Source organism: Coloeus monedula (assembly GCF_965178545.1).
Source record: "Coloeus monedula genome assembly, chromosome: 4".
Lineage (NCBI taxonomy): Eukaryota > Metazoa > Chordata > Aves > Passeriformes > Corvidae > Coloeus > Coloeus monedula.
In genome coordinates this window covers 34,898,675-34,970,763 of record NC_138784.1, presented here as the reverse complement: position 1 = coordinate 34,970,763, position 72,089 = coordinate 34,898,675, and positions in this window count along the sequence as shown.

The following is a 72,089-nucleotide window of genomic DNA, read 5'->3' as shown; positions in this document are numbered from 1 at the left end:
GTGTGATGAGCATGTGCTGTACTCAGCAGCCCAGAGCTCCTATGATAGGGTTTCACATTTCTGATCGAAGATTATGTTAAAGAGTTTATAATTTGATTTGCTGCATTCTGAGACACCATGAATAAACCTCATCTTCTCTTGGAGACCATTTTCATTTGCTCTTTCCTTTAATGTAGGATTTTCAGTTTGTTTATGACATAAGAAAAAATGTGAGACTTATGAAAAACATTGTCTTCTGGGATGCCCTGCAACAGTTTTTAATGAGTAAGATGCTTCTTTTAATCTCTCTAGGTTTTGGAACTTATGTCACAGTTTTATCCACCAGCTACAAGGACAAAAGAAATATACAACAGAAAAAGAAATAGAAATGTGTGAAAGGCCAGTAGGTAGCTGATAGAACCTGAAAAGATTCTATCTATCACAACTCTAGAATTTTGTGTCAAGTGATAAACAAGTTCTTCAGATTTTAGTATGGACAGTGAACTTCCTAGATAGATAATGAAGTCATTTAAGTCTTATGAAAATTTTGCCGCTTCCAGATTGATAAAAGACATTTTTATTAAGTTTGTGTAGACTATTAGTGATGTGAGCACTATAGCTTGGAATAGCAGCTGTTAGCATCCAACAGCAAGTGGATGGCCAGATTTTATAAAAAAATAAAGTTATAATCTCTTTTCTATAAATTTATCTTACGCCTCATATATGGTAAATGAAGTGGTACTTACTATCAGTAATACAAAAGAAAAGGAAAAAATTATCCTATGTCAAGCATATTCATGTTTCCTTTCTTTGTTTTTCCCCATGGTAGGCTTAGGCAAAGTCTAATGGCTGCCAAAATCATCACAAAAAATTAATGTGCCAAGTACAGTGGATCAGCAAAAGTTTTAGATGGAGAGAAGCCAAAACATTTTTCAAGAAAAATACTGGGACTGAAGGTTTGGGGTGAACTCATAAAGAACCATCCTCTGGCAGGCTAGGAGTCAATCTTATTTAAATTCCTCCTGCTTTTAATGTCAATACTTGGCAAAATTCCATTAGTCAAATAAAGGCACAATGATTTCAAAACAATGTAAACTATATATGTTACCTGATAGCATGCCTCATTTGACTCCCCTTTCCACACCCATTCCAAAAAGAATCACACAGAACTTTATGTAGAGAGAAGTTGGGCTATTTTGGCAGTTCTTCAAAACATAAATTAAGTTCAAACAAAAAATGCATGTAAGGAAACGGTTTGGTTACGCCTTCTTATTCCAGAATTACTGTATTTTGTTCTATATTATTTAGTTTCTCTTGCCTCTGGGGAAGTATTTTCCATCCATGAAAAACTAATTTCTGGTGTTGTTCATGCACATAATCCTGTTGTTTTCCCATAACATTTAAAGGATTCTGGTCACTTTACAGGTTATTGTACATTTTACCTCGAGTTCTGCAGTTCCTCATAGAAGCAATATGGAACTTCTGTAGCCAGTTGTATTCCTGACAGTAAGGGCACCTCGCATAAAGGGCAGGCTGTGCAGTTATGCATCCAAAATGAGGAATGAAAATGGCCTGAAAGAGAGGGCTCAGCGTAAATGATGAGCTTTTTTGTTTCTGGATTGTTATCAAGACAATTGCATCAGTTCTTTCTACACAACAGCAGAACATACCTGAGTTTGTCTTTGTTTGTTTTGAAACAAGTGATATTGTTCACCAAATTAAAAACATTACCTGAGTGAATATTTGTAAGAATTCTGCAAAAGCTTTTCATTGCCATAGTACAATTGCTAAATGATACAAAAGCCTGGAATGCTGCTTACAGATTTGACCAGTCTCTAATTTTACCAACAGGAGGATTAAAAAAAAAGTACAATCATACAACAGTGCAATATGCTGATGAATAGTAAATACCTGGGACACTGCCAGACTGATCCTAAAGAAGTATATACCACATATGTGGTCGAGAGACAAATTGCATTTATCATCCACCTTTGCTTGCCTCATTCATCCATCTCTGCCTGACTACGTTAAGCATTCCAAAGACTGAGTTACATCAAAGCCTCTGTCCGCAACAAAAAGAAAAGAAGGAGTAGTAAGCAAACAATTAATTTTCCCCTTCCCCTTGGCTGGTACAACATTAATCTTTCCCTAAAAAATATTGACAACTGTTGCTGGTCAGTTTTGAAATGTTCAGCGGCAAAGCATTTTCTTAGTGTCTGGATAGACAACTCATAGAGCACTTGATCTAAAAAGATATTGACCAGTTCCCTGTAATTTTGTTTTTTAAACACATTTTTCTGTTTATCAGGTGAAGAAATCAGACAGAATAAACTAGATCTGGCAGGGGCTTGATAGGTTATCTAATTCATCCCCCTTCTTGGTTTTCTAAAACTTTTCCCTTATATAGTTTTCCAGCTTAATTATTTTTTTTTTTTTACTATTATTAATAATTATTATGATTTTTATAATACTGTAAGTCTTCATGGACTATATATTTCTGAAAATGTTACATGGACTAGGATAAAAAGCTGCAGACCAACACTAGTTCTGGAAAACTACAGATCATTGATTCTTAGCTTTATCTCCCTATTTGCTCTTTAACACTTAGTTCAGTTTGTTATCAGGCATTTATTATGTTGGAAAAAAAATCTCTCATCCTTTGCCTTGCCCTACCTCACCTCACCTTCCCTTGTATTTCCTTGTTCTCTTTTTTCGTATCTGAGAAATGATATAAAAGTGGCACAGGATTCATAAATACCTCCCAACTTCTATCATCAGACCAAAGTTTCAGTGATCCAGAACCTCTGGAGATGAGGAAGGACTTAATCTGAGGTCCTACATTAAAGTAAAAGGTTTTGATCATTATGTGGGTTGTTGGCTTAGGTTAAAAGATGAATTGCATTGACAGAATCATCCTGTCCGAGTTTTGAAGAGAGCCAAAACAAAGAACATAACTAGAATGGGAGGAATGAGAAAATACAGCAGGTCATTTCACCATGTCAACATCACATCCTCCCATGTCTGTGAAACTAGGAGGAATACATAAGACAGTAGCTTATGGAGGAAACTGAGGAGCAGAAATAGTTTAATAGGGTAGTTAAGAAGAGTAGATGGAGATTTAATTATTTGCTCAACTTACAACAACTGACATTTAAGAAGAGTGCAGACTTTGTGTAAAACTTCTTTTGAAGATGATAGATTAAATATCAAGTAATCATAGCACAAGGTATAACCTTTATAGAAGACATGTTCCCTGCCAACTCACTGCCTTCTCCTTCACTCTTTAGCTTGCTTCCAGTGTCCTGCTGACATGGTTACTTCTTTGACAGGCTTTCTTGTCCTTCCAAGGCAGAAGGGACTTGGGATGGGGAGTGCAAGTGTCTTGAGCCCTCTCTGTGCTCCCAAGAAGTTAATACACACATAGAGTTCAGCATGGACACCCCCAGCACTGAGGTCTGTGCTCTGATACTTCAAGATTAAAAATTAAGAGAAGAGTTCTGGACCTCACCAAAGAAGGGGAAACAGTTTAATTCCAAAAGTAGGATAAAATACTACATTAGCTGAATTATTAAATTTAGAGAACCATTAAATCATTAATCCCTACAGCTAAAATCCCAGGCAATGACAGATTTCAGCATTCTTTGGTAAAACAAACCTAGACTCAAACTCAGAATTGTTTGTTTAGGCATTTTGCACAGGAAAGCAGGCTAGGGACTCAACAATGAACAGAGATGCTGTTATCAAATTAGCATAACAATCATATCACAAAACCTCAAATAGTGTTTTTGTGCAATTCAAACCAAGAAATAAATGGTGAAGAGCTTAAAAAAAAAGCATCAGTAGTTCATAACCACCCCTTAAAACAGTTTAGAATAATGGAGTGAGAATGCCATTATGGATAATCTGAAAATTCAAATTAGTCATTTGAGTAATTAATTTGCCCAGTTTTCAAAGGCAAATCACCTATCCAAGACTATGAGAATTTTGCCCATGTAAGGCCTCAGCAAAGCTTGAGAAGACAGAGCTCATAATGTTGCTATTAGCATGAAATATCCTTTGGATTTTTTACAAGCCAAACCCAGAATTTATGAAAAAAATGGACTCCATGTGCTGTTATTTGTGGTACTGAAGACACAGCAGTGTGTTAAAGGAGATGTTTCTAATAAAGCTCTGCCTCCAGTCTGCTATGAGGCTTTAACATCTCCTGCTATGAGGCTGGAGGATGTTCAGGCTGTATCCCACTGGGAACTTCCACGTGGACCTAGAATCCCTCTGGGGAGACTTCTAATTTTGCCTGAAGCTAATTAGAATTCATGTTTTCTTAGCGAATTAAGGACAGTGATAGGTACTCACACTCTAATCACAGTTAAGCCTGGGATAGGTAGATACCCAAAGTATCTACCCAGCAAATATTTTGACGTTTTTCTCCATTTCACATTTACCACTGAGCACTCAGCAGGTGCTCCCACTTTGGAAAGGAAGTGCTAATGCCTTAAATCGTCCTCTTATTCTGACTAGAATGCATCTAATTGATGTCTCACCTCTGGGAAAACAAAGGCAGCAAATTCAGGTTAATGCTCCCGAAAATTGGGAGGCATGGCTAAGTGCATTAACCCAGCCAAGACCAAAACACTGACACCTACAATAATATAAGGAGAAATTACAAGATTCCTTAGAAATACCATCATACATCAAAAGTAGTCTACAAATGGTGTCAGAAAGAAAGTAAGAATAATGTTTGGAATTACTCTTCTTATGTTTAAAGAATATTTACTTGTAAAATTAAAATGCATTTTGTAAAAGAAGCCTGAGTAAAAAGAATGAATGTTAAGGCCACAGGACTGAGGCAAAGAAAAATTATTCTCATTGCTCCTCCCCCTGCTTCCATTGAAGAGTTACACTTTTTCAACACTGAGCTGAGGGTAGTGGATTCTCAACACAAACTGAGAAATTAACATTATCTAACTGTAGCTGGCCACATTTCAGGCCCTGGTGTAGATCTGGACTAGTCATTCTTGTCTCTTACCAGCTGAAGAATGAAAAAGGGTTTCACAGCAGGATTTATCAGCTTGTTTCAAGTACTGCCCCTGCAACTAAATATTTCATAGTTTGGATGTGGTCGTTTCTCTCTACTGATTATAAAAGTCTGGACAACTCTTTCAGCTGTGGTCTTTCACTTGCTATTTATTTCTCATTTATTATCATGTTTCTTAAGGAAATCTGGTATGTAATTAATGGTATGAGGGTATAGAGAGAACTGCTTCTCAAAACACAGCTGTAGAGCTAGATATCAGCTGTGGAAACATGGTTCACTGTAGTTACTATGGGCATTTATATTTACATCAGTTAGGGTCAGGATGATGTAGAGCACAACTCAGAGCCTCAAAAATTTGTTGGTCCCCATGAGAAAAATACATCAATACTTCTGTAAGGTAGAAATCTCTTATTCAGAAATATCTCTTACATTTAGTAGCTTATTCCATTACAATGGGTTTCAGGAGTTACTAATTCATTACACTCTAGAACCTAGAAACAGCTGAAAAGTAAAAGGCATGAAATCATATTTCTTAGCTATGCTGAATTACCTCTTTATAAAATAAATTTACAGTTTTTCTAAAGACAGATGTTCAACATTGCATTAATAAATGGTTCAGTTCTCAGAAAGATTTACTGATTTATGTGGTTCAGGGTTAAAGAAATCAGCAAATAGTAATCAAGCATCCATAGAAAAAAGGTAATGGACTAAGTCTGACCTTTGTGCCATGTGTTAAAAAAACAACTCTGCCACATTTATATCCACTAAACCCACAGGAAAGTTGCTTAGAAACATGCTTTTTTTTTATATGTGAAAAAGGGAAGTGTAGGTAACCTCAAAAGAAGATAAACTTCTCTGAAACTTCAGAGTTATTCACTCTCCTTGCTTTTTTTCTCTTAGTGAAGTCGGGCATTGTCCCTAATGAACAAACTATTGGCTTTTTGTATCAATTCTAGACAAGATTATGACATATTGGAATATACTTTTATGAACTGAATCTCAGTTGCTCTCGGTGTTTGGGAAGTGGAAAATGAAATGGAAATAGTACTTCAGCTTAGGGAAGCAATGAGATTCTGTGATCTCACTCCTTTCCACAATCCCTCATTAAAAACCATGTGAATGACAACCCTATTTCTCCACATTCACAAAGTCATCTCTGTAATTCCAGTGCTTTGGCTAAAGAGGCATTATTACATCTTCCACGTTAGGTATGAAGTGTTTTTTGGTTTGATTTTTTTGTTTGTTTGTTTTATTGTTTCGTTTTGTTTAGTTTGTTTTTCTTTTAGTTTTTTTGGGGGGTGTTTATTTTCTTGTTTGTTTGTTTTTCTCATTTTACAGATGCTATTGTTTAAACTCATTTGGACAAAAAAGAGTTCATGAATACACCATAATGTTCTCCTTATTATTTGGACCTGCTGTAATAAAGCTTTATGAAAAAAAGATGCAATTTAAAGATAACCAAGAAAAAAATCCTGCCATGACCTCTTCATTTATGCTTTGATTATACTCAATAAATACTCAATATAAGTTTGGGTTAAATCCAGCCTGGAGACCCAGGAAGTCTTTTTGTCATCTTTGTCATCTAAAAGACTCAAAGATATCCCTGTAGAATTCAGAAAGAATAAAACACTGATTAAGGATAATCCATGAATAATTAAAATTGTTTCTTACAGCACAGTTGGACAGCAATATAGAAAGCAGTTTCATATTCACTTTTCAATTAGAATGTACATCAGCCTTTGGCCTTGTTTATGCAACACCTCACAAATGTCCACAAATGTGTCCACACAAATGCAAAACACCATCATGTTTACATACACACTGGGGTGTGTTACTCAGACCACAGGGATGTAACTGTGATGGACAAATAAATAGTGATTGATGAATTTCAGTCTTCTTGTGGCAGCTTACATGATTTCATACGAGTTGGTATTTGACATTAAAATGATGTTGAGCACTTTGGTACCAAGGCAAATAAAATCAAAAAAGCAGTCATGGGTAGAAATATAAGATACAAAGAAGTGGCCTCCTGTGTGGTGAATTAGTCAAAAAATGTAAGAGGAAAATGTTACTTTGGATAAAATGGAAAGAGAATTTTCTGGGTTTTTTTGGCAAAATTAATAAAAATTGAAAAATGAAAAAAAACCCCAAACCTAATCCAAGCCCACCATCTCCCTACAAAAATTCCCAATTTTCAAACGAAAAATGATATTTTGACTTATAAACAATTTATTATATACCGTAAGAACTTTTTGAAATTTCAGAAAGAAACACTTGAGACAAAGTGACAGTCTTATACTTTCAAGTATTTCCCATCCCTGTTTTAGTCACCCAGCTAGTCAGTTCCTTGATACAACCATGAACATTCCGAGCTCCCCAGAAACTCAACTTTCACAAACAGATTTCTTATTGAAAAAACAAAGTCTGTTGAGTCTGGATCACATCTGAAGATCTCATAATAATCAATTTTATGGTGTAACCCTGCAAAATGTTTTTTATCTTCCTTCATTCAGTAAGAGGGCAGAGTTTGAGCCAAAAACTCTATGTATTTTAGTTAAAAAAAATTGCTACACAGATAAGATAGAATGATAATCTGGGTTTTTTTGCATTTCATCCTTCTTGTTAGGAGTGGTATAACTATCTTATTGATAACATATTATTGGCTGTTTCTTCCAAATATAGCCTTGTATTTCTTACAAATCTGGCAATTTATCTATTATGTCAAATGATTTACAGTACCATGACAAGATGTTATTTTACAAATTGATGTAGCAGACAATCCCAAAAGGTGGATTAGATAGACAGAGAACAGTGAGTGGATGTGTAGAGCACTGGTGTCTATAGGACCTGCTGAGTACTGAGCTGAGAATGTTGAGGCCTCAGTTTCTGGCGGATAGGCCAGGAAAATTTAATTAGTGGAAATGTCTCTGAGCCTTTTCCCTACATCTTTCTCAAAACTGATACAGATTATTTCACCCCTTTTTTGATGACTTCAAATGACTGCCCTCTCCATTCCACCCCATTACTCTGCAAAGCTAGACACTGCATTGTCTAGCTGTCTGAAGTGTAGAGAAATCTTTCATAGAATAAATCTAGTCTAGTGCAAAGTGGTATCACTCTGAAAGTGAAATCCTGGTTGTTCTGAAGTCAGTGTCCTCACATGTCCTTCATAGAGGCTGAATTTCCCCCTGCAGACTACACTGAGAATAGTTGCTCCTCCCTTTGTCTGTGACAACGTGATCTGTAACTGTAGGCAAGTTACAGGCTTCTCTTTCTTGCTTATCAGACACAAGAGTAGCATATATTAAACATGCATTATACATTCCCTTTCTTATTGTCAGTTTGCATGCACATTGACAACATACCCCTAACTCATCATAGCGTTTTAAGCACATGTTTAAACTTAAGCCAGAGCGAAGTCTATTCTCAAACACTTTCATGAACTAACATTTTTAAACACATCATGGCTATTTTTTCTTTCCAGCTTGGCACATGCTGTGTTGGAGAGGGCCAAATTTCAACTGTACTATTACATTTACCTTCTTTTAGAGCAAAATTATTTTCCTGATGCCTTAATGTGAAGATGAACTAAGACTGTATTTCCAGACAGAAGTGATTCAAATTTTAAGGTAATCAGATTTGGCAGAATTTGGTTTGATATGAAAATCTGGACAGTTAGATAGGACAGTAATATTTAGATGAATTTATAGTCCAATTTTATTTCTGCCATTCATCTAAACCAAATAAAACACAGTACTGGCAGTGGATTTGGGAAGAAAGTAAGAAAGTTAATATTGCAACAGCATGATTGTTATCTTTCATTTCTTGTACAGACACTCTTATTTATGTTCCTAGGTGTAGTTTAACTGAATCCATCCCAAAAGGGGGAATAACAAAATCTATTCACAGATGTCATCTGTTGTTGAACTGCTGTTATAGAGTAGCAATTCTAGTCTATTTTCTTTTGCATAAAAGACAGTCAGTTTTTATATACTGGAAGAAAATGGTTTTGTTTCACATTTCCTTTGCTGATTTCCTTTTCTGTGCAGAGGGAAGTTATCTATGTGAATCTACAACACTGAAATCTTCAATGCTTCAGAAAGGTTTGAGACTAGGAAATCTGTGTGTCTTTTATCCTCTGAATATGATTAATGATGCTTTGTGTTTTGCAAGACATTATTAAAAACAGAAGCCTATGACTTCATTGTCTCTGACAACGACTTTGAACGTGGGGTCAGCTATTCCAGTTTTACATTTCTTTGCAAGATTAAAAGAAAGTAAAAACTATTGCATTTGGTGGGGGGGGGAACTTTACACAGATGTAACAAAGCAGAATACACACACGTTTTCAATATGCTTCTTCCAATGAAAATTCACCTCATTCATATGATACTGCCGGTAAGCAAACACTAGTGACAGGCAAATCTAGCCATCAGGAAAACATACTGAGTTCAGGATTATCTCAAGTACCACATGCTAGAATTGTTGAAAATGTTAAGGAAAGAGTTCAGAGTTTGACTGAGAAAATTACAAGTAACAGATGCGAATTTTGGTTGCATTCCTGGACATTCAGTGATGAACAAGAAAGTTACCAAGCAGAACTGAAACGAAGTGTGCAACAGCAAGAATTTATTTGAAAATATTAGTGACCAATTACATGACAGCACTTTTTTATTTTCACATAAAGTACACTACTTTCACAAGCTGAATGTGCTATACCTTTATGCAGTATTGTTTAAAGTGCTGGAAATGCTAGATCTTCCTTTAATATCTAAACAGGAAATTATTCGCTCTTTTTAAGCTATTCTGTTCATCTGTGATGCATTATTTTATTGAATTTCTGCAATGTAAGGGTTATTTTTTTTTTACTGATATCTTCACCTTTCACAAATGTCAACAACATTCCCACTGTACTAAAAGCCTAAAGGGGGAACTGAAAACCTCACAGAAATTAATGGTAAAATTCAAAATTATTTCAGCAACGTTGAGGTTTTGCTAAATCAAGCTGGGAATATGGTTGCAATAAAACCACTATTGCTTTGACCATTGACAGAGGAATGAATGTTATCTAGCACTGGCAGTTTTCTGCCTTCAGAACACTCTTTTAGGGAAGTCACTAGGAAATCATGGTACTTTGTCAGCTGGTTATGTTTTTCACTGTCTTTAACTTTGTTGTAAAATTTTGTCTGTTGAATGAACCTTGCTGCATATGGCTAGAATAAATATGAGACTCTATTACTCAGTTATAAATTTATCTTGCATATTATCAAGGTCCCTTTTATGAGGTCTGCTCTGACCTTTTAGGGTTTCATTTGCCTTAAATGGTACTGTAAACAAGCAGCAACATAACATAAATTTTATTCAAAATATGGTTAATGGAGGGGTGGAAAAATCAGTAAATATTGTATTGGAGATTCTTCTATTTGGATGTTCTCTGCCTTAACCAGAAGATTTTTCTGAACTGATTTAACAGAAATTGAAAATGTCTCCTGTAATATGATCTGCTATTTCACTTTTTACCCATTTAATGATTTTAAAATCATATCCCCCACCCTTGGTTGCTCAAGAATCAGATAGAAATCATTATTAAGCAGTTCATACTGACACTGAAACACAAGACTTTTTTCAGAGATAGGTAATGAAAATGATTCAAAACTGTGCAGAGTAATAGGACCCTTTTTCTTTCTGTGCAGTAGAATAACAAAGAATTGACTAATATTTGGAAGGGTGATTTTACCAGCTGGATTTTCGGAAAATGGAAGTATGGTTCTCACATTTGTAGAAATTTTCGCCTGTGCGATGCAAGGATAAAAGAAATACATAAACCAAACCAAACCAAAAACAAACAAACAAACAAAAGTAAATTGCACTGCGTTTCATTTCACACTGGAATGTACATCATGAATCTTAATATTACTGCTGAGGGGTCCCCACCAGCCTGTAAACATCCCTACAACTTAAGCTCAGAATTGCTCTATTGCACAGCAATAAAACTAGATAGAAGGTAGATTTAGAAAATTCTATTACATTTTTCTATCAATACAGAAAAGTCTGAAAAAAAGCCTCACAAGATTATTTTGCCCTGACGTATATGTATTTTCTTAAATTGGAGAGATATAAATGTTTTCACAAGGAACAAGGACAAGGAGGTGTTCTGTTTACAAATAAAGGTAAAAAAGCATGACAGCTCTTTAAGTGTTGCTCTACTGATTGCTTTGTTTTTGTAAATAACAAGTTTTCTACCATAAGCAAAGATTTTATTATCTAGTCAGAAATATGCAGCAGCCATTGTCATAATGGGTTGCTCTGATACATGAAGATATGTCTTTTATACACACAACTTATATATAATATGTAAAGTACGTGAAACACATATACATGAACATAAAAGATAATTTTCTTGAAAGCATAACATAACTGTGTCACTGTTATCCACTGATGGATTCTGCATTTTCTTATCAATGGTATAAATCTGAAGAGGTCCATTACTTCATACAGTAATAGAGCTGATCTAGTTTTAGTTTAACCAAGAGCAGGCTCCTGTCCATTCTTCCTGGTTTCTCATCATAATCAGTTTCAGAGTATTACTCTTCTAATGTTACATACACCTCACTGGTTACCAGGCCACAACCTGACCTTAAATTTGTATGAAAAATTAAGTGGAAGGCAGACGATTGAGCTGTGGTTTCTTTCAGTTTCATATCATTGCCCTTGCATCTGGCGGGGAGGGGGGAAAAAAAGGCAAAAAAAAAAAAGCCGCTGCCTGATACCATAATGTCACTTTTAAGTTTTACACTGAAAAAGCACTAAGCGGAGCTTACTCAGAGTCATTTTTCAGCCAATTCTTCTTCCTGGAAATGTGATGATGTGAAGACAGACAGAGCTGAGGGAAGAAACAGTCCAAAAGCCATCTCCCTCACTCTATTATTATGAATCACCCCTGTTATAGAAGGAAAACTACACATACTCAGCATGCTTCAAAGAAGTAAAATGATGTGACAAAGCCATGAAGTTAAATTAAACAGATCTGATCTACACTACCAATTTCATGTCTGCATATTTTTCTGTTTAATTAAAAAATAGCTTGAGACAGTTCTTACAGTATGTGACATCAAATTAATATAGTAAATCACAATGTAATTAAGTAGTACATCTGTCCAAAAGAACTTCATAGCTTGAGTTTGGTTGATCAAGTTATCTGAATTAAGAATTTTTTGTAGGGCTAAGGTAAAGCTAGCTTATAAATTCCAAGCACTTTGAATTAAAGCTTGTACAATACTTCAAACCCATTGTCTTAGAACCCATTACTTTAGGATTTTAAAACATTTGTGTACCAGTAAACACATTTTAAGGTTGGACAGATACTCATACTGACGTGTAGGTTCCAGAATTAGACAAAACGCGACTTTAAAAATAAAACTTCGCAATTCTCAGTTCATATTTTTCTTTCTCTTTTGTAATGAGCAAATTTTACACATCAGAAATGAATGCAGCAAACTTACTAAATAACACATTTCCTCTAAGCCCTCAGTGAAGCAGATGATCTGTCAAATAAGTCATGTGGTAGCTATAAAAATGTGGGCAATTAACAGCGGACAAAATATTCACTGCTGCATTGCTGATGAATAAAAAATTCCTTTGAAATTTATGGAGAAGCATGGCAGGAGACTACCTATTGAGACTACCTATTCAGCCCAAAGCCACTTTCCAAGAGTAATAGAAATGTTCTCCTATGAGCACATAAAGAGAATTACTTGCAAAACTACAGCAAAGTTATAGAGATTTAGAATGTTGACAATAGATATGGGAAACCAATTTACCTAGAAAACTATTGTGGCCTCCTATAAGAGAATGTGTTGTTGCCTGTGGACACTTAGCTGACTTCTATACCTGAGTTAATAATATTTAGCACCACACTAATTAACAGACTAAAACCAGAACTTGTAAGACAGGGCTTGCCTGACCTATTTGAGACGACACCTCTACTTTATGATGGAATGAGTTTGGCCTAGCTGTTCCTGCCTGTCTTCACTGATTTGCATAGTGAGATAGACCTCAATCAGACGAATCAAGTTTCTAGAGAAACAGCTTAAATAGCTTTTGAGGAGGCAGTAGATAATGTCAGCAGCTCTTTTCATGTTCTTATTAACATGTCTGCCCAAATTATAGTGTTACACTAGAAAATTTGAAGAAAAAACACTTTTTCAAGGTTTATTCTCCATGGTTTTCTACCATTCCAATGAATTAACTTCAGTGAGGTCATCTCAGTCTTCAGAGGGTGATAAAGCAATTAGGCCCATTTTTTCCTGCTGACTGCTCTCTAACTCCTAAGGACTCTGGAAAAAAGATATTTTTGTTAAAATGTCAGCACTCTTTCCTTTCAACTATGATGCCAGACTTCACAATACATTTTTCTGATCTTTCCTTCCTCGGCCCCTCATCAAAATTAGGATATATCTATCCAATAATTGACTAGTTAGTTTTAAAAGAACTGGGTTAGGAAGATAAGGTGTGATGTAACAGTTGTAAAGATACAACTGTTTATATATGGTTTTTAAGCAGTACGTAGAGCACTACTGTGACCCACATCGATTGAAGAATTTACTGTCTCTGGTTGTGCTACAAGACTCCAGGCCTTTCCTAGTAAAATTTTAACTAGGATTTTTTTCTTCTCCCCAGCAATTGTCTGGTAAATTGACTTCCAAAACACTGCTGACCTTCACACTTTCTCACATATCAGCTTGTATGATATTTAACTGATCTGACTGAAAACAATATTAGTGCTGTGCTCTACAGATTCATGGGTGAGCACTGACAGTGACCTCAGCAATCACCCATAGTCAGATCACAGTGCAGAATCAGTGATTTGCCTCTTTTTGTCTCTTGTTCACTCGGGGCAACCAACACTGTCCTATGACCTACTTTAGCTTGTAATACAACAGTAATTAAGATGACTCAAAGTGAAAACACTAAAGCAAAAAAACTTCTTGTTTCAATAAACATCCACATTCCTTTCCAATGTATGTGTTACTGAAATTTGAAGAATAGAAAAGTAGATAAAATGTGGCTTTGATTAAAACCAATATTTGTTGTTTTTTTATAGCTTGGTTATGAAAAACCTACATAATCAATAAGTTCCAGAGCAATGGTTAGTTATTAAATTCATTCAGATGGAAAAAAAAAAAACCCCCAAACCCTGGGAATATTAATCATGACTGGGCAAGAAATCCTATTTATTTGCTAGAAAACCAATTTTTAACATTATGGATTTGGTTTGTGGTAGTGTTCTTGTTAATGAGAGATTCAAATTAATTTCAGCTGATGCCAGGAAAAGAACATGTTCAGCATTGTTGGGTCATACATATGTGAGGAATACCATTGCTGTTTTATTAGACTGTGAAATTACTACTCATTCTTCCACAATAATAAAAAATATATTATGGAAAGGGTCTTTATGCAATTTCTAGCTATAAATGATAGATATGTTTTGTACTCTAGGCAGTAATATTTGCTCTAAATGCATACCATATAGCACTTCAATTTGAAACAAGGGAATAGCCTACCCAAACTCAAAACCATATGCTACGGCTAATGCCCTGTGGAATTTGTAAGCAGACTTTTAGTATAATTATTCCCACTTAACAGCATTATGGAGGAGAATGCAGCAATGGATGACAGGTTTTGAAGTACTGTAATCTTATTTAGATATAGAATTCTAATTATTGATTGTTTTTTGGTCTAATGAGAAAGTAAATGTTGTTCAGAGAAGAGATAGAGATTTTAATTACTTCTATTTACCTAACCATTTCTCAAGAAAGAGTCACAATATTGGTTCATTTAAAAAAATAAAAGAAAAATAAAAATAATTTAGTTTTACCTGGGGAAATAAACCTGTGGATACAGAATTTAAAGATTTTATTATTCTCAATAAACTCAATATCCTGTATTACAAAGAAAATTGAGTAAGCTTTTGGTAATTATAAAGTGCTAAATTTTGTATTTCTGTTAGCATAAAGGAATAAATTAAGTATTGTATAAATATATATTAACATTCAGAACAGACAAATTGCTAAAATGACAATACTATTTCTAAAAGTTTACTGGGAAGATATGGAAAATACAGAATAATATTTTAACATTTTTTTAGTTTCAATGAAAATAAAATTTAATAAAAATTACATGCTTAATGAATGACCTCTTGTGTCTCAAAACCACTCATTAGCTTTATTACATTCAGAGACAGGATAAGGAAAGTTGCTCTAGAAAAATTTCTTAATTTATGCAAAGTGCTGTATCTTCAGAGCTCATAAAAAAAGCTGGTTTAAAGTTTTTATAAAAAAAATTATACAATTTCTGTTTTAAATAAGATTTTATAGATTAAATAAAGAAAGCTCACAGAAATGTTCATGTCCTTCTGCTCTATTCAGGAAGAATTTTACTTCAGGTCATTGCTTTCCTTCATTTAGTTAGTCATAGTTAGAACACCCCACTGCTGAAGTACAGAGGCACGGATGCTAAAAATGGTAAACGTGATAATGTCAAGCATCTACTGGTGTTTTGTACCATGTTTTGTACTGGTGTTTTGTACCATGGCTCTCTGAAAGGTTAGATGATGGCATATATATATATATATATATATATATCTGTAAAAAAGCTGAAAAATTCCATCATAAGCCATTTTGTGTTCTTTTTTCTATGACCTGAATGATATCAGTGGGAAATTTTTGTGAACAGAAAGTTGCGTCAATATGTATATAAAAAAAGACAAGCAAAAGAACAAATGTTAATCTCAGTGGAAGTGTCTTATTCTCAATTTGGTGACTAAATATGACAAATGTAAATTAAGTGTGTAGTTTTGAAATTAATCTACTCTTTTTCTTCCCTAGAATTTACTTAACTATAGCATCTGAAACATTTTGATTTTTAAATTTGGTTATTATTAGGGCTAATTTTGTTTTTTAATTTACATTAAGCAATAGTTCCTTACTAAGAGTTCCAAGCTTTCCTTGAAAAAACACAATCCACATTCAGAAATTCCTTTAAAATATCTTTGTTACAATCCAGAAACACTAAGGGGAAAACCTAAATAATTCATACAATTCTTAAGATTAAACAACAAAAAATCCAAAAAATGTTTAGTGAATGAAGGAAAATAGATGTAAGACATCAAATAACCCAGACAGGTTACAATACAGAATGAAAAAGGGAACCATGAAATTTCAAGGTTCATTTTGAAAAGCATTTAATAAACTTAATTATTTTCCTGACCTTGTGGACATGCTGTCATCTTACATGTAATAGCTTTTCCCTACAATTCCACTTGGTAACAGGATTTGAGATCCATTCACATCACTGAATAGCCCAACTTCTTCTTTCATTCTTTTCTTTTTTTTTCCTTTTCTCCCGAGAAGCATAGGTAGAAAGGCTGCTCTCTCCTTCTGGATTTTTTTCTGCAGACTTCTTTTTCCTGGAAAGCCACTTCTGAAAGTTAAACCAAAACAAAATTTGTGTGGGTGTCTGTATATTATTAAAATTTGGTTAGAAAAAATTTCAGTGATCTATTCAGACTTAAATTTGAGGTCTGGGTTAATGGACTGAAATGTTTCTTTAAAAACACTTATTTAAAAGATTAATTAAAAAAATGCTTCCTTCCCACCAGATTAAACCATATATCTGAATAGTCTGGATATCCCACAGAGCTATTTGTGTACTAGTTAGCAGTGACTGACAGGACTACCCAGCGTGTCAATGTGTCTCTTGTTTTGGTTTATCAGATAACTGGTGAAATGTAACACTGATGGTGTCAGATTCCTATTTACAATATTGTTGGATAAACAAAAACTGCATAGGATTGTTTGGGATTTTTCACTCATTTGAATTCTTAATTTGTCCTTTCTTGTAATGTCCCTGTTTCTAATTAACAGCATTTAAGAGGGGCTTAACTTCCTTTTGCTTTTACCAAATAAACCATGCCCAGTTTTACATGCAAGAAGAGCTTTCTACTGTTACTATGACGTATACCACAGAAACACACAAATAAAAACATACAATGATATTTTTTCCTTTCTTCCAAGCTTAGGTTGGGTATCTCAATAGAAATAATTTGTATATGAAAACAATTTTATACTGTCTAAAATGAAGTTTATACTGTGTGGAAAGATGTTGTTGGTAGCATAGAATAATTCAAAAGCTTCCTCTCAATAACTCAAATAGCTACACTGACTGAAAATTCCAGCATGTGTTCAGAATTCTCAGTTTTGACTCTACAAAACTAGGAGGGTTTATAAATCCATTCATTTTGCTAATGAAATTAGTTCACCTTACTTTAGATGAAAGCAAGACAAGTAACCCAAAGAAACATGACCTTAGATTAGCTACTCTGGATATCCAGCCTTAGTAGATAGTTAGAAACATGAAGTACCAGAGAACTTCCATCTCAGAAATGTCTTTCCAGCTCTTCTTATTTAGGCCAACAGCTTGTGACATGTTCCTCATTATTTATCATTTATGATGTCATTATTAAAATATAGTATTTAATATTGTGTATGTCCAAGATTGTACTAAAGTTGTACTTCTGTCAGAATAAGCAATTAATCTCCAAAATTACTCATACATAAAATTCTTTTTCAACAGATCACTAAAGTTTACAGGGGAGTAAGATTTGAGACTACTGAAATTTTCTGATGTTATCAGACTTCTCTCCTTTGTTGTTTTGTCATTTCCTCCATTTCCAACAACTATCCTGTCCTGCACTAAAAATACAATGAAAAGCCTTAATTATTATAGAAATGGAATCTGACAGATATAATATCTTCTACCATGAATTACTGAAAATTTACTTCCATGCAATCTAAATAGGATTCTTAACAATCTAATACTTCAAAGTATATTTACCCAACAACAATAAAATATCTAGAAGTTATAGAAAGGTGACGTGCTTTCTTCTCAAATCAACAATCTGGTGACCTTGAAAAAAATTCTACAACTTCCATTCATTTGCATTATCTTCTCCTAAATCTGAGTCTGAATATAATTAAGGTATGACTCTAGAATGTAATGCAGAGTGACATGATTTGAAAAGCAGTCCCTTTGTATTGTAAATACTGCAATGGTTAACATGATGATGAACAAAATAAATAAAGAGGGCTACTGCTGACCTACTGCAGGCAGACAGGGTGGAGTTAGGATTAGTTTTCCAAAGACCATACTGAACTCAGTTACATTTTTCTTACAAGTTAAGCCACTGATTGACATTCATCTGGAATTTAATATGTTCCAAAATTGTGATGAGATATTCCGTCTCCTTTTGTGATGTAGGAGCAACAGCAATTATGCTTTTATTAAAGCATGTAGAATCCTCACATGGAACATCTTAGAGGACTCAGTTCAAACTACATGAATAATACCTGGTACATGAACTACATGAATCTTTCATGACAGAGACTGTGCCCTTGACTGTGCCCTGTGGCCAGTTGGTTGTGTTTCTTCACTTTGCAAGTTTTCTCACTTTTGAAGGATCTATTTTGGCAAAGCAATAAAGGGAATCTTTTAATATACTTGGGAGAACTATCAGCTTAAGCTAGGTGCACTTACACCATTCATGAGCTATTTTATTTTTATCTTATTTGCATGACTATCTAATGTGAGTAACTCTTGTGGGTCATCACTGTTAGGCAGACAAGCTCCATGCAGCCGTTCGCTCACTTGCCCCCCACAGTGGAATGGAGGGGAGGATTGGAAGGGCAGAAGGAGAAAATTCATCAGTTGAGATAAAGACAGTTTAATAGATAAAGTAAAAGCTGCATCCACAAGTAAAACAAAATAAGGAATTAATCTACCACCTTCATCAACAGGGAGATGTTCAGCCACCTTCAGGAAAACAAGGTTCCATCATGCCTAATGGTTTCTTGGGAAGACAAATGCCATAATTCTTTCATTCCCTCCTCTTTCTCTTTCTTTTCATTCCCTCTCTTATTGCTAGGCACAACGTCATGTGAGACTGAGTATCCCTATGGTCAGCTGTCCTTGCTCACAACCCCTTGTGCACCCCTCACTGGTGGGGAATGTGAAGGGCAGAAAAGGCCTGTGTGAGCACTGCTCAGCAGAACCTGAAACAGTGGAGTGTTGTCAACTGTGTTTGCAAAAAATCCAGAACATAGTGCTATGTGTGTTGCTGTGAATAAAATTAATTCTGTCCCAGACATAACTGGTACAATAACAAAATGGCATCACAGGGATAGTTCTCTGGGCAAAAGAACTAAGAATTCTTGCAAAGTTAGGATAAAAACCAGAAAAACTTCCAGAGGTCTGTGAAGGGTTCTCCAAAATACTTCAAAACTAAGCTTTAATCCGCATCAGGCAGAACCAGATTCAGTGTACCAAACAGCAACGACAACATAAACTAATACGCTCCTCATGCAACATAAATTATGGAACATAATCCAAAGATTAAAGTATTCTCTGCTGTCCTCTATTAAATTATATGAGCTTGAGAAGAAAAAGCAAATATAGCATGACTTCAAAAGAGAAGTTGATGTCCAAGAGGGGAAGAAACAATTTTCTAAACATGTAGGAAGGAAATTTTGGGCACATTAAGTCAGTCATATCATTTACTCACCTACCAGCATATCCCTTCACATAGTACAGCTTTGATCTATTTTAGTTTCTCTTTCTTTGCATGGGTTATCTAAATAAACTAAAAACTGATTAGCTGAGGGATAAGAGGTACTCAAAAGTGTTGGTAACTTTCTGAATTGCCTAAGGCAGAGTGGGGGAGAAATTTTCAAAAACGAGAATGATGTACACATTATTAATGTAGTCAATATTTATGTGGATTAACTGAGCAGGAAGAAAGGAAAAATAAAAAATGTTCTCTTACAAATCAGAAAACACTTCTATGAGAGAATATGAGTAAAATTGAGTCACTCATGTTCTGAAAATGCTGCACAGGCTGAGATGGGCAATGCTGGTGACATAAGAATTTGGTAACTCAATTTTTTTTTTTTCTGAAAACTAAACCCCCTAATTTGTGGATTTAGTTTCAAAATTTCACTTTCTAAGCTCTAACTCTTTGAGATTTCCTGTAATACCAAATGAAATTATAAAAGCAACAGCACAGAAAGGCTGTAAGAACTGTACTAAGTAGAAGTATCTCTATGTAAGTTTGAAGTCACATCTGCAGTATTGCTGTTTACCTTGTGATATTTTTGGTGAGACAAATATTACACAAGTCTAGGAACCTGAGTGACTATAAGGCCTGAAAACAGGACCAATCACTGGTGAGAGACACTCCATGGCTTATATCTGTAAAACTAAACTGGTCTGCAGTGAAAATCATTACTTCATGCTTTGCAAAAAATGTAAGGTTTCTAACAAAACTAGTCTGCTTTTATATCCAAGAAAAATTATATGTACAACAGGAAATTGCAAATAGCAGTTAGTAGTAACTGTTTTCATGTCCTTTCCTTCTCAAGCTGCCAATCAGCTTCAATATATGTCTTTCCATGCTCTAGGAGCCACCTTTTTAATCCTCTGTACACATCAATAACAATAGTTTAACTGTCAGAAAGCATGGCCAATTTTACAGCAGTTAGAAGAATTATAATCCTCCTGATTTTATTTAGGTTCTAACAACCCACCAAGTGTCATATCAATTAACAGCCTTAGAAGACAGAGTTTGGGGGTACTTTAGTTATTTAGGATGCTTAATATCACATCTTTGCTCCATATTCATGGAACAATAGCTAACATAACGACCAGATGATCCTTAGCGCTAAAGTAAATTTTAATTAATCTGAGGATCCTTCTCACTTTGGAATCATGTGTTGTTTATAGTGGGTTCATATCATATTAGCTCCATGATTCCAAGACCTGAAGCAACAATGGCTGCTTTGGGTTTACAGGTGACTGATGAGATCCTGTTCTTTCAGGGAAGCTGCACAGGTTTGCCCACTGATTTCAGTGAGCAGAAGAGCAAGATCAGGCTTCAGATTTCCTTCCACTTTTAACTGTTAATTTGCCATATCAAACAGATTGCATATATGGACATTTGACTTAGTAGCAGCAAACCCTTTGAAGCACACAAGATGATTGTTAATGGGTTAAAGGCTCTCCACTTCTGTCTTCTAGCCACTAAATTCTGCAATTACAAAAAGGGTCTTGATCTCTGGAAACCATGCCTTGTTAAATTTCCTTAGCAGACAAGATGGTACTGTGTAGCATTACATGTGGTTACTGTTAGCCAAGTCCTTGCTGTAAGTTACCATAGTGTAGCTAAGGTAATAAGATGTGACAAATGGCAGCATGGCAAGTGATTCTGTGGAGTTTCCTTTGGAATATAAAAACTGTCTAAGGAGAGGCTTACGCTGCTTTTCCCTATCCATTTGCTCATGGATGTAGTGAACAATGACTAACTTGAATTTGAACTGCACTGATCTGCAAAGAGGCAAGGGGATATCCTAAGGAACTGGAAGGAATCTGTTAGGGACAAATGGCAAAGCAAGGCAGACTGAGACGCTGCAGAATGCATATACATATTGTCTCATTTATTTGGATACAATTACTTCAAAAATAGATATAAAACACCTTTTTTATTTTTTTTTAATCAAACCCTAATTTTTCTATTTAGGTCCAATAAACTCTAGGATACGGTGTCAGTTGCCCATAAGGCAAGATTTTGCTGTTGGGCATGTGCAAAGCCAACAGCAATATCATGATTCTATTGCTTTGAAGCTGACCATCAAAAATAGGATTGCCAAAGTATCTCCTGTATTTTTTCCAGCACAGACACAGTGTTGGCTTTTTTGTTTTCATTTATTGTTGCTCCTAGATTTAATTAATTGTCTTTTAAATTGTGGTTACTCCAAAGGGTTTTTGAATACAAAAAGGAGGCTGGAGGGAATAGCAATTTTCTTCTGTAAGGAAGGAAAATACACAGCATTTCTTAATGATAGAAAGTTAGAAACATTTCAAAAGGCCTTTCACAGCTGCTTGGTTTCCCACAGATTATTGAACTACCAGAAATAGCTGCAGGCAAAAATGACTTCAGTGATTATTGGGAGTGTGGACAAAATGTTAAAAACCACACACAATTCAGTTATATTCTGGTGTTAAGATACAGCAATATAAAACAAGCAAAGTGGTAATTATTTGGGGAATGTTTTTTTTTAACCTTGTTTTTAAAAGAAAAAAATGAAAACTTTTTGCTAAATTTATTTTCTGACTTCTGCTGTATAAAGTAGCTTTGAATTTTAAAAAACACATTGGCAGAAATTAAAATTAAAAGATATGAATTTTCATTGAAGACCACAGTATTGAAATAAAATTTTTTTAAAAGAAATTGATGTCAAACGAACAACTCCAGACAGAGGAGGTCACTGTCCCACCCTGTCCAACCACTTGCTGGGTTACTGACCCTGGCCATTCACTGATCTTCCCCTCTCTCCTCCATCTTTCTACCAAGGTTGCCTTCATCTCATTCAGTTCTGTTAAGTCCTGGGCAGAAAAATGCTGCTAAAACCACTAACCCCATTAACTGTGGAACTGACACCAGACTAGGGACACAAACCATTTTACATGGATCAGTGAGAACTAGAACAGCATCTCTGACTAACATCTTTGTACAATACTGATGCATTATGTCCCACTTGATAATCCTTAGACATTCTGAATTTGTTTCACCTATTGTCCTAATGGGTTAGAAAGATTTGCAGCCTATAGCTAGTCTTACATGTTCTCCTACCTATTTCTGGCTTTTTAGATACCTAAAAGCTATTGATTTTCTCAGTTGCTAACAGAGCTCTGAACAGTAACAGCCACATGGAGTGTTCTACTTTTTGCTTTTCTCAAGACTTTAGCTATGAACAACTTCCATTGGCTAGAGCAGGCATGAGTCTTCAAATGCGAACAAAGAATCACCATAAAGAGCATGGTGGAATGATTGAGATGGGCATCTTCTGTGCTCATGGATTTGCTATAGTCAGTGCATCCTGCACATTGAAGGGATTTGGAACTGCCTTAGTGGGGATAGCCAGGAAATATTAAGCAATTCATAGTTGCAAGAGGATCTAGGCAGAGGAATGTGCTTTTTTACAGCCGTTTTGCAAGGCAGATGGTAATTCAACAATCTCTTTTTCTGTTTTCTGTTCTAAGAAGGAAAAGTTGGACTCCTACTGTGATGTTGAATTTATTAAACATTCTACAGTCATCCTGAACTTCTGAGCAGCATCTGTAAAGAAAGTGGTTTTTCTTTGTTGAATTAACTTAATTTTGGTAGACTAGATGGTTAATTTGGAATAAGGGATGAAGGTCTCCAGACAACCTGGTTCTGCCTTATTCTTCACTATTTTGATAGTTCTAAATATTAAGTTCTGAAAATAATTTAATATTTTTTTTCACAGAGTTTGCTGATAATCAAAAATTTACCTTCAAATATTTCATCAAGAAAATTATTACAGCTTGTGTCATATGGAATTTTAAAAAATATTTGGTTTAAATTTTTAAAATCTGGATTAAAATCACAGCTAATTTTATCCTGTGTTTAATTTAGTTGCATGAGAATTATTTTTAAATTTCTCATCTAATTCATTTACCAATCTACTTGCACCAGGTTAATCTCCATAAAACATGCATACTTTACAAGTCACTGTGTGCTAGAAATCAAACAAATGTAGGGGGGAAGAAAAGGTGCATTTTAGTCAATAGCTATATTGCCGTCATTTCATAAAACATATATATATATATAAGGCATTTTAGGTCTCACATAGAAATGTATTTTCTAGACAATTATTTCCAGTCTGAGTAACCATATGGAAGCAGAAAACTATTTAAAAAATGAAAATAAGATGGTTTATATCACCTGCATAACTTGTTTTGTTCTCTGCCTTCAGGCTTCAAAACCCACTTCCCATATTTTTTCCTTTCTTTAAAAATAATGTACATCAGCTTAATTTATCCCAGGTCCCAACAGAAGGATCAGATTTTAAGCATTTAATGCTGTGGTTTCACATCCAATTTTACAGCGTTCATCGTTTCAGAAGTGGCAGAATCCAAAGTGAGCTTTAAAAAAAAAAAAAAAAAACAAAGCAAAAGAAGCAAAAAAGATCAAGCTGTTTAGGGCATGCACTTTTTTTAAGGTAAAGTTTTACTATGAAGCTATGAAGCTAAAGGTGTTAGTTAGGAATATTTCTCATTTTAAGAACTGTTTCTTATTGAAAAGAAGCAAAGTTTTGAAGGACAGCCTTGTGCGCATGTGCAATTTTTGTGCACTTCTTCCTTCTCACGCGCCCTACTGAAATTAGTGCATAGGATGACTACTTCAGATGTTAAGGAAAAAAAATTCAAATCCACTTCAATAGATAATTATTCTTTTGCTGCTGGATGCAAGAAGGCACAGGCTGGTATAATATGATTCTTCCTCCTCAAGGGATTGTCTGAGCAGTTTTGGCTTGACACTGTTGTAGGATACATGCTCATCCCTTTTATCTGCTGCCTTTATGACAGGTGCCTGGGAACAACCTCTGCCATCTGCATGCAAGTTCACTTTCTTGATGATGAAATCTACCATCATTAGGGGATTACTCTGCATTTCAACTGACTGTAGGGTGCAAGCCCTACAGCAAAGGTCTTAAGCAGGGTAAAGAATATCATCAAGCACTCATTAGGTAAAAATTTGCAATGCTGCTTTCAGCAGACAACATTTGCTTTGTAAATCTTTCCATGCCCCTCCGTGAGCAGCAAGTGCTATTCACAGGTTCAATTCTACTGACTTCAGAAGTGGGTCTCTTACTGAAAATCAGTGTTTGTCTACAGGACAAACAGAACTGGATTGAGTTTTGTGGGTTCTGTGTCCCCACAGAGCTTATAATTGATGGAGACCAGAAGGGAACTTGCTGAGAAAAACAAGCCCTGGTATAAGGCTTGCACAAGAGTAGTAAATGATTCCCAAATACATGACTGTCATCGCCAAATATCTGCATGACTAACAGAAAATATATGTTAGTGTTGGATACCTTTCTTCCCTTCCCAGCAAATCCTGCTCTCCTTCCCTTGAGGTATTTTCCTTCATGGAAATTTGTTGCTGATTATAACCCAAATAAAAAGTTAATAAATGAGATGGGAATTGTGGATTTAAATTGGCAATATGGATTTTCTTAAGGCACAAAGTTGTCTGTTGGAGAAATTTTGGGTGCCATGTCTTATCTGGGTATAAATCAGCAGCAGTGGTACAACTGAGGCTTCAGGCATAGCAGTGAAGCAGCACCTTCTTTGGAACCATTGTAAAATTGCAGGAACTGACGACTGTCAGCTTCTCAGAGGCTGTGATAGAAGACTGCATGGATAATCTGATTTTGATGTTGGAAAGAACATAAAGACTTAATGGATACAGAAGGTGAAATACCTTCTTCCCCATGAATGGACTCCTACAGGTCAGGGTTCAGACACATTAGTGAGGTAATATGACAAAACTTATACTGATACTACTTCTAGGGATGCTTGGATGATGTTTGTCATCTGGATGTCATAGACAGCCCTAGACAGACTATTTTAAAGGGGGTGGAGAAACATTACATCATCCACTTTGACATAGCAATCCCTTCTAGAGCATTTAAAAACAAGAAGGAAAAAAGGATCTGTTTTTTTAATTGAATTGCAGCTTATTGCTTATGTGCAGCTTCCCTGTATTGCCTTTTCTTTGCAAGGTATGTGGAATGTTAAAATTCATTCCTTTTTTAACAAAGTGTAGCCAAAAATAGCCTGGACACATGATATTGAAGCTGCTCTTGTGCTAACCATTTAAGTTATGTATCAAGTCTAAATTTAATCAAGGCCACATTTTATTTATATATTTTATGCATTAAACTCATTTAAACTTTTAGTCAGATTTCATTAGGGGAAATACTACCGCACACATCATGCAGTAGTAAAGCTAATGAGCTTCAGGAATTTGAAAGGATTTAGAGATCGGAGGGTCTGATTTCAAAATTTCTTTTTCTTTTTTGCTTAGTGCTTGAAGCAGGTCTGTATGCTGCACATAGTTTGTTTCCTAGGACACTAATACAGTCAGCATGGTCTGTATAAATGTATAAACACAGACATTCTCTGTAATCAGTGCATTTGGTGTCTTAAGGCAAGATTATGTTTTTTTAGGAAATGCAATTTATGTTCAAGATTAAATTTCTCCTCCAGACTGATAACGTCTTGAAGTTGAATGAGATCATAAATTTTGTCTCTTGACTTCTTGTTCTCCATCTTAGATCTTCTTTCCCTTTTTCAGTGGTTTAGAAAAGAGGAGCTGAAAGAAATGTATCTAAAATGATTTACCATCACAAAAATAATCTGCAAGGATTGGTAATGCATAAATAATTTTTTTAAAAAATCTAAAATTATGAACAACTGCAATAAATAGCTCTCCTAATCAACTTTCTTGTTTCATTTTTATTTCATCCAAGATTAAAAAAAGTCCCAACCAGCCACACAAAAAATCCCATACATAAGAAAACAATAACACAACCTTAACTGAATTTAACTGCTGTGGTTTGTCAGGTCTATTTTGGTCAGACTCTCCCTGATGCTTTGTCACTCCACTGTCTACAAAGCTGAGGAAACTTCATGTTGTATCTTTTATTATAACTTAGATAGAGATATATACAGATTTATGGCTCACAAGACAGCTTCATTTATCTTTGCTGGAAAAAAGAAACAGAAGAGAAAATAAGGAAAAAAATTAAAATTACAAATAACACATACACACATGTGCATTTTTTTAGGCAAAGCAGTTGGACTTCATTGGAGTGTGGGTTTTTTTCCCTCCTGGTGCAATTTTGTCATAGTCCTCAAGAACGGAAATCTGTCATTCTTGTACGCATTGAACTTACGGTGCTGAAAACCCAGTACATGGCAAAGTTTTAGTGACCCAGGGCATATTTGAACTTGTGATCTAGAGATGAAAGGCTTCATATTCAATTCCCAGTCCCATGACTCATCCAGTTCCCCAACATAATTTTGGTTTGGGAAAGAAGTTTTTGAATTACGAGTGTGTAAAGAGCTTTCTGACAGAACTGCAATTTAAAAACAGAATGGCCTGATTTACAGACATGCTGAACCCTCAGGGTCCCACTGAGTTAAGACTATGCAACAGTCAGAAAACAGACCTTCCTTAGCACCTGTCTTCAAAACACTCCACTAAGCATAAATATATTGCTGTAGGATCTAGGGATGGTAATCCCAGAACCAGATACGAGGCCAGGCTTCGAAAGGAATGAGTCCTGTAGCATCTTTCTTTCTCTCCTCAGCCTGCAAGGAAACCACTACAAAGGATCTTTTGAAGACTCTGGACATGTGGTGTGTCCTGAAGGACTAACGAGACTAGGAGCTCTGCTTTCTGACAGTGGAGACTACATCCTTGAACTCTAATCATACCCCTTTTCTCTTCCATGTCTTTCAAGGAAGAAAACAGATTTATTTCCCTTTTAACAGAATCTCTTATGGTGGAAATATATTTTCCCCAAGATCAAGTACTTGATTTCTCTGACAGAAAGTTTCTTTGCAACACAGGACCAGATAATGAGAGGGTATCTATGTAAACCTAGAACTGCACAAAACAAATTAAGCCTCCCCTCTTATGTATGTTATACCTGTTCAGTTCTCAAGCCAAACATCTCAGTGTCCCCCATGTCATGCAAGTCAGCTCACCCTCAGAGCCAGCAGCTTCTCCAAGGGGATAGTTTCAGGCATTCATATTCATGCTTAGATCTGCTTCGTATTATTTCATGTACTCAAATCCTGACTACCTTTGCAGTATGAAAACAGTTTGCGAGACCCATGTGCTGTAGTTAATGCAAAGCCCGTCCTCATGCGCAGCCAACAAAAGCAGTGTAATTGTTCTTGTAAGTCTTAGATAACCTCTTAGCAGTTGAACTCCCTTGTGACTACACAGTCATACCAACCATTATTCCTCACAGAAGAATTTTTGGAATGTGGTAGTTAAGTTAAAAATAATTTTTGCAACAGTATTCCAGAGAGATGCTGCCAAGACAAAGAAATCATGAGATCAGAGAAGTAGCAAAACAAAGTAAGGGCTTTGGCGGATCGATGCCGCATTTGTTCCTACAGGGTCCTCGTGGAGACGCTTAGGCAGCGCTCTGCCAGCACCCACGTGTGCACACGATCTCACCTTCGCACGTGGTTGCGAACAGCTGCTCACACACACACAGTCTGTGCATGAACCAGAGACAAGGACATGACAGGGACTCTCTCCATTCAGTTCTGAGGCGTTTAATGGCAACACCCCGAAAGGAACAGAGGCAAGAAAGAACAACAACTGAACCACCGCGCCCGTTTTATCCCAAAAACTCCCAAAGGTGGGCAGAGCATCCAAAACCAATGGTCTGAGGGCTAGGGGGCAGAGGCAAGGTTGAGTGACATAACAGGGGCCAATGGGAAAAGGGATGGGAGGGGGAGAAGGCCAGTGACCAGCAGGAGCTAGACAAAGGGAGAACTTTCTAGCACAGTGCTGTAAGGAGAGACCACTTTTGAGGCAACTTGAGGGGTGTAAAGTGGACTTAGCCACCGCAACAGCAGAATAACTTGTTTGAGGGGTCTCTGCTAATCAGAATCCTTATCGGCTCCCCACCTTTTTGCATCTTAAGCACCTTAACCACTGTTTGTGGTGCTTTTATGTACCAACACTCTTTCCTGCTAAAATCAAAATTAAATTACTCCTGGCTTGAGCCAAGTAAAATGTGCTTAATTGTAACAGATTATATGAGTAGAGGCATTGGAACTACTACAGCAAGCAGCAGTGGAAATTCTTTGCTGGTGTTACTGGGCTTGTTTTGTGAAAAAGGGTTTTAATTAAGCTTTATTGTAGCCTAAGAAGATGTATAATTCATTCAATTAAAATTACAAGCAGAAAATACAGCTATAGTTGTTAGTAGCACTTTGTGCAGTTGGGCCTCTCCCTCACTGCCACTGAATGGCACAATAAGATGACATTGATTTCACAAAAATCATTGGTCTTATTAAACAAAAGACAAGACAGTTTCCTATAAGGAACTGGAAAATTCTTATTATATGAATATGAAATTAGATCGATAAAAGTTTTTCAATAGAAGACTTACTAAAATACCTTGCAAATAGAAGATTTTGAAAATAAAAAGAAGGATTTGAAAAATTCCCTGGCTATTCTTAGCTGAAGAGGGATTACATCTGTGGTTCAAATTACCAGGGAAAGTAGAAAGCAGGACTTTTTTTTTTTTTTTTTTGTGCAGGAGATTCAGATTTCTGCAGAGGTTTAGTTCAGCCAGCAATTCCAATTGCTGAAATTAAGTATGCTTCTTTTTCAGGTAGAACCCAAATATTGCTAGGTTGACAACAGTTTTAGACAAAACTATTATTCTTTCCTGTGCTCTTTGGAGGAGGAAGCAGCTAACTTTCACTTTGGTTTGTGTTCAAACTCTACTGCTGCTAAAAGTGCAGTATCTTGGGGTTACACCAGTCATGTTTTTGTTTTCAATTCAAATCCTAAAGAACATGAGTTTTTTGAGGATATGTGTTTTATATAAAGCAGTTTACACAACTTTAATGTATTTTGCATTTCAAAGCCCAAGATACATGCACAATAAATAATTTTTAAAGCTGGAGTGTTCCTTTCCTCCACTGGGTGTCACCATAAGGCAACAACACTGGGCTTGGAAATCTCAGTAAAAGGTTTATTAGATCAGAGATTTTGTATTTATTCAAGAAGGATCCAGTGGGATAATCATACTTGATAATTAACCACTGAAGAAAGCCCCACCTAGCCCTAAGGTTCTCAGAAAGATGCCTATATCCCAGTGAATATCAGAACAGACTTGAAGTGGCTTACCAAAAAAACCCCAAACAAAATTAACAAAAAGCCAAATAACCTGTTCCTAAGAAAGGATGTAAGTAGATTTTAAGATTTCTTACTGGTGATCATGAAAGGAATTAAGTGAAAGAGCCACTCTGAAAGACTAAAGTTTTCACTGAAGTATTTTATTTGGGAACAGAGGGTGGGTTTCAGTCATTGCTAGAGCAGTTGCTATAGGAAGTGCATTTTGCCTGACTTCAAAGTCATAATTAAACACAATTTCACCTACCTATATAATTTCAACCTTTCCATTAAAACCCAAGGTGACAGCCACCTGTCATGGAGCAAAAACTTATGTGAGTCCTATGTGACTCATAGACAGAATTTACAGGATTACTCCCTTCACCTGGAACAGTTACAGCTGGATCTGATTGTCACCTAAATGGTCTGTGACTATATCCCAGGGCAAAAAAAGAAAAAAAAAAAAAAAAATCTGAGAAGAAGGCAGCCAATAACCATTTTTTCTTATTTTTTAAAGACTGTATTTTTCACAAACTGCACACTTAAGAAAAAATTGAAAACAAATTCCTGCCTCCGCACCATTCCTGAAATATTTACTTTGTTTTTATTCTTATTCCTTTCTTCTGTTTTTGTTATTTTTTCTCCACACAATAATGCCTAATGTCATAATCAGCAGTCTAGACAGTAGTTGGTTCTATTAGTTAAATTTTTTGTTATTCTGGATGCCTATCTGTAATTTGTCCAGTGTATGATATGAAAAAAATTGAGAATTTTGGAAAACTTTCTCTACATTCAAATGCTGGCGAGACTGTAATTACAAAACACAAAGAAAATTTTTGTGGGTTGATTCTTTGCTGAGCAAATTTGGTTAAATTAGGAAATTCAGATAAAGAAAAAAATTAATGGAAATATAAGCCTGGGCCTTCCATCCCACATTACCACTTGCCTTTTTCCCTGTTTATATAGAAGGTGAATAAACTGTAAAAGATTAAGGCTACAAAACTGAAATGTATTTGAACACTCCTGATGTGTTCAGAAAGACTAACTGTCAAGTAGGCAACATTTATTTGCTAGTTATCAACCTTTGAATGGTAATGTAACACTTTCAGCTCAACTTCGTATTTCCTTCAATCCATCAATCCTTCTTCTATGGGGCCCAGCTAGCATGTGTTATTTCTGGGAACAGGAATAAATACTTAGTGAAAGCTGTTGAATTTTCACCTTGATGTGACCAAACCAGACTTGGGAAAAAGAAGGGGGAAAAAAGTAAAGAAAAGAAAAAGCAAAGAAAAAAAAAAAGTAAAGGAAAAAAACTGGTTATATTGGAAATTCCAGGAACACCCAGTGGGGCAGGATTACCACCTGGAATATCTGAGATTGAATATCTGGTCTGCTTCCCCTCCAACCACCCAAGAAAAGGCCACAGCCTGCTCTGTTGAGGTTTTATATATACTCTAGGCCTACATTCTGAGGCTTTCAGAAGCTGTTGTGGGTGTCTGTTTTAGGGGATGGCCAAGCAGAACTTCTGGTCTTGTGCATCACTAACACAGTGCATAAAAGATTCCACCTTCCTGGTGAAACTTCAGCTTTGGGCTGAGAATTTTTTCATTAGTCATTTGCTGGAATAAATACAATTTCTCTTATTCTAATTAAAACTATAAATTAACTCTTTATTTTTTTGTCTACTGATAAAGAGCAAGTGTTGCCAGCTTGAGGTGACCCTTATAATTTTTTTGAAAGGATTCTAACCCTCCACTTGTACTTAACGAGTAGAAGGGTGTCAGATTACTCTGCTAACAGACTTTATAGCCAGGGTTGACCAAGATCAAGGGAAACACAATCAGCACAAACTGTGCTTGAACAATTCCTCTGGAAATAACCCAGCTTGATTTTGGTTGGATTTGAGATCTGAATACTTTAGATTAAATGCACTGTTAGAGGTATAATCAACCAGACTTTCAGCTTAGAAGGCAGATCACTGCTGGAAATTTGTAAGCATTAGGACTTACAAAGCTATGGGTCTGGTGTTTCAGTTATTTGAAAATCCAGTGACCTTAAAAATACCATGCAATCCATACTAATGACAAGGAAATGGGAACACAAAGCTACAAATAACCCTAGACTAAAAAGGGGTTATGAGAATTTTCTTTAGGTTAACATGATGCCTGAACATGAATTTTATGTAAATTATGCTAGAAGTCACAAAAAATAGACAAATTTTAGGCTGCTACAAAGGAATACATTGCCATTACCAGGCTACTTGTTTAAAGAATTAAATAAACCATTTCATTTTTTCATTTTTCAAGTTATTCTGATGCTTTTCCCTCCAATGAAAATATGTATACTGCTGCTTGAAAGGAAATAAGACAAATACGAGGTGCAAATCACATCTGAGTTTTTTAGACTTCAGTGAGAACTCACTCTTCAGACTAAGGGGATAGAAGCATTAAGGAAACTTCTCGGTCTGAGCATTCACGAGACTGTCAGTCACCCTCCCTGCACCAGAGACTTTCACTGCTGGGACCAAAGCCCCTTCGGAGGGGGCAGCTCCAGTGAGCCCACGGGTGCCCCTCTTGGCTCCCTGCACTCCCCACTCACACAGTCAGACCAGGTTTCCTGACTGGTTTAACCCCAGGTTTTCCATAGCAAAGTCTGAGATGTCTCATTCCACAAAGCCATTTATTCACACTGCAGTAACCCAGAAACAGCCTGAGCTGGTGCCTCCGAGGAGAGACCCCCAACTAAGGAACCCTGGGCTTTTACACCCTCACAGTCTACCCAGGCTCAACTCTCACTTTTCCTCCTGAGGCCTCCCTTCCTGCTGTGTGTCCCAGTGTCCACCCACCCGGCTGGCACCACCTACATTGTGCCATTTGTTAACCAAAAGGTTGATAATTCAGGGCTTCTTGTCTCTGGCTCTCACCCTGAGCTCATCCGCATCTCAATCTACAGCTTGCAAATAGATGCACCACTACCTGAACCAGATGTATTCCTCATTAGTCCTCCCTTTGTTTTAATTGAGCATTCCTGCTAATGTACTAAAAGGAAAGAAACAAACGTTCAAGGCATTTATCCCTTGCCCTTATATATAACACTTTTTGCAAGTGACAAACGTACCGATTTAGGCTAACAAGTGTAATCCTCAAAAGAAATCTCCATCAGGCCTCAGCTTCAGATAGACACCAATACTTCCATTTGCTCTTTGCAAACTTCTTAACATCAGTCTGGAAGCTTTTAATCTTAATATCTCTGAGCAAAAGCTTAAAACTGCTTTTTGTAAGACTATTGAGAGTTCTGCCTTGAAAGCTTCTGCCAGTCCGTAAGAAGAGCAAATGAGACTGCGAAGCATTCTGGGTATAACAGAAAACTCTAGCTTCAGTAGTCAGTTGTTGAAGAATTTAGGTTGTTTAATATACCATATATAAATTTGTTTGAAACAAATATAGAAAGATTTGCTGCTAGATCTGGAACCTCTTAAGTTTCATAGTAAACAGTGAAGCTTAAGGTTTATTATTTCCTGCAAATTCCATAATGCCAAAATCAGAAGGCAGCATCACACATCTGAGTAATATGCTCTTTTTGGTAGCAACCAGATGCACTTATCAGTAATTAAGTTTGATGCTAGGAGGTGGACAGAATTTATAGGATGATCAGACCTTTTATAGTAGTGTAGTCAATGGGAATGTTCCTTTGGATTTCTGTGAAGATATTTTGTGAGTTTTTTGGCCTTTGTTCAAGTGCAGAACAGTTCCACAGGATTCTTGCCTTTGGCAAATGCAACAGCTGCGCTCCTTCTCTTAAGGATGCATTTATGAACAGGAGAGGGGTGCAATTTCTTCTTCCTCATCTAGTTAATGAGAAAGTATGAACTTCATGTAAAGACTTATGGCTCACTGCCCTAGGTAAAAGAAGTCTGATGACATCTGACTTCTGGTTTCTCATCCTATGATCATCTGATGGTAAGAGTCAAGGGAGTCCCCTCTGAAGATGGAAGTTCAGTGTTGCTAAACTTTTGTAACCCTAGCTCCCTGACTTTGGGTAGTGATCTTTGCTTGACCATAGCTGGGTGGTATGATCTAGTCACAGAAAGTTTTCTGCTTCCTGGTCATGTAATACTGATAAGAGGACGTCCAGCCACAGGTGAGCACATGTGCCAGCTGTTTCAGTGCTGTTTTTCTCTTCCTTGTAAGCCATAGTTCCTTGTGGTCACACAGAGGCATATGTTATACAGTAATTTATTTGCTGAGTACCACTTGCAGCATTTTTGTTTCTACCCTCAGAAGTTTTCTCCTCTGTCTCATGAAAGCAGTTGTTTCCACCTTGTCCTGAGCATATTATGTCTTTTATCTTTTTCACTGTAACCTTTCACTGCTCTTCAAGGCTAACCATATTGCACAGATAGTGAATATTCTGATCAATAATCCTCGAAGAAAGATGGCTGTAATGCTTTGGAGCCAAGCAACCCCAAGGTTTTGTCTTCAGTGTAACAGCTGCCAAAATTTAGATGGTGTGGATAGCTAAGGAAATTAGTATCAGGTGTTTGGGGCCTTTTAACAGAATAATGTAGATGTGACCTTCATAGGCCTGCAAAACCACATATCTTGCCAGCAAGTTTGCTTCATGTGAACCATGTCAAAAATACTTTCAGATAAAATGTAATGAAAACAACTGACCACGATATAAAAGGCTCTAAGAGAGGTCATATCCCAAATATTTGTACCACACTGTTAGGCTGCAAGCAGACTGGTCAAAGAGTTTTCAATCAGAAAATGAAAACTTTGTTTAGCTATAAATTTCTTAGTAGCTGTTTGCCACATGATTGGAAAGAGATAAAAGCACACTCAATGAGGGGTAACAGAACACCTTGTTCAGCTGTTCAGTCCCTCCTCTTTTTCTCTGATGCTTTTGATTTAGCAAGACAGTTCCGTCATTGGGTCAGTGTTTTGCTGAGCTGAAGCCTATACTTATAATGACAACACACTTCACAACTAAATGTCCTGCAAAACAAAGCAGTTTCATATACTGCCTGGACTCTGGTTCTGAGGGTAGCTCCAGAGTTTGTTACCAAGATTATTACTTGGAAATACATTTACAATCACTGTCATCAGGAGACCAAGAGGAAAATAATAACTTTATATGCACAGGAGTGTAAACTCAAAAGTGCTAAGAATCTAGGCAGCTTTTATAGCTAAGTGAAAACTCAGAACTGTTCTGATAAAACAAAAGGGCTCCTCATGCTTGGAAAGCTATCCAGATTGCTTTAACTCGGAGCTACTGTCTGTAAAATGCATACTACAATTTCAAGCCACTGTTTTTAAAGTAGGCACATAAATGTTCGTTCATAGGGGACCTGATCCTCTCCTAAGAGCAGAGAGTGCTGGCACGGCCCTGGCAGGCCATGCCCATCTGTGTGACCAGGTCTGTCACTGCAGGGCTGGGCTATTCTGGGCTGGGCTCTGCTGATCTGTGCTCGCCATCTAGCGAGCCACCAAGAGTGGGTCCACACAGACTGTGGTGTAAAAAAATTATAAATATTTCAAACATATCCAAGTAAATCCTCCCCTTTCTTCAGAAAAGGAAAGCTTGTTTATGGAAAGTTAGCCCTTATTTTTATTTCTGACAATAAAAAGTTCCTAATGTCTTAAAGTTACTAAATGTAGTGATCAATTAACACAATTAAATTTCAACAAAGGCTTGGAAGACTGCTATTATACATTTAGATATAAATGTACTATAAAAATTAAAAGTACATTTTCAAAGAGTAATTATGTCCTCCTAAAGAGTTATCTTTTGAAGAGAACAAGAAGAGTGGATTTTATTTTTAGAAAAAACACCATTGCTGTATTTGACCTGATCCAGTGATCTATTTATATGAAAGTAACAAGGCAGATTAAAATAATGCCCTGTATGTTTAATGTGATCACGGCTCTCTTTCACTATGGCAACATAAGCTCCAATTTTCCTGTATAATGTGCTTTTCTGTACTCGGAGCTATCTGCAAGATGGTATCTAAATCCATCTCTGTGCTTTTCCTCTCCCGTTATCTGTGTTGCACTTATGACATTTCCCTTAGTAAGTTGTCTGAATCTTTCTCTTACTCTTGTATGTATGCCATCTTTCATGTCCCCGTTATCACTTCTTGAAAATCTATACCAGTTAAAAAAATATCCTCTTGGGAACTTTCTCAGCAAGGAATCAATTATTTGAAACAAAGCAATGCCAATCAGCCTTGAGACTTCCCAACTGCAATTACTGGTACAACTCTTATTATCGCTCAAAAAGCATGTATTACTTTCAAAAGTAGGCAGTCTTCGAAACATAAAAAGCCCCTCAAAACAAAATAAACCAACCAACCAACCAACCAAAACCAACCAACCAAATAAATAAATAAATAAAAACCCGGGAAAATGTACCCTCAGGGTATTTTTTGTTTGTTTGTTTGTTTTGTTTTCATTTGGGGTTTTGTTTGTTTATTTAAATTTTTGTATAACAAATTATTTAGGACAATATTTTTTAAAACACACAAACACACACCTGTGATGAGCCTTGTTTTTGACAGTGCTTCATTTGAGGCATTACAAATGAGAGGGTTTTATGGACAGCATTTAATGATGTGAATCCAGGAGTACCTGACAAACAAACATAGCCTGATTGTCACAGATAAAGTAGGCACAGGTCTCTAATTTACATGACAGGATTTGGATGAGTGCTTCCAGTATAATTTTCAAGTTCCTCTATTAGTGCAAAAAATAAAACAGAGTAGATTTTTCCTGGTGGAGGTTTTAATTTAAAACAAATAAACTTGAGGAATCACATTTGTACTGAAACCTTAGTTTCAGAATTTCCTGAGTTTTGGAGGTACTCTTTCTACTGAAAATAGACTTTGCTCCTCTCTGGGATCTAGCTGTACCTTGACAGAGTCTCAGCTGGTCTGGGTGTCCAGGCACATGAAGAAACCAGGCATTACGACAGCAGCTTAGCTCTTGACAGTCATGTTCTTATTATAGGCAAACTCCCTACCATTTCTACACCTTTATAGAAAAGGAATTATCCTGATGCATGTGGGATGCAGCAAACAATGCAGCCTTTTGCTAGGAAATTTTTCAAAACCATATTGTTGATAAAAAGACATTTCTATTTCTAGCTTCTATCTATGCATATTTACCTCCAAACAATAAAATCATGTTCACCATGGAATACAATCTGTTCGTGGATTATATAGAATTATTATATGTCTGAATTTTCTGTAAATATATTCTTGTACACCTGTACAAAATTTTGGCCATTTGTCTTTTTCTCTGAATATCTGAAGACATTTTTAGACCCTGAGTGTATCAGATTTGCATCAGCTGTGCTGTTTGATGGATGGGCCTGTATATTTTTTCAGGCAGCTTTTAGTCACAAAAATGGGAGCCCCAAAGCAAAAATCCTCTGTAAAATAGAAAAATTACTAATCTTGTAGGTTGCTAACAAACAAAAAAGTTTATATATAATTTGGAGAATCTTATTTTTGTTAGCATTTCTTTTGTGTCCTTGAAAGTGGGCTAGTAAATGTAATGTTATCAGAGTTCTGTAAGGGTAATGGCTTCATAATACCAGGCCATATAGTTATAAGTAAAGGAAATGGGAGAATTGTTCTGTGAGACCTGGACAAGGAAAGCATGGTTTGGCTGTACTTTGGTCCAATTTCGCAGCTCTAACTCTCAGAGAATCACACAGAGAGAGCTAAGAAAAAGTGTTGTTGACTTTTAATGTACTTTCACCAGACCTAAATGCATTCCATCACACATTCTTTTAATGTGGCTAGGCATTGATTCACTGGTTCATTGGTATCCATTCTCTTAAAACTATGCATGCTTACAACTGTCCTCTTTTTTTTTTTTTTTTTAATCTCTTCTGGTCATATTTTAAACTTGCTAGGTCTTATCCCTATTGAAGCTTTAAGGGCTTCTGGATGTTAGTATAGCAATACAAAAATGACATAGTATCCTCCTATTAAAGCCAGATAGAAATCTAAGAGTGATAAAAAACCAGACAAGTTAATTAACATATTCAGAACAGTTTTCCAAAATTAAGAGTCTGAGATCAGATTCTCAATCCTAATCACTGAAATCAATCTAAATCAATCAATACAAAACTAAAGACTGCAATGAACAGTCATTCCAGTGTTCTGGGCAATTTTAGTGTGGCTTGATTAATTTTTCTTTTAGTTTCTCTTGTACAGTGTGATGGGGTCAGTAAAATGAGATGAGATTATACTTTGCCCTTGATGAGATATATGGATTTTACCATTGCAAAGTCAACGTGTGCCCTCTCATATGACATTATACGGAAGTTGTGTATACATAGGAAGGAATGCACTGCAGTAGGAGTGAGTCTGAGATGTATTTTGGAGGTACATATTTCAGATTAGCTCTAAATTTACCATAGACCAGTAGACTATAAGGTTATTAATAATTTAAGCCTATTAGATGTGGTGTTAAACCGTATCTAATATGGAAGGAATCCACTGATTGCATTGAGAACCCTTCAGGACGTGAGCCCAAGGCACATCAGGCAACAAAATCCAGGAGATTTCCCCTTGCAACAGAGTGATCTTAGCAAGAATGCTAATATCCTCAGAAATATCCCAAGATGTTCCAGTTAGTTCACAGTATGAATGTGTGAGGTGTACTGATTTCATAACTGCTTGCAATTGCAAATATTTATACTGTTATGCAGCCTTTGCCTAACTTCTAAGAAGCTACAGTATGCCAAGGATGAAAATAACATTCCCAAACAGATTTTGTTGAGTGGAACCTGAACAAAAGAATTGTAATCCAAATTAGGGAAGAAATAAAATTCTGCAGCAAAGAGGGAATTCTGCAACTGCTACTTAAACATTAATATTTTTTTAGCCATATTGTCTCTATATACCTTCCAAAAATATATTCTAACTAGAATGGATTCATTACAACCCTTAATAAAATCTTCTATGTCAACCATGTGCAGTAAACTAGACCTAAGTATCCTATTTGGAAGAATACTTGTTGAATTTACTCAATAATATAAAAATTCTTGATTTTATTTAAATTTGTGCAGAGTTTTAAATAGACAAAAAACACTAGACCTCAATAAGATTTACATCTTCATTTTTAAAATGCTTAGTTCCCAGATTTCATTTCTTGTTTTGAAGCATGTGAATGGTACTTTTCTTTTTCCCTTTTCAAGGTTATTTTGGAATCTTTTCCTTCAAACCCACACATGGCATCACTACATTCTATATTACAGCACATAAAACACTGTAGTTTAGAGTATCTATATCAGATCAGCCGTTCTATCAGAGGATTAAATTCTTTAAAGGAAATGCAGAAACAATCTATGCATTTTGCATCTGTTATTCAATCAGCAAAGTGTGTAAGAATGTTCCACCTGCTGCCTTGAAAACAGACTGCTGTTCCTCAGGTACACCCAGCAATGAGTTGAGGAAATACCATGCTGGCAGAGCTTGAAGGAAGAAGCAAATGAGCATTGCTCTCAAATTCATCTTTGGCGGCAGAGTAAGCAGCTGTAATCTAATAGCATCTTGTGTAAGTGAGTTTACAAGATGTCATTTTTAAGGATCATTTTCCTGTTATAAAACACATATAATAAGTAAGAATTTTATGGAAAAAAACCTAGTTTTATGCATAACTCCTGTGATTTCTCTGAAAAAATAATTTTCCCTTAGCTTTTCTCCTTTTGGAGACATATTTAAAACTCATACTTGTCATGAGAAGTCTTTGTGAAAGGCACAAGATGGGAATACCTCCCCCTTAAGTTCTTAGAATATAACCACTTCCAAAACCTGTAAAATGGAAAAATAACTTTTCTCTTTATTTAATTTTTTAAATTTTGTCATTAAGCAAACCACATTCATTATAATTGCCCTGATACTAGAAAGTGTGTTAGTTCCTAGTCATAGAACACAAAACAATCCTTATCTGTGGTCATCTTCTTTTTCATGGTAATTTGGATAGAATGTGAACAGAGTGCTGCACAAATGTACTTGTTATAAGCTTTGTTGGTTTTTCAGTAGCAAAGTGGTGAAAATTAATGTAAAAACTATTTTCAAACATGAGAATTCTTTAAAATACTTTTAAAATACTGAAATTTGTACTGGTAACATTGATATATAACTTCAAGATATGTGAGAGGATGTGGTAACACAGTAATTTGTGGATCCATGCTTTTACCTTGTCTTTGTCTAAGGCTGGGAATAGAAGTTACATTGATTAGCAAAAAAATTCTGAGGGCTTTCACCTTGTTTTTGTTGCTACGGTAACCATTTCCTTGGCATCAATGCATCCAGCAGGTCTGTCTTACTTTCCTGTGAGCCGTAACAGAGGCAGCATTGTGGAATGTCATGGGGGGGCAAAAAACCACAGAGATAAACAAGGAGGAAAAGATCAACAAAAGTAGCTGAAAGTTAATACAGGGGTATTGCCTGCTTGAATTGAATTAAGTCTTGTTTCTGTGTGGGTCAGTTAGGGAGCTCTGTGTATGGGTAAGTATTTAAGGCTCCAACAAGACTACAGCTAAAAGCCAAAGAAGAACAGAAATCTCCACATCAGAATGCCCCAGACCCTTGCCCCTGCCTGCCTCCCCCACCAGGCCCCCCCCCCCCAAAAAAAAAAAAAAAAAGCAAACAAAAAAGAAAAAAAGAGGGAAAGGTGAAACCATGTAGTCTGGAGACAACATCTGAAGGTAGAGATGTTGGGCTTCCACACTTCTATCAGTCTTAAAATGTTAACCTTATTGTGAATAGAATAATTTCTTCTACTGCTCCCATCACATAATTTACCTGATCCTATGTCAGATGGTGTATTCCATGAGATTACAACGATTTATTATCATAAACATATATTTAAAATCATAAATCAACATTTTGTTGGTGTTTATGCAGATGTAATTTAATTCTTACTTCATTTCTGCAATTTATGTCACAAAACCAAGTAGGAAGAATGAGACAGATAAGTGACTCTGCTATCCACTCCTCCTGGCTGACTGTACAATGCCTCAGCTGTTTCCTTTTCCAGCACTTTTCCTTGAAAATAACTTAAACTCTGCTAAAAATGAAGTGAGTGACAAGCAGGATACACCAAACACCACATTTGGCAGAAAGCTGGGTGACACACGAAAACCTGTCAAATAAGTTATCTTAGCAAGCTGAAGGAAACCCCAAGTGGCAAAATAGTTGACTGTGAAATACAGTAGTGATATACAATCTCTTAAAAAAACCCCAGGAAAAATCTCTAAGACAGTTGTATGAATCTAGGCAAGAAAAATAGTAAAAACATCATTGTCACCTTACAAACTTACATTCAGCCAACCATGTCTGAAGGCTGATAATAGGCTCTGTACAGTTTAATGTTCAAAAGTCAGGCACAAAGCCCTGCTATTACAGCTAGGGGTATTTACAGTCTTAAACTGAAAGTTCAAAATGATTGTTGGTGTGGAAGTGTGAAGACACTGAAGTCAGTGCCTTCAGAAAGTGAAGCAAGGAGAGAGATTCCCATTTCACTGACCCAGACTTTAACCTACTTCTGTATGTAAAATATGCATATTTTTCTGTAAATTTAAAGGTTATTTCTCATTTTTATGAACACGTTCTGGTAGACATTTACCTGGGGACTATTCAGTGCTGCAAGAGTGAGGCTACTCCAGAGAAACACTGAGCTGGGAGCTAAGGGTGCCCCCAGAACAGCAGGGCAGTAATCCCCACAATCAGAACCCATGGGAGCGGAGCAAGGCACTGGAGGCAACCAGTCCCACTGACACCTCATCAGATAGAGGCATGGTAACCTCAGAGAAAGCTTCAAGATCAGTTCAGGAAAGGCAAATGGAAATTTAACAGCAGATGACAAGACTGGGTCCAGTTACACCTGCAATGCACCTCAGGCCAGCCCAGTCCTGAGTCTTGATAGACCTCCTGGACCAAAGAAAACATGGAGTTCTGTGGTCTGTGCAGGGAGCTGAACATCTGGGTACTTTTAGGGCCCTGACAGGGATTTACTGTAGAATGATTTGGAAAGTTTCTATTTATTCTGCTAGCATGGGTGGATAAAAAACAGTGTCTTGGATATTACTGGAAAATACATTAGAGTTAACCATGATATATGACTTCATTAGAAGAGTTTAATTATATATAATCATCCTAGTGTAGGCTGACAAAAAACTTTGTGGTTTGTCTTCACAGATGGAGGATACAAAGGGACTTTGGGGGGTTCCATATGCAAACCTAAGAGCAATAGAAAAGTCATTGCTGTGGTTTGAGGAGAGCAGAAGCCACAGCGACGTTAAACAATCTCTCACAAACCTGTGTGCTCTGGGCTACCACACCATACAAGAAAGAGGTCCATCCCATTGCAAAGCAAGGATGGATAAGTAATTCTGGGGAAAATAGAACAAATCCTTCAAAACTCATAGTAACATAATAATTTCCAGAAGCAGAATAATATATCTTAAAATCTTATTATTGATTAAACTAGAACTTGGAGCATGAAATAATTCAACTTTTTAAAGAAATATTAAATTGACCAAAACTAGGCACCTATTTAAATTGGCACTACCCCGGCACTATCGATGGAACAGAGTATGTTTCATTTGACAATGAGATCATAAACAGTTTATCTTAAACACCCAGATATCTACACTGGAATGACTAAACCAAAATTCCCAGTTCCAAATTCAAGTAAATTTAAAAGTGACTGCCATGTCTCAGTCTTCACATTTGGACTTATTTCTCCACATATTTTGGCCCTTTTTTGGATAAGTTGTTTTTTTGTTTTTAGCAACAGAACACAAAATAGACACAAAACTTGTGTCTATTTAAGTTTTAAACTTGTGCGTTTGGCCAGATTTGGACTAAGGTTCAGTTTTGGCTCTTTATCTATAGCAACCTCCTGAAGAATGTGCATATTTCTCTTCTCTTTCACTTGTGGGCCTTGTCCAAAGCAAACTTACATCATCTCTTTATATTCTGGATTTGTGTGAAGAGATAATATGAAGATTTTCTCATACTTTGCATAAATTCATATATAGAGCAAAATTTTGGAGCTGTAGGATTTCTGTTGTGTTACTATCTTACTCCTAATCAAGCAAAAAACCTTAACCTGAGAAAAATAATCTGTATGAAAGAAAGAAACTCCCTAGTCACACAGAAGGTCTCTAATACTCATTTTTTGGGGATAATGAAAAATTCAGAGAATGTATCTAAAAATTAGAGGCTCCATTTAAAAAGAAAATCTACTTTATTTCCTACTTCTTCAATGCTATAACAATTCAGATAAGATGGTTTCATTAAGTCTTCTGTTTATCAACAATCAGTTTATATTTCTGGTGTCTGGTACAGTTATTAGTACCAGTGTGCTGTGCAGTTTTTAAGTCACAGATAGACAATGTAGCACTTATCTTCAGAACAAAAGTTTTTGTATGAAAATTAAATATGTGTAAGGCACTGTCACACGAGAATGGGAATAGGCTTAATGAGAAACAAAAGGCTTGCTGTTGAAGACATTATAGGCCATTGCTTCCAACACAAAAAGTCCTGGTATCTCTTTCATGCCACCAACTCGCAATAATCCAAGCAGGTTTCAAGAGGCTCAGAACAGAGATCTTCTTTCATATTGGTGGATTTACTCAGAAGATTTTGCTCTCTATTCCAAAGCACTTCTATAATCTTGGAAAGTCTTCAAGGTTTAGCTGAGGGACTCAGTTGAAGAGAATGAATTTTTAATCACAGAAATGCAAAAGCCTCAAATAACTAAGCATCTGGTGTTTAATTCATAGTTCTGTTCAGCTGCTTAAAATGTCACTGGAGTCATATAGAATAGAATTGTGGCATTCTGAATGAAAAAGAAAAAATATCATCCTCACTTACATGTCCATTCCCACATCTTTCAAAACATAGGACAATCTGTCTTGACAAATATGTGGTACCTATGAAAATTAAAGATTTCTGTTGCATTCCTTTAATACATATATTGAACATAGTAATCTACCTAGGTTACAGTGACTAGTTATGCATTTGTCCTAATTTTACAGAGAAAATCTCAGACACTGAACTAAACAATACGAAAATATTTTGTGATCCCTGAAGCATTTTCCGGTTTTTGAGTACTCTGATTTCTTCCTTTCCCTTTTAAATTCCTCTTTTAAAGTAGTTGAATAGAGGAAAGACAGACAAAGTAAATACAAATAAACCCCAAATAATGGTCATAAGAAGTTTACAAAGTTGTGAATAATAATTTAATTTATAAAAGTCAGAGTCATTTGCAGATAATTTGTATAGAGGAAAAAGAATTTTAAAATGACCTTCATAAAAATCCTGAGTTTCTGAAAACAAATAGAACATTTTTGCAGCTGACAGCAGGAAACCCGAGAACTCAATTTTTGTATCTAAAATATTGGAGGCATGAATATTTTTGAAATTGCTATGTATTTTTGAACATATATAACCCAAATTTTAAGTTACTGTAAGGGAGTTTCAGCTCACGATGTGTTCCAAAACAAATCTAATAAAAAAACCCGAAACCGTGCAATCTCTAGATAACCATCTTCACATTCCTCCCTGCTGTTCATTGCTCCCCTGAAGCGAGACAGAATGGTGAACTAGTTGTGATGACCACAAACTGAAGGAAAGGAAACCTATTTCTTTCTGTTTGAGTTACCTCCTGGATTCTGCTTGATGAAAACCAGAGACATCAGTCTCAGAGTAGAGCAGAGATGCTGCCATAATTCATAGGATTACTCAGGGTGTTTCCAAAAACTGCAGTTCTTAAAGCTGGACATTAGATAGAACTTTGTTAGTGGCTATAAAATGGCAGTTTGAGGGAGAATCTTACACTCTTTCTAAAGTGCCAGTGCTGCAGAAGATGCTGAGCTACATGGGCCATAGCCTTGAGGTACGTGACCCTCAGCTACAAATTCTTTGCTCGCTCATCAGAAGATGTGTAGTGAAAGATGTCTCGAAAATATTGAAAATTAAATCTGTAGCTACAGCTTTGTATGGAATAAAAACCATTTTTCTATAACCTTCCTTTGTTCAAATGAGTATCTCGTTGGTAGATCTCTTGGCCATGGAAAGAGAAAAACAAAAGACAAAAACTCTGCAATATGGCTGCATGAAAAAAGAGTAATGTCTTGAGTTGGCTGCTTGTTAAGTTCTTATTTGTCTGTGTTTTTATAGATTGCATTGAAGTGGCACTTTTCAAGGAGTGGTTATGAAGGCGGAAACTTATTGCTCTTTTCTGACATGAATATATATTGGGAAATTTTGCTTTAAGGAGAGGAGTGTTCAGTCGTGATGGCTTGACCACAATTACAAGGAGGTCAAAACTGAAGAAAGAGGGTGGGAAAAAAAAGAGAAGAGACTAGGTAATTTAAAAAATGTTGTGTGGTAACCACATCACTGAGTTATAAAACAGACAGTATGATGGGAAAACAGGTTTGAACATATAGTGAGTTGCCCTTTTGAAACGGGGTGATCCTAGTGGGATGAAAAGTTAGTAATCTAAACTATACCTTACTATGAAAAAGACTGAGGCTTTAAATAAGCTGTTGTCTTAGTCATCAATTAAATAATAACTACTAAGAAAGCTAGTTGACATCTTTGTTAAATAGAAATTTAATTATAAGACTTTAATCCTGGCAATGGCACTTGAAAAGACACTTTAGGCTGTGATGAGAACATGCGTATGTTCTTATCCTTCTCACTTCCTAATAACACTTCTTTTAGTCAAGGAATTTCTTTTTCTCAAGTAATTTGCACATTTGAACTTTTATCCATTTTTGTATGCACTTGAGAGAAATATGTCCAAAGAAGTTTTAACATTCGTGTGTTACCAAATCAGTGTGAAGTCAAGTAAAATTCTAGAAGATTACTGGATTGTAACAGGAGAGAAAATAAAGAACAATAATTGATATTTCTTTTATTCTTTGTATCTTTCTATTTATATGTGGAAATACTATATTTTGGTCAAATTTCTCTAAACCCTAAAAACAATCTTCATAGAAAGACCATTCTTCTGTAGCATGTACAAAATAATAGAAAAATCACAGCCTTGATATCTATTATCTTTCTTTACCACCTTTTTTCTGTCATTTGTTATTTCTTTAAAATTTTGTTACAGTATATTAGACAATATAATGTATTTATTCAATAAAATAACAGGTAACATCCTGCTATAGATTGCAGTATATAAACAATATGTAGATGTCTAACAATTAAAAATGTAATGTATTATTAGAATTTTAATATTTTATTGTAGGAACCCAGAGTGCCAAGAATATTTCTCTGCCTGTTTTTAAGTGTTCTTACCCCCCTGAACAGCACTGTTTTTACCAAAAACACTTCCTTGACAGCTTTGTCCATGGCTCGTCTAGCACAGTGAAGTATACAAGGCACAAATACTAAAAGAATTACAATAACAATTAAAACATAAAAACCTATCTTCAAAATTTTTTTCCATAAGGGTGTAAGGTCAAACCAATTGAACAAATCATTCAACAATGATCCTCTTTCTTCTCCAAGTTTAGCTATTCCATCCTCTAATTGTCGTACACTTTCATGGATGGATTCCGAATGATCTGACAAATTCATACAACACATACCTTCAAATTCTTCACATCCATGTCCATGCACTAACAGAAGGTAAGCAATTGCTGCTCTGTTTTGCAGAGTCGCTTGTCTCACACTCTGAACATCAGTTAACAGATCGCTCAGTGCGAGAGAGACAGCACGAGAGTTCTTACTTAGCCAACAGCCCAATTGATCCAATTGTCTTAAGGCTGCTCCTGCAGCAGCACCAGGTAAAAGGAGAGCTGCAGAAAACCTTTGTGCAAAATTCCAAGCTACAAATTTGTCATTCCAATCAGATTTATATTGCTCAACAAATCTTTACTCCTTTCTCTTATGTTCTTTTATCATTTTTGCATTAGGTGTTAGCAAAGAAAGCTTTCCAAAGCTGCATGGACCGCCTTTGACATTTGAGGGAATTGCAGGCCAAATTCTGTCCCCACAAATGAGAAACATCCCTCGTGGCAATTGCAATGGATCCTGGTTGAACGGTGTGCTCATCTTTACAGTTGAATTCCACCAAGATGTTGCATTTCTATATATTTTGTAATTTGGAGTGACATCTGTTCTCTTGTCTTTATTTTGTTTCAACCCTGGAGAACTGAATACTACACAAAACTCCATCTTTATTGAACCAAGAATTTCCAGTTCCTGAGGTTTGTAAGGAGCCTCTGGAAGGGATTTGGTCCAAACATCCCAACTTTCCACTGGATTTGAACCGAATCGTGAAAGTTTTAGATTAGCATGTTTGGAAGGTGGCCAGCATCTTTTAAATTTTTAAATTTTTAAATCTTTTAAATTTTATTTTCATTATTTAATATTTTTATTGCTAAATAAACAAAATTATTAGAAAGGCAAAAATCCAAAGTGATGGTTCTTTCTCTTGAAAGACATTCTGCCCAGGATAGTAAAGTTTGGCTGTGTCAGAATTCCAGGGATTCTATGATACTACAGTACTGTGTGATTCATTCATGTTTGTAGATCAACAACCAAATCGAAGAAAACATTTCTACCAGAGAAAGCCGTCAGTGCAAGAGGCGGCTTCAAAGCAAGTGCAGACTGTGTCCATAGCAGAGATTCTCACCTTTCTGTCTTTCAATCTTACACGGATACAACTTTTCTACTGTCTAAACCAGAGGGAATTTCCTCACTTAAAATGAGGGGGATGTAGGAAGGTGCAATTGCCAGCACAGAGAGGGTGCCACAGCCTCTGCTGTCAAAATTTGTGTCTGAGTTTAACCTCTGTCTAAGGGACCTGTGCAGCAGAAGATGGGCCTAAAGGCCAGGCTGTATGTGCAGCGCTGCAGGGTACAGCCCTGCCCTCATTAGCTCAGCTCTGGATCCTTCACTCCTCTGCAGTCAGAAACTACAGCAGCTCCCATGGCAATATCTTTGTTGGCTTTAGATCAGGCCCAGAAATTGTGTAGGCTACTCAGCTTTGCAGAGCTTTGAAACATGGATACCATTATTCCCACAATATAAAGCAAATTATGATTTTCCATCAGGCATCATGGCCAGAAATCATTTCATTTATTTAACTCCTCAGAAGCTTTATAATACCCTCTTAGACATTTCTGGTCGAGGAGCTTGTGATTCAGAAAGGAGAGTTTGGAAAATAGCTTGAGATAAAAATATTAAAAGGATATTCCATTTATTCTTGTCACTCAAAAACCCTTCTCAAAAAATCTCTCTATTTGACCAAGTCTCATGGAACAGTTTTGGATAAAGAAGTAGTACAAGAACTGCAGGTTTTCCTTTTTTGAAAAAAGTTTATATTTAAAATATTCAAGAAACAATATGCTGTCCACTCTTCATTTTATGGAGTAAGTCAGCATATTTCTTTCCTTGAGCAAACTGCCTAGTTACCACAGTCAAAAAGTATTCTGGCCTCCACTGTTAGCTATGTCCCATTTAGTTTAAATACAGATTAAGGACTGGAATCTGTATGCTTCATTAAACTTGGTAAATGAACAGTTTACTTTAAAATCCCCAGACACGAGAATTTTTACTACTTTTGTCCACAGTTAATTCTTGTGACTAAAGTTCATCCACTCTTGCGACAAGTCAGGATTGTTCTATTTCTATGGTTAGTATCTCAGAATAAGTTCAGGGTCTTTATATGACAAAAGATACAGTTCAAAATTTCATCAAGCAGTAGAAGTGGCATTTCTCCAAAAGTTTTTTCTTTTTTCCTTCCTCCCCTTGCTCCACTCCCTCTTCTCCTCTTATGTCCAATTGCTAAGCAGAATAATTGAGTTCAATGGCTGAAAAAAAGAAATCAGTTAATTGCAAAATCAGTTTACACATCTTTAGACCTCTTTTTCAAATTATGAAATCAAGGTCGGAAATCCATATTGATAAACATTACACAAATGCTGAAATAAATATACTTTTTCCAAATGATGTTTTTTGTTGTCTGTTGAGCTGTGAAAGAAAGATTATGTAAGCAAGAGGAGATTTTCCCTACATGTCACTTTACTTGCATAAAATGTGAAATTAAAACATGGTTTTGATTACTGTACACATAATACATACTGTACACAAGCATCTTCCCTACAATGACTGGCTTATGAAAATAAGAAGGGAAAAAGTAAAACCAGTACAGTTTCTGCAGTATCCTCATCCTCAAAGCACAGGCTCTCTGAGACTCAAAGAATGGAGATCTCAAAACATCTTTGAAATTCCTGTGCCTTTGAAGTGCTGGGCTGTGACTAGAGGGCCATTCCACATAGATGAGCAATGGCTCTGACCTGGCTTAGACTCCAGATAGTCAACTTTCTTCTTTTTCATAGTTTTCTGAAAACTTACACTTTTCAATGTTTAATGTATGACCTATAGGTTGAGATGTTGAAAGTCTGCCAAAGAATATTTTTATTTCAGATCTGAATACTTCCTCTACTATACCTCTCTTTTGCAATAAGACATAATTTCTTGTTTCTCTTTCCGTTTTATACCATGTGTTTTTATCACATTTTCTATTTGTGCTCTGCATTGACTACCTGATTTTGTGTCCACATTAACTTGGAATGCATTAAAGTCAGTATGTCTGAAGTTGTGCTCCCAGTTAAATATTGCACAAAGTTGTAGTTTTAACTGATAAATACTGAGGACAAATCTTGTCTTCTACTTTAATTCCTAATACAACACAACTGATAACAGATTATGTCATGTCTGAAACTACTTTTCAGAGTTTTGCTTTGAGGTTTTTGGTTTTTTGTCATAATTTCTTTCTTTACTTCCTAACACTTAGTCCAATAAAGAGACTTTGCCAGTAAATGTAAGACTTCCTTTTATAAATAACAATTATTTTGACTATTTTTCCTAAAGTATCATTATAAATAAATTGTTTTTCAGACACTTAATTGGAAGGGAAAAATAAGATAGGCAATAGCTTTTGGAATTCTGTAAAAAGTAAAAGCACTTTAAAGAGATGTTTTTGAATATTCTATGCAGTTTTAAAAAATACTGTTTGTAGACTTTTTTTAGAATCAGTTTTTCAAACATTAATTTTCTTGGTGGACTTTAAAATTAGTTCCATTTACCAGTGCAGAATTTCTGTATAAAAAGGTTGGAAATTTGGATTGACTGATTTTAAAAGTGACATTTACTATACCAAATGCAATATGTAAAATACATATATAGCATTTCAGAGTTGTAGGAATCTATTCAGGTAGACTTTTTCTTCTTAATAAAATTATTACTAAAAGTAATTTTAAAAATATAAAATTAATTTTTCTCACTGTTCTGTAATGAAATGATTTAGAGATGTTTACAAAAAGTTAAGGTTTTTTTGAGACAGTAACATCCATAAGCAGTTTTCAGGTAGACAGGCAAAGAACTGTTCTTCTGAACATTCCTGAAAAAAACATTTTTGACCAGCTCATGACCCAAAGAAGAAGTAGATTTTTGCTTAGAGACTACGCAACTATATTACAAGTTTTTTGTAAATTTTCCCAGAAGAGAAAGAAATAACAGATGTTTTCAGAGCCATCCCTAAGGACTATGATGCAAAGGAAAATTTCCTGTCCCAAATACATTAGCACACAGTTGCATTCACATAACACATATTGACTCCACTGCTATTTGAATATTTTATTTATTTTCAATTCATTTTTTCTACCATAATTATGAGCAAAAATATGCATACGCTTTTAATAGAATATTGAAAAACAGAAGAAAGGAACATTAATCATTGCTGTGATTTGATGCTAAGTGACATCAAAACTATGGCAAAACCAAGGTTGAAGGGTAAACCTTAGAGAGATAATGGAATTATTCGATCAGCCATTATATTTAAATATATTTAATATATTTCATCAAAGATAAAGCAGAGAGCTGCGCTGATTGCGTTGGATAATGTGGTCATCAGAGGAAAATACGAAAAATATGTTAATCTATATAAGAAAAAAAATATCCTAGTATCATTGTCTGGGACCTAAGAGTAGGGAAATTAAATTCAGAGATGCGTATGTGTATGTATGAACATCTATCATGAGTGTTGTTACCACTAAATATGTTAGGAAAGGTAGAGGTTAATTCTATATTTGGCATTTCAACTGAAAATCATGATTCCCTGGAATGAAGTTAAACACTACACATTCACTCTGGCTGAAATTCTACCATTACAAAACTACCAATCAACATACATCGTTTAAAGTTCCTGAGTGGCTGGTGAATACTTCCAGTACACTTTCCCAGCTTTCAGTCTTGTCTCCCTTTAGAAAGGAAAAGTCATTCCTTTAGACGTCCTTCACTGCAGGTTTGGAAATACTCATTTTCTTCCTGTAAGTGAACAAAATTTGCCACCATATTTTTACCTGTAACTTTTATCTATATTCCAGTAAACTGTTCAAGCATAGAAATATCATTACCTACCTAATTAAATCCTAAGACACAGAACCATTTAGGCAGAAAAAATCCCTAAGAACATTGAATCCAGCCATGAACCTAGCCAAATGAACTACTAAACCATGTACCTAAACACGCCATCTAAACATTTTTTAGACCCCTTCAAGGATGATGACTCCACTATTTCCCTGGATAGTGTGTTCCAGAGCTTGATAACCTTTTAGGTGTAAAAATTTTTCCTGATAAGCAATATAAAATCTCCCCAGGCACAACTTCAGGCTGTTTCCTCTTGTCCTGTGACTTGTTACAAGGGAGAAAACACCAATGCCCATCTGGTTACACTTCCTTTCAGGTAGTTGTAGAGAGTGATAAAGTGATGTATATATGTAAATTTATATGTATAATATGTGCACTTAAAATCTCCTAATATGAATATGAGTATGAATATGAATATAATGAATATATTTTTAATATTTTATCAATAGTCTTTCCACAAAAGTCAGTTACAAGTCGCTCGTATTCTTTACTAGTTTTGAAACTCTTGCATGAAAATTTTTAAGCACTGGAAAAAAATATGCCATGTTATTTGGTATGGATGTAATTTTATCATTTATGCATTAAAAAGAGAAAGGCATATCTCTAAACAAGCTAATATAATGAAGACCCTATTATGATATGGTAGCAAACATTTAATATTTCAATACATAAACCATTGGTTGGCGGAATGAATTTTGAAAACCACCTAGGGTCTGATTTTGTTGAGGTCCATGGACACACACATCCAGGTCTTTAAGGAAATATCCCAGGATTGAATACTCTATTCAGCTGCCAAGATTTATCCAATTAAGAAACTAACTAGCGACACTGATAAATTCTGTAGTGTTTTACTAATTTTGAAAGAATAAAATACAGAATAAAATACCATTAGTAAATTTTTCATTAAAATTTTTAGGCTAAGTTTAATGGGAACTTATAATTTGGCTTATATAATACCTTACTTACAAACCTCTTAAAGAATATCAAACAAATCATTTCGGCAACAAATAAGTTACAAATAAAATTTGAGTAGAAAGCAAATTAAAATTTCTGGTTTATGGCACTCTTCCAAAGCTGTGAAAAGCTTACTGATTGCAACATAAAAATTAGTTGGAGAAAAAATATTAGTTTTCAATATGCTATTTTTTCACGTGTTTTATTCAAAGACCTTTGAAAGTCTCTGAAAATCTGATGTTGCCCTCACTGGGCAGGATCAAATCTTACATACTCTAAGGTGGATGTGACATTCAAGATCATCACAGGTTTGTAAGAGGTAATAAGTCCATTTCTCATGGCTTGGTACTTTATGTTATGTCTGAGACTTAACATAAAACTTCTCTGTTCTTGTTTGCAAAACTGTCTGTAACTTATCTACTGTTAGTGCCATCACTAAGCTTGACAGCAATTTTTTTTGGTAGTTATTTTATTATAGTCTGACATTTAAATTTACCCAACATTTTGAATCTCATTTGGTTACTCTCAGTCTCATTACTTTATGCTTTCATATTGCCAATATTTCCTAGTTTCCTTTGCTGCTTCCTGTTCCCAGTTCTGCTCCACGTTCTCTTTAGTTTAGCATTGTTTGCAAACCTAATTAAAGTGTTTTTTAACTCTTCCCCCAGACAACTACAGAGAATGATAAATAAAAATGCGGGGTTTGTTGCACACTCCTTGCATACTTTATTGGAGATCTCAGGTCTAGTAGTTCATAAAATATAGGTACTGCAATTTTCCTCTTTGTTCCTCTTTGTGTGGTTTGGTTTTCAGGTGCATGCTTTTATATGGAAGTGAATATGATTAATCATAAAGGTAAAGGTTTTTGAGAAAATATCAAATATACTGGTAAAATCCGGAGTAAGGAACCAAATTGTTCTACCATTAGTTAATGTACAAATAGGTAAGGGAAGCAACTTATTCTACCATTAATTCACAGGTAAACATGTTAAAACCAATGATTACATGAAAACAATAATATTCGGATTGTCTTTGCTCAATTATTTTAGATTTCCACCATCCAAGTTTCCTAAGTATGTTTTCTTTTGCAGACAACTACTGAACAACTGAACAGTCCTTGTTGGACATATAAGAGAAATTTCTTGCATTTTATATATTCCAAGTCTTAAATATTCCTAAAAAAAAATAGACTGTGATGTCTTAGAGAATTGATGATGAATATTTTCCTCCAGCAGATTATTGTACACAATTGTTCATAGTAAGAGCATCCAGAATCAGAGAATCCTAGAATCAAATGCAGACAAAATATCTATGATGCAAATTCAGCTCCTTCAAGGGGAATGTATATTTAAAATTTTCTTTTGTGGTATCTGAGATACCACATTCACCTGCTTATTCACATTTTTATTTTTTCAGCAGGAGACAAAACGTATTAATTATTTTGGCCATGAAAATTGTTTAGTTCAACTTTGTTCAAGAAAAGATAGAGATTTTAAATGGTGTCTGACTGTGGCACTAGATGGAGCTATCTCTTTGAAATGAGTCAACTGTTGGCAATTCAAATTCTCTTCCACATATTGTACTGCAAATTATCATATAAGGGAGAAAGAAAAAAAAAGGGAAAAAGAATAAAGAGAGAAAAAAAAATCAAGAGATGAAGCTAAACCAGTAATATAATTATTTAAATCATTATGAAAATTAGTCCAAAATAATTGCAAATTAAAAGTCTTAACACATTGAAAACTTTTTCCACGGTGGTAATTTTTATTAAATACTACTGAGAACTTAAGGTTTGAAGAAGCTTTGTTGGTCTTTAAGTAAAATGAGATTAGTTAACAGCTAGTTGTTTTGTTACAACTGCTGAGGTAACAATCCATAATACTGCTATCATTCCTCTGCTCACCATGGAGGTAAAGCAACTAGATCTTTTTAGTTCATATTTTGACCTATGTGCTTCTATCCTGAGGCTACTGCTCCTTGGAAGATAAAAATTCAATATCTAACCTCTTCTCCATGCACTCAGTTGAAGGTACTTGGTTTTCAGAACATCTGGTATGTAAACACATAATCAAATTCTGGTTCCAGTTAGAACCAGAAACTGTATTTTTGGATGGAACTTTTCTTGCAAGAGATTACTAAAGTGTATTAATCAAAAACAATTAAGAAGAATTCTTTGTAATAAGGTTCAAAACAAGTTCTGTGGATTATGGAGCCTCAGAAGGAATGACTTTTAGTGAGACTCATGCAAAATTTCAAAATTTTCTGTGGGATGTTTGAGTTTTACAACATACTGTCAGAAGCATAACAAAAAGTAAGTAAGCATAGTAAGATTAGCTTTCCCATGGATTACACAACCCTCTTTTTTTTTTCTTTTCTGGGCTTCCAAAATAGGCTTTCCACAAGCTGTGCCAGATGTCTTTCTCCAGTACCACATCACCACTTTTTGAATCCACTAAATAGGAAGACCATTCTTGGCTTACACTGAGTGCTACAGTCTTTTTCAAAACAAAGAGAAAAGATAAGGAGATCTGCAGCTCATTTCTTTACATTTTAGCCAAAAACAGATTTCCAAGGCTCCCAGTGTGTGGCTATACTGTCAAACACTAACGTACAAACTATGTAGTGAAATGGTCTGATTTTCATGAAGAATGTTTTTTCCATTTTGAAACATCTAAATACATCTTCTGTTCATCTTCCCTATACTGTGCTATTTTCAAATAGGCACAAATTCCCCATCTCATTAATCCATTTTGCATTGGAAAACATTTTGTTATTTGACTCTGTATTTAATTTTCCATCTTTGTGGTTACTGCATCAGTAGAATGAAGTACTTGAAAGGACATTTTCATCCACCAGTAACCAGAAAAATTGCACATGAGCCAGCAATATTCAGTTGCAGCCCACAAAGGCTTATCACAACCCAAGCTACATAAAAGGAAGTGTGGCCAGCAGGTGGAGGGAAATGATTCTTCTCTTCTCTGCTCTTGTGAGATCTCACCTGGACTACTGCATCCAGGTTCAGGAAAGATATGGAGCTGTTGGAACTGGTCCAGAAGAGTGACACATAGATTATCAGAAGGATTGAGCATCTCTGCCGTGAAGAAAGGCTGAGAGAGCTCAGGTTGTTCAGCCTGGAGAAGGCTCTGACAACTTATCTGACCTTTGAATGTGTAAGAGGGGTTTATATAAGATAGAAAAAACCTTTTTACCAGGGTCTGTTGCAACAGGACAAGGGGCAAACAGTTTTAAACTGAAAGAAGGTAAATCTAGGTTTATTATAAGGAAGAAATTCTTTACTGTGAAGGTGACAAGGCTCTGAAACAGGTTGCCCAGAAAAGTTGGGGATGCCCCATTACTGGAAGTGTTCAGTGTCAGGCTGGGTGACAGTGGTGACATGGTTGAACTAGATGATCTTCAAAAGTCCCTTCCAACCCAAACCATTCTATGATTCTGCTATTCTAAGTACCGAAGTTTTAACTTAGTTACGAAGGCAATCCATCATGGGTACATGACGCATCTTGGTCCATACAACAGGATTATCTGATGTTTAAACCAGTGCTGCTTGGGAAAGATGATAGGTGAACCTGAATTAGCAGGCTTGGTGAACAAATGTGAAAAGTCCACTTAATTCATATTGGTATACTTCCACGGTGTCTAAACTTCTAAAAGCAGAACAAAACAAAGCTTAATTTATCTGAATAGCATAAATTTTGGCTGAAGATTGTTGTAAAAAAACAGACTAAGAATAGATGTGTCTTTCTTCTATTCACTCTACTAAAAAATACATATTTTGTCTTTAATACAACTTTTATACAATTCTGACTTGTACAGACAGAAGAATGTAAACAATAACAGTAATAACAATAACAATGTCAACAACAGAAGACATTTGTGCCCTGCCTAATCAATATCTAACAATTATATATATGCTCTAGGCTTTTGAAAAAGCTCAGAGGTGATAGGTTGTAAAATTTTCAATGCTGCCCTTTATAATACGATGTTCTAGCCAACGATTAAGGATTCCAATTCCCTATGTTTCAGAGTAAAGCAAAATATGCTAAAATATTTATGAAAGAAAAAACTCTACAGAGTTTGATAGAGTCTGTTTTGAACATGCAAAGCCTTCATTGCTATGGAAATCATGAAGTTATTTCTAGAATACACTATTGCCTTCTCTGGCATATGCTAGTATGAGATAGAGGAAGACTCTCCATCTTGCTTCCAAATAAATGATGGCTAGTCATTCACTTGGAAAAATCAGAACAAATTCTAAGTAAATGCTGAAATTCATTTACAATGCACAGGGAGAGGGAATTTTAATAACCCAAAGAACAAATAGAAATTTCACAAAAATTTACCACCTGAGTTTTGTGTTTCATATATGGTCTGTCCTATTAGAATACTCATGAATAGAAATTATTAAACAACTTTGTATACTTAAAATAACATCAAAAACTGTTCACATCTCTGACAGTTCTGTTGAAAGCATAATGCATGCTACTGACACAGTCCTGCATATATAAACTGATTACATTTATTTGCATTTGTCTGGGTTGTTAAGGATGATTTGAAACTACAATACAAATTGATTTTAGGGACTGTTCTATGCGCTTCTGTTTCAGGAGAGATCTTGATTTTTGTTAGCACTTGTTAGCAGATTCTTGGAAGGTAGCCTATTGCAAGTTGAAAGGGAAAAAAGAAAGACAGGCAGTTAGGGAAAGCTTAGATTTACTGGAAACACACAAATGAAAGCAGTCTTCTGTTTTGGAAATACGCAGTATTTTCTGAGAGCAATGAATAACTCTCTGAGAAAACATTTGTGAGAGTGCAAGAAGGTTTATCTTTTTTTTATTATTGCCATGACATTAACATAACAAGATTTAAACACTGGAAGTAGGTTAACAGGATTAACATTTAGTTTTAGGTGATTAACAGCCTATTTGCAGAGCGGTCTTATTCCTGGTATGTGAGAAAAAATGAAAGTATAATGAAGTCATGCATTAAACTGTTTCTCCTTGAGGAACTGATTTTTCATTAACCATTTAAATAGTAAGTGATGATTAAAATACAGTGCAAGTCACTCAAAATTCCCATTTATTTTGTTCCATTAGATTCATATTCAGAAATTAAATTGGTTGCAGAGATCAGCATGGTTATCCCAGTGTCTGGCACCAGATAAAAATCTGAGTACCGGTGAGATTTTTATGGTTCAAACTCAAAACTGAAATGAATGAGTGCTTCTTGCCAAAACTTTCTTACAAGAACCATAAATCAGTCTTCTAGTTAAAGTCAGTTCGGAGTATTTGCTAGGATTTTTGTGTAATCAATACAGATTTATACATGTAAAATGTAACATTTTATGTGTAAGTAAAATACAAAACGGGAACACGAGATGAAGTAATGTAACTGGTATTAATTTTAATTGCGATAGAGATGTACAGCATATATTGAAGGTAGAAAAGGAGAAATAGCATGAAAATAATTAACACTGTTTTAAAGTAAGTGATTTGTTCCTTTGCACATTTCTATGCATTTTCTCCCCTGCAGTGCTTATGCCACTTGTTTCCTTACAGATCTCTTACTATGCATACTGTAGCTATATGAAAGAATTCCCAGTGGTGCACTGAAAGTTGTAGTTTTGTACTTTCCTAACCAACTTAAATGAAACAGAATTTTAATTTTTTTCCTCATCCAGTTTTTAAAAATGTAGGTTTTAAAATGTCACCATAATTGTTTCTAGATTATCTGTATCTTCTTTTTCTTTTTTAACAAACTTTTATCTACACTAGTTTTTTTACAATTTAGTGTGAGATACTGTCCCCCTTTATAAGAAAGAGGCTTCTGAGTAGGTCCTAAAAAATTATACCCCATTTTTTCCCCAAGAACTGCATTATGATTGTCTTGAATATCTGTGAATGTCTATAACTATAAATGAATACAAGCCAGATAGAACTGTCAGATACTCACTGTTCCAGCACTTTTTTAAAACTTGTTTTTTGCTTTGCTTCCCAGATATTTTTTTAAAGAGCTATACCAGTATAAAGAGCAGCAATTAGTGGTCTTTTCGTCCCAGAATTGAGGATATTGCTTAGTTTCCAGACACAAAACTAGCTTTACAAATAGGAAAATAGAAGATTGAAGCTGATTGAAATGGTTGAAATAAGTGATTTGTCACTGAAGCTGGTCAAACTTTTATTACATCCTTAAAATGTATGTAAATCCATGGTGGAGCAGGCAAAGTGTAGGTTAGGGACCTCCATAAATAGCATGCTTTCAAATAGTGATCCAGATGGGTTCATTATAGGCTACTTAGGGCAATACCTGGAGCAAGTCTCAGGGTTGCCATTAGTTATTTCTGTGAATTTACAGAAAGTGTAAATACTCCAGGAGATTAAAAAAAGGAAAGAAAGGATGGGATGAATGTGCCAAATTTTGGTAGCTTTCGTTAAGTAGATAGATGTCATGGCAGAGATGTCTGCACCGAGTATGACAACAGCTGATGTCACCTGTGTTTACCTTGTATCACAAAAAGAAAAATTTGTAGACAGTAGGAAATATTTAGAAAGTCTGACTTCGTATTCCTTGTAGCAGTATATTACATAGTTTTTTTATTTTTTCCTCTGGTTATGCCCAAGATGTCCTTATTTTTTTCAGTATGACATTTATGTACAAACATGGAACATCTTGTATCTATCTTTTCTATCCCTTCACATATGCAAGTACATATCCCCTCAGCTGCCTAGTGAGTAAGTATGAGAACCCAGATCCATCCAATTTTCCTCATCATATTTTCTTGACTTTAAGTCATTCTCTGGTCACACTATTATTCCTTGATGTCTTGTATGAACTTAGGTTTTTTTATTGAACCATAACTCTCCTTAACTGGTGTATCCATAACTTTCTGTACTGCTCTGTACAGAGGAGGCCTTTCCATCACTAAGCAGAAGAAAAGAATTAAGCCATGTGTCATAGTGACACCAGTCTACTTTAAGTGACCCACTGTGACATTTGTCTTTTTCACCATAGTATGATATGTAGAAGTTCAAAACAGTTCTCATGCAATCCCTGCTCCAAGGCACAGCCCTTAACAGCACAACTTGGTAACTATGTTTTGAACACCATCTAAGTGTGCTTTAAACACTGTTTTCCAGTGATTTCACATTTTTGCAGGCTCCTTATAGTAAGTTCATATTTTCATGATAGCTTCTGAATATTTGATGAGGGGAAGAATCTAAATATTTACTGGAGTCTGAATTTTTAAACCAATCCTGAAGGTCTATGAGCTTATCAAAGAATGGAATCAGATTGGTTTTATATGATTTGCTTTTCAAGATCCATTTTGACTATTACTTACATGATTACACTCTAGATATTTGTCTATAACATGTTTATTATTTGCTATTATATCGTTAGAAAAATATAGGTTTATAATTCTAAAGCTATTTACTATCTTTCTAGGGTGGACATGTTAGGATAGATTGCAGTCTAAGTTGTACTTCAATAAAACATTGAAGTTTGTTGTGTACCTTGAGAGATACCCAACTTTCCTATTATTTGGCTTGGAAGTTTTCAGTGTCTAAATTTAGGCACCTTTACATGATCATAAATGCCTTCCTTGAGTCACATGTAATCTAAATGTCTTGTCAAAAACCACGTGACTGTTGTTGGAAATGTCTGTTGCATTTGTTGCTGGAAAGCATTTCGCTTCCCTTTGAATATTCACTGCTGTCATTAAATCTATCCTAGAGCTTGCACTCAAATGTGAGAATATGACAACGCTTTCCATGTCTAGTTTTCTTCCATTTCCTGGCTTTTTCTGACTTAGTTCTTCATTTAAGAATGTGTCTCAGGAAAATCCTTTCCGCTGTACATGAACATTTCATTCAATTTGTCAGACATCTAAAACCGGTCAGGTGAAGAGTCCCTGCAAATAATTATCTTTTAATACCTGTAAGAGTTTCCTATAATGACTCATTCATATGTAAATATCCACACTGGAGATGCCTTAGGTCAAATATGATCAATATCCCTCTTTCTTGCTGGAGAGAAATGCAGAGATGGCTGTGAACAAGGAGATTGTTAAATCCAAACACTCCAGTTCCCCACATTTAGGATGGCACTTGCTTTATCTGCACAATTTTTTCATCCAACATTTTCTGGTTTTGGTGGTTTTTTTTTTATTTTTAAAATTTATTTCTGAAAAGGTATATGACAATGACAATGGGAAATCAGAAGGAATAAAAGAGCAAGTATCTGTTTCAGGAAAGCATATTTTCGGTTTATATATGATGAGTATTTTATAAAATTCAAACAAATGCTTAAGTGGTCTGTGACCTTCATGGAACTTGCAAGAGCTTTATAACTCCTTGCTGCCTTAAGAATCTTGAACTCCACATTTCATAGGTCCATGGGACCTGATAAGATGCATCTTCCGGTTCTGAGGGAACTGACAGATGAAGTGGCTAAGCCACTTTACATCACATTTGGGAAGTCATGTTTGCCTTGTAAAGTTCCTACTGACTGGAAAAAGGAAAACATAACACCCATTTTTACAAATAATAAAAGAAAGACCCGGGAAACTCCAGGCCATTTAGTCTCACCTCTGTGCCCAGCAAGATCATGGATCATATCCTCCTGGAACCTGGGCTAAGGCACATAGAAAATAAGGAGGTTGTTGGTGACAGCCAACATGGCTCCATTAAGGGGAAATTGTACCTGACAAAACTGGTGACCTTTTATGACAGAGTTGGTAGATAAGGGAAAAGCAACAGATGCCATTTACCTGGACTTGTGCCAAGTATCTGACATCATCTCACATGGAATCCTTGTCTCTAAGCTGGAGAGACAATGATTTTGATGGGTGAACCCCTTTGTGGATAAAAAATTGGCTGGATGGTCACAGTCATAGTTTCTGGATAGATATCCAAGTGAAGACCAGTGACGAGTGGTCAGCAATAATCAAGGGAAATTTACAAGAAACAGTAAATTATGCTTATTATTATGAAGAGGAAAATAGGAATTTACTTCCAGGAAATGGTCTTGCAGGAGACTGTGGCTTTTCAAATGTTAGAGATATGTAAATCCCAATACCTTCAAAGAGGGGCAGAATAAATTAATGGAAGAAAAACTCAGTGAGGACTACTGAATTCATAGAGAGCTGCAGATGACTAGAAGCTCTGAACTGAAAATGGTCACAGATCATAGACAGAAGTATTACTTACCCATGCCCTGTGCTGATACTTTTTCTGAGCCATCTCCTTTGTTTGCAGTTGAACACAAAGAACCTTGGCTAGCAGGATGGCTGTTCATCTCAATGGGACTTTCTTATTTCTCTTGGCTTTAATACTCCTTTGTGTTCAGCACTTATTTTTTGATAGCTGTGGAAACTCTTTTAGATATGTTAGAACTCAATCTAAATGAGATCTGAGCCCAGGACTAGAATTAGATTTTCATTTTGGGGGCCAGGTAGCAATTTCTTCTCCATTGTATTTGAACTATATCTTAATATCGCTGACATATAACTGAATAGTATCATTTCAATAAAGATCTGAAAAGGGGTTGGGAGAAATAAGGTCATTATTAACACAATAACTTCATTAAAGAAAGGGTTTCATTAATTTTCCAATTAGCCTTACTGTTCAAACATTCACTGTTTCAAACCTGAAGAAAGTAGAAACAATTTTGTCTATCTTAAAATCCAAATTCATGCTTGGAGAAATACTTTGAGGGGGGCATATTTTCTCTGATAACTCTTCTGGTTTAGAATTGAAGAGGTAGATATTCAATATTTCATTCAACTCCTTACTCTTTCCAGTTTAACTGCCTTTACCTAATGTACTACATAAAGCATAGAAGAAACACGTGAGTAGTATTAGGAGTATTCTTAAAGCTGCTGTTTGCCATTACCTATAATTTAGAGGCATTATCAGTTGACAGTTGAAAACTGACATGCTTGTTGTAATGTGTCACTGTTTATAGCCCAGATTTACAGCTGTGACTAGCATGCTATAGAAATCAGAACAAAATATAGTCATTGATTTCCCAGAGGTCACAGAATGTGTTCATTAATGAGTTTTTTCAGGATGTAAGATAAAGTATTGAAAAGAGGAAAATAAAATATATCCTTGCCTAAAGATAAAGCTTTGCTCTTACAGTGAGCTCTGGATACAGCCCAAATACTGTGTAAGTCGGCATGCATGTGTCTATAACATTGGGTTTGGACAGACTGCAGTTTGTGCCTACCTCTGTGCTTGTGTTGAACTCCAAGCACATCCATGTGGCTTTGCATCTGCATACAAACCCCTTCTGGAACTCTGCTCTTTTCTGCTTGTCACAGATCAAATCCAGATTTTTATGCCTTACATTGAATGTGAAAAACTCCTTAACATGTAACATATCTATTAAAAACTCAAAAAGAAAATAATGTTAAATATTCTTCAATTCAAACCAAATCAAGTAGGTTCACTCAATGCTGAAATGGTCATTGAGAGCCCTGGCTTAAAGGAGATGTTTCTTCTCAGTAATGTGAAGCCAAGTACTTGTAACTGAAGTTACAAGTACTGAGGTGCTGTAGCTACTGTAATAAGTGGTCTACTCCTTTTCTAGTAGATTGAGTCTTCACTATAACTAACATTACAGCACTTTTTGGAAAAGTCTGTCAGATAGGTACTGCAGTTTAACATGAGAAACAAACACAGCATGATTTAAGGACAAATTTGTCACTCTTAGTACATGCATTAATTTAAAAGCCACATTTATAGTGTACTGAGAATCTTGCTTGAGCAAAGTCCACAGGTTGCTAGTCATGTTAAAAAGCAAAAAATGATTATTCAGATAAATAAGATAAAAATACTTGATTGTATAATTTTATATTTGCTTTTGTGGTTCCATTCTTCATATGCAAACCATACACATGCAGAGTGTTTGGCAAATTCATGCTTTCTTGGAGTGCATTTACTTTTCATAAAATCATAGCATCATAAAATAGTTTAAGTTTGAAGGAACTTCTCAAGGTCAGCTAGTCCAACCCCCCTGCAATGCACAGGGACATCATCAGCTAGATCAAACTGCTTAGAGCCACATCCAACCTTAACTTGGATGTTTTCTACCATTTCTCTGAGTAACGTTATGTGCCTCACCATCACCATTGTAAAAATATTTTCTTTATATCTTGTCTGAATTTACCCTCTTTCAATTTAAAACCGTTATTGCTCTTATCCTGTCACTATATGCCCTTGCAAAAAGTCTCTGTTCATATTTCTTGTAGGCTCCCTTCATGTGGAAAGCCACAATTAGGTCACTCCAAAGTCTCTTTTTCAGGCTGAGCAATCCTCATAGTCTTTCCTCATAGGAGAGGTGCTCCATCCCTCTGAATGTCTTGGTGGCCTCCTCTGGACTTGCTCTAACAGATTAATGTCCTTCCTGTGCTGGGACCCCAGAGCTGGATGCAGCACTGCAGGTGGGGTCTCACCAGAGCAGAGCAGAGATGCAGAATCCCCTCCCTGGCCCTGCTACCCACGCTGCTTTGGATGCAGCCCAGGACACAACTGGCTTTTTGGGCTGTGAGTGCACATGGCTGGGTCATGTCCAGCCTCTCACCCACCAGCACCCCCAAGGCCTTCATGGCAGGGCTGTTATTGTCCCATTCATTCCTAGCCTGTAGTGATACTGAAGGTTGCTCTGACCCAGGTGCAGCACATTATACTTCACCTTGTTAAGTCTAATGAGGTTCCCACGGATCCACTTCTCAGGATTCTCCAGGTTGGTCTGGATGGCATCCTGTGCCTCAGATATATCAGCTGCACCACTCAGCTTGGTGTCATGTGCAAACTTGCTGAAGGTGCAATTGATCCCGCGAGATGGGATTAATGAGGATATTGAACTACTGGTCACTAACACTAACACTAACAAACTCTCGACTCATGGAGGATGTTAGCTGCAGACATACAGCAGTGTAAACTTATTTTCTAAATAGCAGCCTGGCTCAGTTTTACTGCTTATTGGAGATGATAGGCAAATTTTGAAGCTGTCATTGTACACAATTCCTGAAACAAAACAAAACAAAAAAGCAGAAGTAAAGTGGTTTACATATACATTGACTGACACCTGCCACCCCCCTCCCAAATTTAATATTTTGGAGTAATTTTGTGGTTGCTAAGTCCAATATATGTACTCATATTGACATTGATGCTTTTATTGCAACATTATAATTTTGTCCTCTATTTTAGTTCTCAGTAGCTAGTAGTATTTCTCAGACAAGAATTATTTTTTATTTGAAGTCACTCATCACCATCTCTTCTATTTAACCTTTTTCTTTCTGTGCTAACTGTAGAAGTGAGAGAAAAACTGAATACACCAAAAAGTAAGCACAGTAATTTGAAAGAAGGGTCTGGGATGAAGTGAGATGGTTCAAGAAGCTCTTTCAACAATTTTCTGCTGATCAAGCAGGTGAGAGTAGGACCCCAACCTTGGTTTGTCCTTAAATGTAGTACGGGAGCAGTAGCAACAATAATATGACAATCATAGTTGCACTACTTGCCATGGCCTTGTATTTGTGTACATGATTTAAGAATCACATGAAAAGGAATTCAGCAAATGTTATTCCCTTAACATCAGCTGATAACCCACTGGCAAATTCAGTTCTGATTTGATTTTGTTGGAGACAAAATTCATAGAATGCATATAAAGACGCTAGCATAGTGAGAATCTACCTGATCTCCTATATGATATAGACTATAGGGTTTTTTCATCAATTCCTCTTTTGAGCTGGAGCATACCTTCTGAAGAACACACTATCTCAAGTAAAATATTTATAACATTGGAAAACCTATCACAAACCATATTAAATTGTTTTAAAGCTAAATTATTCTCATATTCATTCCTTGACTCATGTTTAAAATTATTTGGCTTTAGTTTTCTGTCATTAGATGCCATAAAATTTTTTGTTTTTGAAGAATTCCTAAAAGAGGAATTAGTAGGGGAAAATATACTTTTATGAGTTCACTTGCACATCTATCCATGTAACATCACAATATCATTATTTTCTTCAGCATTTTCTTCCTCCATAAAACATGAGCTAAATATAAAAAGAAAACTTATAGTTCTTCTTACAGATAATATACAGACTTCAGAAGCAAAAATTCTTTTGTATACTTTTTTTATTTACTTCAAAGTAAAATAAGTTTTCAGCTAATCCTTAGGGTAACCTATCACAAAGCAATACATCTTCCACAAATTGATTAGAATATAATGTCATTTCATAAGCATTTTAATTTGAGGCTTTATGTCAAAAGTGGAAACTACTGCATCAAATATATTTCAAGAACTCTTCTGTGAAGCTTCCATATGCTGAATATTCCTAAAGAAATCCCAAATGAAATTCCCATACCTAACAACAATAGATTTTAGAGAAAGTTTGAATCAGAGTGAGAATGAAGAGTGGCTTTGAGAATATTGTTGACCTATTCCATAACTACTTTAGTTTTTATTAAATGTTCTAACAGATGCAGTATCTGTCAAGAGTACTTCATTTGAAATTTCTTATACTGAATATATGCAGTTGTACCAATGTGGTTATATTTAGGCACAGATAATTTGATTTAATACTATTTACTTGATGAAATTTAACATTCCTGTAGTTTCTTACAACTATTCAATTTAAACTATTTTCTTTCAGTATTAAGTATTTTATGCCAGTTATTTAACCAAAAAAAAAAAAAAAAAGGAAAAAAAAATCAGATAAGAAAATGTTAGCTTTCAGGGTAGGATTCACACGATTTTAATAGTAATTATCAATAATTAATCACTACTCACAGTAGTAAAAAAATACTTTTCTTTAAAAATTTAAAAAAAAAAATCAGAAAATCTGTATAAAAAATTTTAAAAAGTTCTGAGTATTAAAATCTCAGGAATTCAAGTATTAACTCAAACTCTTCAAAGACATCCTGAATGCTTGTTCAGGTCTCAGAACACTGAAGATAATTAGTGTTTTGACAGCAATTTTAATGGATGTAAGAGAAAACTCTATCTGTCAATTTATGACTCATCTCAAACAGCATTAGCACTTTATTTTAATCTTAAAAATATTAGTTGAACAAGAGAAACAACAAAGCTATAGAAAATATTGAAGTCATACTAACAGAATACACATATTACCCAAGAAGTAGACACTGCTACATGTTACCAAAGGCAGTAAAAGCAGAACAGCCACCTCCAAAACTGATGAGAAAAAGAAAGATGAGATGGAGGAAATATTATGCCATAACTCATAATCTAGTCATTGAATTGTTTGAGGAGAACACACTAGCCAGACAGCTGAGAGATTTCTCGATGTCACCCAAAGCACCAGCTCTCCTAATCCAGTATGACTTCCTGAGCAGTAGGCAGTCTCCAGTGGTTCAGAGGATAGTGGGAACAGGAGCAAACAGTAGCCCCTGAGGTATGGAATTAATAAATAACAGAATAAACAAACCAAATTAAACAGTGAATAATTTACCTTCTTGACCATCTGCTGCTTTCATTCTTAAACATCAAATGAATTAAAAAATGAAATACTTATCAAAAAAAACAGCCTGTAGATGAAACAGTGAATATTGCTAGCACACCCATGTAATTGCTGCAGGACAGGATGTGTCACATACTGGTTTGTGTCTTGTTTAATTTATGGCTTTTCCTTTTACTTAAAAAGCAATAAAGAAAATAATCAACTGTAATTTTTCAGATATTAGGTGTCAACTTCTTAAAAAAAAGATAGCAAAAAACCATTCCAGCTGCTCCACATATTGCAAAATTAGCAACACACATGTTCATGACTGATGTTTAAAGCTGGAGGCTTCCAGACACTGGTATAAAGAAAATCTGCAGTTATAGGCAATAAATTAAATCAGTGATTTCATTTCCCCATTATTTTTGAAGCATTGTAACTGATACAGAAACCTGAAAACAGTGAAGTTAAAATTAATGGTGATTCAAAAGCTGAAAAAGCCAGTCAGTACCCAACAGAAACTTACTCTTATATATAGGCCCTTCTTGTTGTTTGGTAACTAAAGATCTTGGTTAGCACAGCTTCTGTCTTCTCTTGGTTTTGGATCATCTTCCAGTACTCAGGGTCAAGGTTTTGTTCAAATCCTGTCCTGTCCTGAATTTTTCCAAAGATCTTTGTAACTACTCTCTTGGTTTCTATGGAAATTCTAAAATATTACACAAAGTTGCTGCGGAAGTCATTCTTCAAAGCACAATTAGAAACAAAGTAAAAACCCCTCAAATTTTGCTTATTCTTGGCAAGAAAAAGAAAAAAAATGAGTTGAAGCTGAATATTATTCAAAAAATCCCCAGTGAATATTGCAGACCATTCTTTCAGATAACTGGTTTTAAAAAACTTTATATTACTCTTCTACCCACCAATCGCTCCTCCCCCTCTTATTTCTGCAATTTGGAAAGGAAAATATCTAATTCATTACCATGACATTAGATTAATCATCATATTTTCTATGAAATATTTCCTCTTTTTTTGTTACATTGGATGGATAATGGTAAAGTTATTACTGTATCAGCAACACCTTAATGTAGAGTAAAATTTTTGAAATAACACAGCTCTACATCCATAACATCATGACAGAGTTTTATCAGTTCTAATAAACATTTAAGAATGATCACAGAATTCTCCACATGGACCTCACCATAAGCATAAGAAACATTTTGTCTAAACTGGAAAGTAACATCTTATCTTCACTGTCCTGTCCCTGAAGGGTTAAATTTTCAGATCCTGTAGACCCCATAGTGGTTCACATCTTCCGTTACAAGACTATGATTTATCACATTTTCATGCCATTCTTTTTTATCATTATTTAGATAAAAAATAGTCTTTGTGTGATGATTATTCTATTGTGAAGAAATATTAGCACCAATTAGATCTGTGAGAAATATTAGAATTCATGTTTTAAGAAAGAAAAATGAAGGGAAAAGTTTGCATTTCCAGCCTCATTGCCCAAATTTTAATTTTGGCACAGTGGAGAACTGGATCCAATGGAACAAGGAAAACAAGATGAGATCAAAAGGCATGATATGAAAATACTGTAATACTAATGGATATAGCAAGTTATAAACTAGGTATTGAACACTGAAGAATTTAATACTGATCTTCTTTTGAATTCTACAGTGGTGAATGGTCATGTCATGAGTAATTTTTGTCACTGTAATGAGTTACCTCACCACTGCTTCTTACTTTCCAAGTGTCGTTACTTTTTAAAATGTCTTGTAAAGATCTGAGAACATATGAAGATACATGATCTAAAAGAAAGAAAATGTTGTGGAAAGGAAAAAAAAAGTAAACTACTCTGGAGACTTTTTTCTTCCTTTTTTAGAAGTATGCATAAATAAGGTGCAGAGTAACACTGTGCATGTGGGCCATAAATAAATACATGATCATATATTGTCTCTGTTACTTGGAAATATTTGTTATACCATGTAGAAGAGTGTTGAGCTGTCAAAGTGTAACATTCTAGTTAGATTTTTATCAATATTCTTCAGCACCATAGTTTCTCCACTGAGACAGAATATTTTAGGATATTGGGGAAAGGCGTAATAGTAAGTTGAGTTTTTATGGGGACAAGAAAACTAATATTTAAAAGGGGAGTTTGGGACACCATTTTCCCTCCTCATCTTTTCCTCATTGTGACATATAGCCATTCTGACATTTAATATAGTGCTTGTCCAAAGCAAATTAACAGCATTGCAGAAAAATACCAGTGTGAACTGGAAAAACATCTACTGTGAATAACTAGATACTTGGAATCGGCAACAAGTTGGCACTGCCTTGTTTAAAAATATAATTTCCGATATATCCATTGACACTTGTTTTCACTCCCATGAGGTTTCATTGAAAATATGAAAATGTATTGAAAATATGAAAATATGAAAATATGAAAATAGCTTTCATGCAATTTTCACTCCCATTGCTGACCTGATGAGCTGACCTCATCTCACAGCTTGATTTTCTCTATCAATAGTTAAATTTCTTTTACAAATATCGATCAAATATATGTGTGTTGACATAAGTATGAATTTGCTTGTGATTCCAGTGGCAATAGGTCCTAGCAGACAAACAAGATTTTGACTCTTAAATACTAAGTACATACTCTGTTTTTTAAGTAGCAGATTTTTTTTCAAGTGTATCAGACAGTGAACTGTCCCTTGATATAAATTTACTTGCAGTTTGCCAGGTCAGAGCCAAGAATTTTGAGTAGAGAGAATTCTATTACAAAGGCAGCTACTGAAATGAGATTCCACTTGGCCAAGTTAGTCATTCTGGTTACACTTCTGAAACTCAGGTGGACATTTGACATTTTAGGGTAAATCAAGCTCTATAAGAAACAATGACTCAGTTGTTTTGAGAAAAAAATTAAATTGGGATATGACAGCAGAATTCATATTACAGTGTTAAGCAGTGTTTTATGCATTAGTTTTAAAGAACATTATAGCCTGTTAGTGGCATGTGTTTTACAGCAAATATCCCTTTTACCAGATTTTCTCCATCTGATGTTTCTCCAAAGCATCTTGCAAATGAAGCACAAGGAAGTTCTGGGAAGAAGAAAACTAATCCACAATCTTTTTTTTTTTTTTTTTTTTTTTCTGCAAGTGCCCAAATATTGGATTTATTAAGGATTAATTCTTTGAAAAGGGAATTCTGTGGTTTTGCACCAACTTTTCTTGATGTCTGTAGTCTTGAATTTGATCTCATCTCCTGATCTTTACACTTTGTGATCTTAACTCTGCATGAATTTTTCTTTTTCTCTGGAGGAAAGAAAAGCAGATAATGTTCCAGATTATATTGGATTAGTGTGGCAAGGTTGGGGTTGGGAGGAGAGCAGGCTATGGGGTGGCTTCTGTGAAAAACTTCCCCCATGTCTGACAGAGACAGTGCCAGCTGACTCCAATACAGAACCACCACTAGCCGAGGCCAAGCACATCAGTGATACCAGTAGCATCTCTGAAATCACACATTTAGGAAGGGAGAAAAAATGCTGGGCAACAGCTGCTGGAAAGAGGAGTGTGGATATGTAAGAAACAGCCCTGCAGACACCAAGGTCAGGGAAGAAGGAGGGGGATGAGGTGCTCCTGGTAGCAGGGCAGAAATTCCCCTGCAGCCCGTGGTGAAGGTCACGGTGAGGCAGCTGTGACCCTGCAGCCCATGGAAGTCAATGATGCAGCAGGTATGCACCTGCAGTCTACAGAGGACCCCACACCAGAGCAAGTGGATGCACACAAAAAAGGCTGTGACCCTGTGGGAAGCCCACCCTGGAGCAGGTTCCTACCAGGACCTGTAGACCCATGGACAGTATAGCCCATGCTGGAGGAGATTGGCTAGTAAGACTTGTGAACCCATGGGGAACCTATGCTGGAGCAGTGTGTTTCTGAAGCACTGCAGCCCATGGGAAAGATTTATGCTGGATCAGCTTCTGGAAAACTGTCTCCCAGAGGAGGGACTCCATTCTGGAGCAGGGAAAGAGTGTAAAGAGAAAGGTGCAGCAGATGATGTGTGGTGAACTGCTTGCAACTCCCATTCTCCATCTCCCTGCACCACTGGACGGCAGGAGGTAGAGAAATTGAGAATGAAGCTGAGCCTGGGAAGAAGGAAGGGATGAGATTTGGTTTTATTTCTTATTACCCTGCTTAGATTTGATTGGTAATAAATATAATTTATTTCCCTGGGTTGAGTCTGTTTTGCATGTGATGGTAATGGTTGAGTGATCTCCCCCTGTCCTTACCTCCACCCAGGAGCTTTTGGTTGTATTTTCTCTCCTCTTCCCTGCTTAGGAAATGAGGGATATAACAGCTTTGGTGGGCACCTGACATCCAGACAGGGTCAACCCACCACATAGATCAAGTGCAGAAGTGGTTGGAAGAACACGTACTAAGAGAGGTTGAATGTTACTTCTTTGTGCTAAGCAGAGTTAACAAACCAGAAAAATGTGTAATACCATTATGTTACTGCTGTCAGAGCAGACCATTATTTTATAGCCATTCTTTTAGAACACTTTCTTCTGAGAAACATATAAATTCCATTTTAATCATTAACTTAAATGCATACTCAGATATTTGTAAACAATTATCATTCTATATTTAGATATATGCAAAAAGGACAAAGACATTTTAAAATCTAGATCTCTTGGCCCCTCTGAGTTATAGCTCTTTCAATTATATAAGCATACATCTGTAGTGAATGTATTTAATTTTCATTACTACTGATTATTTAAAGCTTAAATATAGGCAAAATATTTGTAACACCTGCATTGCTTTCAGATATTTTAAGAGACAAAAGTTTTCTTATTTCCGCTGATTCTGTAATGTTATTAATGAGAAAAACATAAATTGCAAAATACCTTGCAGACAAGTGTTGGATGAACATGTGATGCTGCTTAGAACTGATATGTCCTGTTAAGAAACTATTGCATATGAACAGGTTAATTCCCCCAGATAAACCTAGAGAAACAATTTGACTCAAAAGTATCCAATTTTTTAACAAATCTATAATAATACTTTAAGCAGTTTTTGTTTCAAATATCAGTGTACTGTTCCTGGTGTACTATTTATCCCTCAACAATTGTTATTTCACTCGCATACATTTCTAAAGAAGTTGAAAAATCTATTCTTGTTTATACCATAATTGCCTTCTAGTTATTGAACAGTTTTATCTCACTATGTGAACATTACATAATCATAAAATCTTTGCTCACAATATGCAAAGAATGTTTAGATAAAAGAGAACAATTTAGCATTAACTAAAGAAAATT